At 44.9% G+C, this 70222-nt stretch overlaps 2 protein-coding genes, 2 long non-coding RNA genes, 17 other non-coding genes and 2 pseudogenes across 22 annotated transcripts in view; 1 reads left to right on the top strand and 22 right to left on the bottom strand.

Moving 5' to 3' along the window:
* The window catches only part of LOC125529845 (F-box protein At5g49610), a 2300-nt gene extending 1254 nt beyond the window's left edge, over positions 1–1046 (bottom strand). Inside the window, exons 1-2 of the mRNA XM_048694266.2 lie at positions 844–1046; positions 1–139 (exon numbers count right to left, since the gene is read on the bottom strand). The exon at positions 1–139 is cut by the window's left edge and continues 1254 nt beyond it. Coding sequence (XP_048550223.1) covers positions 1–107 — 107 coding nt within the window. The 5' untranslated portion in view covers positions 108–139; positions 844–1046. The remainder of the gene's footprint in view (positions 140–843) is intronic.
* Positions 1047–1426: 380 nt separating this feature from the next.
* LOC125529846 (uncharacterized) lies at positions 1427–5521 on the top strand. Of its 2 annotated transcripts, none has more exons than XR_007292747.2 (10): positions 1427–1901; positions 1994–2311; positions 2951–3148; positions 3267–3383; positions 3477–3581; positions 3672–3780; positions 3875–4134; positions 4240–4376; positions 4466–4738; positions 4845–5521. It is a non-coding gene; the product is annotated as an uncharacterized LOC125529846 (long non-coding RNA). The 2 variants fall into 2 exon arrangements; XR_007292748.2 differs by having other exon boundaries at positions 3852–4134.
* Positions 5522–6895: 1374 nt separating this feature from the next.
* Positions 6896–7926, bottom strand: LOC147960913 (putative F-box protein At1g71320; annotated as a pseudogene).
* A 26178-nt stretch (positions 7927–34104) lies between these two features.
* Positions 34105–39441, bottom strand: LOC125531744 (F-box protein At5g18160-like). Its single transcript, XM_048696028.2, has 2 exons — positions 39151–39441; positions 34105–36563 (listed from the first exon to the last, which is right to left on the bottom strand). The coding sequence occupies exon 2, from the start codon at positions 36277–36279 to the stop codon at positions 35350–35352; it is 930 nt and encodes a 309-aa protein (XP_048551985.1). The 5' UTR covers positions 36280–36563; positions 39151–39441; the 3' UTR covers positions 34105–35349.
* Positions 34579–34760, bottom strand: LOC125531745 (small nucleolar RNA Z112). Its single transcript, XR_007293490.1, has one exon. It is a non-coding gene; the product is annotated as a small nucleolar RNA Z112 (small nucleolar RNA).
* Positions 34811–34891, bottom strand: LOC125531746 (small nucleolar RNA snoR77Y). Its single transcript, XR_007293491.1, has one exon. It is a non-coding gene; the product is annotated as a small nucleolar RNA snoR77Y (small nucleolar RNA).
* A 10908-nt stretch (positions 39442–50349) lies between the features above and the next one.
* On the bottom strand, positions 50350–57638 carry LOC147960912 (uncharacterized). Its single transcript, XR_015609625.1, has 2 exons — positions 57276–57638; positions 50350–55743 (listed from the first exon to the last, which is right to left on the bottom strand). It is a non-coding gene; the product is annotated as an uncharacterized LOC147960912 (long non-coding RNA).
* Positions 51921–52066, bottom strand: LOC125531733 (small nucleolar RNA Z112; annotated as a pseudogene).
* Positions 52110–52190, bottom strand: LOC125531735 (small nucleolar RNA snoR77Y). Its single transcript, XR_007293481.1, has one exon. It is a non-coding gene; the product is annotated as a small nucleolar RNA snoR77Y (small nucleolar RNA).
* Positions 52257–52353, bottom strand: LOC125531734 (small nucleolar RNA snoR31/Z110/Z27). The gene has a single exon (XR_007293480.1). It is a non-coding gene; the product is annotated as a small nucleolar RNA snoR31/Z110/Z27 (small nucleolar RNA).
* On the bottom strand, positions 52539–52634 carry LOC125531728 (small nucleolar RNA R30/Z108). The gene has a single exon (XR_007293475.1). It is a non-coding gene; the product is annotated as a small nucleolar RNA R30/Z108 (small nucleolar RNA).
* Positions 52762–52846, bottom strand: LOC125531738 (small nucleolar RNA snoR8a). The gene has a single exon (XR_007293484.1). It is a non-coding gene; the product is annotated as a small nucleolar RNA snoR8a (small nucleolar RNA).
* On the bottom strand, positions 53077–53200 carry LOC125531737 (small nucleolar RNA snoR83). Its single transcript, XR_007293483.1, has one exon. It is a non-coding gene; the product is annotated as a small nucleolar RNA snoR83 (small nucleolar RNA).
* Positions 53998–54102, bottom strand: LOC125531736 (small nucleolar RNA snoR97). The gene has a single exon (XR_007293482.1). It is a non-coding gene; the product is annotated as a small nucleolar RNA snoR97 (small nucleolar RNA).
* LOC125531731 (small nucleolar RNA Z278) lies at positions 54218–54332 on the bottom strand. The gene has a single exon (XR_007293478.1). It is a non-coding gene; the product is annotated as a small nucleolar RNA Z278 (small nucleolar RNA).
* Positions 54471–54566, bottom strand: LOC125531739 (small nucleolar RNA Z223). The gene has a single exon (XR_007293485.1). It is a non-coding gene; the product is annotated as a small nucleolar RNA Z223 (small nucleolar RNA).
* Positions 54630–54725, bottom strand: LOC125531741 (small nucleolar RNA Z223). Its single transcript, XR_007293487.1, has one exon. It is a non-coding gene; the product is annotated as a small nucleolar RNA Z223 (small nucleolar RNA).
* On the bottom strand, positions 54766–54850 carry LOC125531740 (small nucleolar RNA U36a). Its single transcript, XR_007293486.1, has one exon. It is a non-coding gene; the product is annotated as a small nucleolar RNA U36a (small nucleolar RNA).
* Positions 54924–55007, bottom strand: LOC125531732 (small nucleolar RNA R16). The gene has a single exon (XR_007293479.1). It is a non-coding gene; the product is annotated as a small nucleolar RNA R16 (small nucleolar RNA).
* Positions 55641–55739, bottom strand: LOC125531729 (small nucleolar RNA Z103). The gene has a single exon (XR_007293476.1). It is a non-coding gene; the product is annotated as a small nucleolar RNA Z103 (small nucleolar RNA).
* On the bottom strand, positions 55947–56045 carry LOC125531730 (small nucleolar RNA Z103). Its single transcript, XR_007293477.1, has one exon. It is a non-coding gene; the product is annotated as a small nucleolar RNA Z103 (small nucleolar RNA).
* On the bottom strand, positions 56120–56218 carry LOC125531743 (small nucleolar RNA Z103). Its single transcript, XR_007293489.1, has one exon. It is a non-coding gene; the product is annotated as a small nucleolar RNA Z103 (small nucleolar RNA).
* On the bottom strand, positions 56296–56394 carry LOC125531742 (small nucleolar RNA Z103). The gene has a single exon (XR_007293488.1). It is a non-coding gene; the product is annotated as a small nucleolar RNA Z103 (small nucleolar RNA).
* Positions 57639–70222: the final 12584 nt, after the last annotated feature.

Raw genomic sequence — 70222 nt, 5'->3', positions numbered from 1 at the left:
GCACGACAGCGAAAGAGGTCCTTGGGGGGCAACCAGACGAGGATCTCTTCGATCACAATCCACTCGGGCAGGTCGTCGAGGACGGTCGTGTGGCTTCTTTTCATCATGGTGATTGACTGCCACCGGTGTTCCGTCAAATCTACGGTAAAAAAAAGATGGAGATGATTGAGCTTATCTGTACCCCTAAATTCAACTTGGCAAACACATAACAGTATTTGGCATAAGTCAAAGATATAATGTGACGCTTTATATTCAAATGCTCTATGGCAGAGCACTGCTATGAAGAATCTACCATATAAAAGAGGAGCCAAAATCCACTGGCACGAACCATAACTCAAAAGTGTGAATTGGCTAGAGTTTTACAATTGTCGTCCCGATCCTACATGATAAGCAGAAAATCATGCGGCGTACCATTTCAATGTAACAATATTTACTGCAAAAACATGTCAGTAGAGACTAATGAATAGAAGGTTAAACGAATGAACAAATGTTTCATGTGCTTGTTGTGATCACATCATAGTTCTGGTGACCTCAGTTGAGATGCCATCAAACATTGTGTACTTTGTAATCAAATAGTCGTGCATAATGCACGAATCAGCTAGCAGAAACTCTAATCCCTGTTGACTAATCTGCAATAATGTCTATATCCTGGCCATGTGTTGTGATTGCATCAGGTAATGGGAGAGGAGACAGGGGTTCCGAAACCAGAGGGTCTAGGGACTAATAGTGGCTTCTTTTCTACCAATTTCTGTGTTGCTCATAACTGAAATCTCATATACTAATTGGTAAACAAACAAAAAAAAAGGTGAATTTGTGGGGTGTTCCAAGTGCAGTTCGTCTTACCGATAGGAGAGCAGCGGGCGGCTCCTCCCGCTCAGCCGCTGCACGCGTTGCCGTCGAGGGGAAGGACGACGGCGATCCTCCCGAAGCGGAGCGGACGAGGGCTCGCTCGCCGCTGACAGATATTGGGAGGGGGCGAGGAGGATCTTCTGCGCCGCCGGGGAGAGGAGGCGACGAATGACCCGGCCAGAAATGATGTTATCGGCGACACGCTATAGGGCCGGAGTGCGCTGGGAAGGCCCGCGTGAGTGAGTGGGCTGGTTACTGTTACATTGGGAAGGGCCCGGCCATTCCAACAACTAATTCCTATTGGCAAAGCACATACCTCTCCCACGTCTTACAAAAGTATATCCACTAAAAGAGAATGACTAAAGACTACATTGTTTTCTTAGCAAAAATGGTAGATGGCCTGTCATTGTTGCACACTTGCACTAATTCTCTAGTAGCACAGATTCATCCCACACATTAAGAGCTTAGAAAGTAATTATAATTTCAAGCTGTTGTCAGTGCCATTCACACTGGTTAACAATACAAAGTGAAAGTGAACGGGGAATAAATAGCACATGTATAGCATAGATACTCGAACACATCACGATGACGCTCTAAAAACCTAGCCTCCACAACAACGCACGCACACGACCCTTCCTCCTCCTTTACCTCCCTCCCAGCCGCCGCCGCCTCTCCCCCTCTTCCTCATCGTTCTCCCCCGTGACGCCGCTGCCTCTCCTCCTCCTCCTCCACCTGCCATCCGCAGCTCGACAAGGGCGGTCGGGTCGTCGGGGTGAGCAGCGACAGCGACGGGCATCTGTGGTGTGGAGGAGCAGGAGTGGATGAGGATGACTGTTGTGGTGAGAAGAAGCAACGGTGGCAGCGCTCCCGTTGCGGTGGGGTGGGAAGAAGATGGATGAGGCCGGCAATAGGCGACGCCGTTCCTTCCAATATCGAGGATTTGGGGGTTGCGCAGGTTTGGAGCAGCCAACCATGGATTCGCTGTTTGAGTTGTCTCTGCAGCGCATCGGGGCTGGATATCCTCGGCACCAGCGCACCGCCAACATCCCTAGGTATGGCAGTCTTGAGCATCTCTTCATAGCCGAGCCCCTGATCTGCAACAGCCCCTGATTTGCCACATTTTTTTGTGCTGTAAATGTCCAAGGGGAAAGGCGCCAGGCCGCTATCACCAGTGAGGAGAGCTCGCGTTCCCCGTCGATCTCGCGCCTCTGCCGGCCGGAATACGTCCGTGGGGAGGAATGGTAGGGAGGAGCAGCGACGCAGGGTCTCATGGTAGGAAGAAGATGAGGGGAGGCGGCCGCCACCACCGCTCCTCCCCTTCGCGTTTCTCCTCCTCCCGCGTATGATCCATGGCTTCATGGCGGCGACTGGCTCGAGGTGGGGGAACGGTGGCTGGCTGAGGCGGGGGAGCGGCTGACGCAGCGTCGGCAGGGGATGTGTGCATCTTCTTTTGTTTGAAGAGGTGGGCTTTTATTATGGATCTTTACCACAGCATGGTACTTCAACTGCTTGTCATTTATCCTATTTGCCTGGAGAAATACATGCTGTGGTAAGCCGTTATTGTTAGGCTTGCTCATATGCATCCACAAAAGATGTCTGCTGTTTTTCTTGGTGTACTCTTGAACCAGAGTTATTTTTTATGCTACTCTTGTTCTCCATTCATATTGATTTACTTGCAAGTTGGAGGTTAAATTTTGACATCGGATACCATTCGTATTCCTTCTTAACGAGCCAGCCATTCTTCAGACTGAACTGCTTGACTTATGAAGTGTGCTTATCATATAAATTTTGAACAAAGGGATTATTAAAGTTAGGGCTTTGCTACTTTTTTTACAACACCAAACTCTTCGTAGTTATCATTTCCTGGAAGTATTATTGGGTTAGGACTAGGAACTGTACACCTACAAAGACATATTATCTATATACAGTTAATCTGCTGATAGTGTTAACATCTCTATTCTTTGTTTGAAGGTATTATTTGTTAAGCGAAACACAACGGCCAAAAAGTGTCATCTTATTTTAGATATTACCCTTGTATAATCTGCTTTAATTGTAGGTTCTTCTGCTTGGCTCATTTGCTATTTTTGTGCTTCAAATGCAGAGTGTTCCTGTTCAAGATGGACAAACACCTCCACTGGTGCAGTACTTTGGCACATTGCTTACTCAAGGGAAGCTCAATGCTTACGAATCCCTTGAGTTATCTTGACTTATTGTCAATCAGAACAAGAAGAACCTTTTGGAAAATTGGTTGGCGGAAGACAAGTTGGAGTGCAGTGAAGAGCTTGGAGATCTTGTAAAGGTAAAATTTCGTTCTGCCATGTTTCTTGATTGCATAGAGCCATAAGATATAGCCGTGTTTCTATTAATTTTGTTTACTATTGTGTCTGGAATGTTCTCTCAGTGGTATCTTATTGCAGATGGTAGACAATGATCTGGCGTTAAAAATATACATAAAGGCTATGGCAACCCCTAAAGTCGTCACCGCTTTCGCTGAGAGGAGGGACTTTGACAAGATCCTTATATACTCAAAGCAGGTATAGTGCTTTTGTACTGTTAAATGTTGTTTTTAGTTATCATTGGCTAGCAGTCTATTTTTTTTCTGATCCACTGACTACTTTCTTGCACAGGCACTCGTTGAGTTCTTTGGAACCCTTTCTAAAGAATGGGCATTAGAATGCATGAAGGACCTTCTACTGGTCAACCTGAGAGGAAATCTTCAAATTGTTGTGCAGGTAGCCTGCACAGTTACCTTCTCTTTCTCATTACTGCTCCCCCCACCCCCTCCCCCCTCTATTTGTTCTAATTATCAAATTCATCTGTAGGCCACCAAAGAATCTGTGAGCAGCTTGGAGTTGATGCTTGTATTACACTGTTCGAACAATTTAAATCATACGAGGGGCTCTACTTCTTAGGGTCCTATTTGAGCTGAAGGTACTTATGCCTGATGTAGATAACTTGATATGTTCTGTTTGCCCTTTACTTACTGCGTCACACTTTAATAGTTGACTTCATCACATGGAAACAGCGAGGATCCAGATATCCATTTCAATTATATAGAATCAGCTGCAAGGACTGGACAGATTAAAGAAGTTGAGCGAGTCACAAGAGAGTCTAACTTTTACGATGCTGAGAAGACAAAGAACTTTCTGACGGAAGCAAAACTACCTGATGCCCAACCACTCATAATTGTCTGCGATCGCTTTGGTTTTGTTCCAGATCTTACTCACTATCTGTACACAAACAATATGCTCCGGTATCTCTGTAACTCTCATAAATTTACAGAAGGTATGTAACTCTGTAACTCTCATAAATTTTAGTTTTATTTGAGTATCATTCTTCTAATATGTCGAGTATATGAATGTCTAATTTGCTTTTTTCTCTGTATTGTAGGTGAACCCTGGAAATGCTCCGTTGGTAGTGGGGCAGTTACTTGATGACGAGTGCACGGAAGATTTCATTAAGGGTTTGATTTTATCTGTTCGTTCTCTTCTTCCTGTCGAGCCACTGGTTGATGAATGCGAGAAGAGGTTTGATTGATTGATTCTGAGCCCTTGTCCTGTACACACATGCGCACATGCTTTTTCTTTTGGTCTTATTTGTTTAATATTTTGATCAGGAACCGTCTACGTTTACTTACACAATTTTTGGAGCACTTAGTGAGCGAGGGTAGCCAAGATGTGCATGTCCACAATGCTCTAATAATCATTGACAGCAACAGCAATCCTGAGCATTTCCTTACTACCAACCCGTTCTAGGACTCCCGTGTGGTGGGTAAATACTGTGAAAAGAGGGATCCTACTCTTGCTGTTGTTGCTTACAGACGTGGACAGTGCGATGAAGAACTTGTCAATGTTACCAACAAGAACTTGCTGTTCAAGCTCCAAGCTAGGTATGTAAAATTTCTTTTTCCCTTCTGATGCCTTGTCGATATTCCGAATCTTTATATCCATTGGGCGTCTGCTTACATGCTCAAATCGTGTGATTTTAATTTCCAGGTATGTGGTCGAAAGAATGGACGGCGATCTGTGGGATAAAGTTCTACAGCGTGATAACGAATATAGAAGGCAGTTCATTGACCAAGTGGTTTCTACTGCATTGCCTGAAAGCAAGAGTCCTGAGCAAGTTTCTGCTGCTGTTAAGGCTTTCATGACAGCTGACCTCCCTCATGAACTGATCGAACTTCTTGCCTTCAGAATTCCGCGTTCAGTGGAAACTTCAATCTTCAGAATCTGCTCATCTTGATAGCCATCAAGGCGGACTCATCTAGGGTCATGGAGTATGTTAACTGACTAGACAACTTTGATGGTCCTGCCATTGGAGAAGTAGCAGTTGAAGCACAACTATATGAGGAGGCTTTTGCCATATACAAGAAGTTCAACTTAAATGTGCAGGTTGTCGATGTTCTGTTGGATAACATCTGAAGCATAGAAAGGGATGAAGAGTTTGCATTCTGTGTCGAAGAAGATGCTGTCTGGAACCAGGTTGCAGATGCTGTCCGGAACCAGGTTGCCAAGGCCCAGTTGCATGATAAATAACCTTAAGGCCGCTTTCATAACTTTGTACGGATTGTAATGCAGTGCAATATGCATTGCTTTGTATGAAAATGCTAAGTATCAACCTCCGTTGTGTTCAAATTCTTTCGAAGATTTCATTATCAGTCTTTGGACCATTATTGCTTGCACATTTCATGCTTTGAATACGCTTTTTGCGCCAGGGGCGCAACGGGTCATCTATTTATATTTAAAGAAAAGAATGGTTGTACCTTATATTTAAAAAAGAGAATGATTGTACCCTATATTTGCTTCCCATAACCCGATCTCATAAATACTACAACATCAAGAGTGAGAAAATGAATACATGTTGATCCCCTGTTTTCATAACCTGATATTTACATTTAAAGAAACAAGTGATTGTACCTTATGTTTAAAGAAAAGAATGATTGTACCTTATATTTGCTTCAATAACCTGATCTCATAAACGCTGTAACATCAAGAATGAGAAAATGAAATTTGTTTTCTGCTAACAATGCACATACGCCACACCTATTAATCCCTTGTTTTCTTGTTGCCTGACAAATAGTAAAATATGTATACTCTACAGTTTAGGCAAGCTCAAAGCTCAGCCCCTGCTATTCTCAAAGAAATAGCTAAGCCAGCACATATCATTCAATTACTATGAACATTGTGTATCTCGCTCAAATGTATCTTCTTCACTATCATCAGTCAGCCGCAATGGAAAAAGTCAGGATCCCAATAAAAGACCTTCTGGATGCTATGATGCAATAGCTTGGCCTTCCAAACGCAGAGTAGTCAACATAGAAGGCAAGGACGGTTGGTCTTGACGCAACCATTAACTATCCATCAAAGCACCAACTGGATAACCGACTTTCAAGGAAATCAATATCCATCTACGTGTACGGTAAACTCAAAGAAGCTGAAGATCGACCGGCAACTGAAGCTCTCAAGTAGTCTAAATAAGTGAAGGAACTTTACCGCATAATAGATACAAACTGCACAGCAAGATCAACACCCAAAGCCAACAATCTGAAACATATTTTATCACAGATAAGATATGTTGTTGATCGTCTTAACGATATAAGGTTACAATTAGAAGCCGTTATATAGAAAACAAACAAGTATTATTGGAGCTTGAGCGATGATATTGAAGAAATTTCTGCTCTGAGCAATGCAGGCCATGAAGAACAACATCTATGAAGACTTGCCTCAAAGAAATCGTTCTAAACATCCAGCGATACATCCGTCTAACATAGCTCTGCCTATCTACATGCCTTGCTCATAATATTGTAAATGATCATTCGTAAGCTTCTTAGGAAACATGTATCATCAGCAACCATCTATCTATCATCAATTCGTACTTATTTCCATATATTTTCTTCTGTGTCTACATATTTTGATGCACACTCTTTCAATAGTTGGCTTGCTCTCGGTCTTTGCGCCATGGGCGCAACTGGTCATCTAGTGCTCATAAAGGATGGATAATCCAAAGGCATACATGACAAACTAGAAGTACAGACCACCTTATAGCACTATGAAGAATGGAGGCTCCTTATCCATACCATCTTCTTCTGCATCTCACTGAACGGAAGTGGACTCATGTTCTCTTGAATGTACTAATTAGTTAAGTATACTGGAAGCTCCCCCCCCCCCCATTTTCGACATATCCCAAAAACTTTCCATCGATGTTACAGTGCAATAGATAGTCAAGACCCCCCCCCCCCCAATGTAGTGCCACAGCATATCAACAGCTCACGCTGGTTAATCAGCGCCATCTTAGTAATAAAATCAAAGTGTGATGATGTTGTCATCGCTAACAAGTTAATCCGGTACTACAAGGCCCAGGTCTTAACCTCATAGTCTTGCATCACCCAAATCTCTATGCTGGCATCATTTCTGCTGCATGAAGCAAGCTTGTTGTCCATCTCCAACAACGACACACGACTGCCAAACTGTTCAGGATTGCGCATCCATCGGAATGTCTCAGTTACTGTGTCGAACACCGTAATGTCCACGGCAGTCTCCATCCAGCGTCTTGTTAACCAGTGCAGGCTGCCACGGTGGTTGACTTGTGAACTATAGCAGGAATCAAAAGCCCCTTGTCGCCTGCATTTTGGCAGGCACGATGACACTGATGGTCGTCTGATGATTCTCGGCTTGTTGGATCCTATATGGTGAGAACATAGTCACGATAGTGGTCATGATGGCAGGCACACGAGAACCAGAGCACATGACACCCCCCTGATGGATGGTGTCGGTAGAAGTCGGCTATGTAGATGCGGGAACCCCCTGGCGGTGATGATGGAACTCGAGGTTGTGGTAGCAAAGCACATTTGCGAGTGGTTGGGTTGTAGATCTAGAAATCAAATTCGCCGGATAAGATGAGAAGGCCATCACAGGCGCCCAGGAGTTTATTTGACTTAGCGTGCTGAATAATTGGCCAGAGCTTTTGATCGGAGGCCCCAGTACGGTTGTCACGGAAGATAAAGAAACAGACTCCTTCCTGCCCGAGAAACACGCTATCTAATGACAGGGAGAGAGGGTTGGTGGTATACCTGGCCATGGGCAGCCCGGCCTGGACGGCCCAACCCGACCCGGCCCAAAAATCATGGGCCGGGCTCGGGCCTAGAAATTGAGCCCGACGGGCAGATCGGGCCGGGCTGAGCCCGAGTGTGCCATCAAGCCGAGCTCGGGCCTAGAAATTGAGCCCGACGGGTAGATTGGGCCGGGCTCAGGCTTGCAGAAAACACGATTTTAGCCGTAGTCGGGATGGGCTGACCGTGTTGTGTCAGGCTTTCTTGGGCTAGGGCCGGGCTCGGCCGGATTTAGTAGGCCCGATGGTCGGGCTAGGCTCGGGCTGGGTTTTTAGCACCGGGCTTTTTTTGGCCTAGCCCGAAGCCCGGCCCGGCCCGAGATATGCCCGGGTATAGTTGGTGGTGGTAGTTGTCGAGCCTGAATTTGTCGGTGGAGGTGGCACTGCGCCACAACTTGCAGACAACACGGCAGCGAAGGACGTCTTTGGGGGGCAACCGAACACTCCAAACAACAACAGTGTAGTCCTCCATAAATCTACCGCAAACTGGCACCTAAAGACCCTGAAGACATGAAGATGAACCGACCCTGAAGACATGAAGATGAACCGGGAACCAGCATCTCTCCATTGTATGTGCAGCATGGGCACTTGAAGAATAGGTGCTCAAGTGTTTCTTCAGTCTGCATCTGCCAAATGGCACAGTTGACATTGTGGCCAATGTTGTAGTGGCGGCGTCCGATCATATTTCTTGTATACTCCATCCATTCCTAAATATACATAGCTCAGTATGTAGTCTATATTGAAATCTCTAAAAAAACTTATATTTAGGAATAGAGGGAGTAGTAGTTAGTCAAGATGAAAAGCCAGGTTTTGAACATATACTAGTTTGCTGGCACCATTGTTGGAAATATGAGCAAATTACTACGAGATTTAATCCAAATAAACAGAAGATAAATCATGACCACAGCAGTAGAGATTAAACTAATCATGCAAACTAGCATAGCAGATGAACATATCACATCTAGGGCACATACTAGAAGCATGAATTCTACCATGATCTCGAACAGGAAGGATAGAATCACATACGGTGCAGCGGGTGCAGCACCGCCGGCGTTGACATTGTCGCCCATGTCGTCGAGGACGAGATTGCCGAGGTCGGGGAAGAAGTCGTCGCTGCCAGCAGTCGCGCGAGTGCGCTCCCCAAAAACCTGATCGCCCCTCTCCCGTACAGGATCACGAGAGGCGGGGTTCCGGAGGCCTGCTGTCCCTTCTCGCGGTGCACGCCGGAAGGAGGGATGGAGAAGAATTGCTTGGCGGCGCAATGATCTGGAACGGTGGTGAGAAACCATACAAAGCGGCCGCGGCTAGGGTAGACGTCTGCCTGACTATATAGTGCGGGCCGGGTAGGTCGTGGGAGTAAACCCCACGTCCGAGTCGTCACGATCCAAAAAAATCGGAAACAGTTCAGTAATTAACGCGTCCGTTAATTATTAATTAATGACTCATTAATTTTCCCATGCAGCAAAAATATAGACAACGTGCATAGCTCTGTCCTCGGCTCGGCTCAATCCCGCAACCCGCGGCGCGTCGTGACGAGGCGTGGCGTGGCGAGGCGAGCGAGGAGGAGGAGCGCGCGTGTAGGTCTCCTCTTCTCATGCTCATACAAGTGGTAGAAGAGCTCACCTTATAAAGAGGTGGAACTCTCTCTCAACTTCTGGGGTGGGACTAAACTTTAGCCTCACTCACTCCACTCACATGTGTGCATGAATGAGCCAAGAGAATTTCAGAATTTTAGTTGGGCTTTCGGCCAAAGGCCTACTAGCAAAATTCCAACAATCCCCCACAAAGTCTCATTGGCACATCTCATCATTTAGTTCCAAAACATTGTTTTATATATCGGTGCTTAGTGGAGACTGTGAAGTTGAACTTCCACTTAGAAATTTATGCTACACTAGATCACAACTTGAATAGTGGACTATGCCTTGAACTACAAGTTTTCTGTGAAATTAGTTTCACACAAATTCTTGACCGATACTGGGCTGCCGCAAGGCTTCCCCGCGGGTGGAGCGTATACGCCATACTCCAGGGCTTTTCATGAATTTATCTAGAACACCCAATTCTCACAGACTGCGACGTTAACAGTCAAATTCATATAGGTGTGTTCCTCAGAAGATATTCTGCAGGACAACATCTCTGCTTACCCGAATAAGCCACTTGGAACACATTAAGATAAGTATCAACCTGCCATGCAGATCAGGAGAGTATTGCATCTTCATGGAGTGGGATAATTAATATAGGGATACTCTCCTCCCAGCTGACCAACAGCTTGTCTCCCACTTCTACTTCACGGGATCTCTGATCACATAGAGTGGTTTACCACTATGGACAACTCATGCGGTGGGTCTCAAACCCATCTCCATCGATGCATTATCTATCACATTACGTGATAGACCCTTTGTGAAGGGATCTGCCAGGTTTTTCGACGTTTGGATATAATCCAACATAATAACTCCGGAGTTCCTCAATTTTCTGACAGATTTTAGTCTCCTCTTCACATGCCTTGAGGACTTCATATTGTCCTTAGAACTGTTTATCTTGACGATCACAGTTTGATTATCACAGTTCATCAGGATAGGGGGTATCGGTTTTTCAACCATAGGTAAGTCCATCAAGAGTTCACGAAGCCACTCTGCTTCAACAGTGGCAGTGTCTAATGCTGTGAGTTCTGCTTCCATAGTTGACCTCGTTAAGATGGTCTGCTTGCAAGACTTCCAAGAAACAGCGCCACCACCAAGTGTAAAAACATAACCACTTGTGGCCTTAATCTCATCAGCATCAGATATCCAGTTTGAGTCACTATAACCCTCCAGTACCCTTGGATACCCGGTGTAGTGAATCCCATAGCTCGCGGTGCCTTTCAAATAACGCATAACTCTCTCAAGCGCATGCCAATGATCATCTCCCGGTTTTGACACAAACCGACTCAGCTTGCTCACAGCAAAAGAGATGTCAGGCCTCGTGGCACTCGCCAAATACATAAGCGAGCCAATAATCTGAGAATACCTCAGTTGATCTCTAGCAATCCGTCGATTCTTTCAAAGCAACACACTAGCATCATATGGAGTTGGAGAAGGCGTGCAGTCGCTATACCCAAAACGACTCAAGACCTTTTCCACATAATGAGACTGAAGCAGTGTGATCCCACCATTCTCATCTCTCAACAGCTTGATGTTTAAGATAACATCAGCTACTCCTAGATCCTTCATCTCAAAACAGCGAGATAAGAAATCCTTAACCTCCTTGATTAAATCAAGTTTGGTTCCAAAGATCAATATGTCGTCGACATACAGACAAAGAATAACTCCTTCGCCCCCACCATAGCGATAGTACACGCACTTGTCACCATCGTTTACTACAAAGCCGGCAGCAGTTAATGTTCTTTCGAACTTCTCATGCCATGTAACACCCCGGATGTAACTTTCCCAATTTGTACTCCAACTCTTGCCGTCTCCGGCGTTAAGTTATATTTATTTCCTCGGGTTCGGGTTTTGTCTCTGTGTGTTGTTGTCATTGTCATGCATCTCATATCATGTCATCATGTGCATTGCATTTGCATACGTGTTCGTCTCTTGCATTCGAGCATTTTCCCTGTTGTCCGTTTTGCATTCCGGCGCTTCGTTCTCCTCCGGTGGTCATTTCTAGCTTTCTTTCGTGTGTGGGGTTTAAACATTTCTGGATTGGACCGAGACTTGCCAAGTGGCCTTGGTTTACTACCGGTAGACCGCCTGTTGTTGGGGAACGTTGCAGAAAACAAAAATTTTCCTACTCGTTTCACCAAGATCATCTAGGAGTTCATCTAGCAACGAGTCATTGGATGCATCTACATACCTTTGTAGATGGCGCACGGAAGCGTTCGAAAGAACGGTGATGATGTAGTCGTACACGACGTGATCCAAATCACCGATGACCAAGGCCGAATGGACGGCACCTCCGCGTTCAACACACGTACGGGACGGGAGACGTCTCCTCCTTCTTGATCCAGCAAGGGGGAAGGAGAGGTTGATGAATATCCAGCAGCACGACGGCGTGGTGGTGGATGCAGGGCGTCACAGTAGCAGGGCTTCGCCTATACTGCGAGAGAGAGACGTAACGGGGAGAGAGGGAGGCGCCAGGGGCTGGTGTATGAAATCCCTCCTCTCCCCCACTATATATAGGAGGGCCAAGGGGGGGGGGGGTGCGCAGCCTAGGAGATCTGATCTCCTAGGTGCGGCGGCCAGGGGGAGGAATCCCTCCCCCCCCCCCAAGGCACCTAGAGGTGCCTTCCACCACTTGGACTCCTCCCCCATGGAAACCCTAGGCGCATGGGCCTAGTAGGGCTGGTTCCCTTGGCCCATGTAGGCCAAGGCGCACCCCCTACAGCCCATGTGGCCCCCGGGACAGGTGGCCCCACCCGGTGGGCCCCCGGGACCCCTCCGGTGGTCCCGGTACAATACCGATAACCCCGAAACTTGTCCCGATGGCCGAAACAGCACTTCCTATATATAATTCTTTACCTCCGGACCATTCCGGAACTCCTCGTGACGTCTGGGATCTTATCCAGGACTCCGAACAACATTCGGGTTTCTGCATATACATATCTTCACAACCCTAGCGTCACCGAACCTTAAGTGTGTAGACCCTACGGGTTCGGGAGACAAGCAGACATGACCGAGACGACTCTCCGGTCAATAACCAACAGCGGGATCTGGATACCCATGTTGGCTCCCACATGCTCCACGATGATCTCATCGGATGAACCACGATGTCGAGGATTCAATCAACCCCGTATGCAATTCCCTTTGTCAATCGATATGTTACTTGCCCGAGATTCGATCATCGGTATCCCAATACCTCGTTCAATCTCGTTACCGGCAAGTCACTTTACTCGTACTGTAATGCATGATCCCGTGACCAGACACTTGGTCACTTTGAGCTCATTATGATGATGCATTACCGAGTGGGCCCAGTGATACCTCTCCGTCATACGGAGTGACAAATCCCAGTCTTGATCCATGTCAACCCAACAGACACTTTCGGAGATACCCGTAGTAGACCTTTATAGTCACCCAGTTACGTTGTGACGTTTGGTATACCCAAAGCACTCCTACGGTATCCGGGAGTTACACGATCTCATGGTCTAAGGAAAAGATACTTGACATTGGAAAACTCTAGCAAACGAACTATACGATCTTGTGCTATGTTTAGGTTTGGGTCTTGTCCATCACATCATTCTCCTAATGATGTGATCTCGTTATCAATGACATCCAATGTCCATAGTCAGGAAACCATGACTATCTGTTGATCAACGAGCTAGTCAACTAGAGGCTTACTAGGGACATGTTGGTGTCTGTTATTCACACATGTATTATGATTTTCGGATAATACAATTATAGCATGAATAAAGACAATTATCATGAACAAGGAAATATAATAATAATGCTTTTATTATTTCCTCTAGGGCATATTTCCAATACCTGTCAAGTTTCGTATCATTTGGACTTCGTTTGATACTCCAACGGTTAACCGAGGGACCGAAAAGGCCTCGTGTGTGTTGCAGCCCAACACCCCTCCAATTTGGCCTAAAACCCACCAAACTCTGCTCCATCATCTAGAGCGTTCGATCATGATCGCGTGGCCGAAAACCGCACCTCATTTGGACTCTCCTAGCTCCCTCTATGTCTATTTAAACACCCCCCGATTTTCGGATCTCCTCCTACCTCCGAAACCCTAATTTTCCACCGCGCGCCGCCGGACATTGTCACTAAGGGAATTTTGTTAAACTCTTTGAGTAGCTCCATGCCATGCTTTACTTTGCCATGTTCAGGTCCTGTAGCATGTAGTTTTGTTGCTCCGAAGAGTGCTATCTGATCTGAAATTCCAGACAAGTGTTAATTTCACTAAGTCTGAGATCTGTTTACCATATGCATTTTTGCCATGCTTGTTTGAACCTGTTAATGGACGATTTGGCCGTAGCTCAGTGGTAGACTTTTGTTAAGCATCATGAATGCATCCCTGCCATGTATTTTGATGCCATGTTTGAATGCTGTAGCATGCTCATCTCATTGCATTTAGATGGCTACTTCCTGTAAATCGCAGAACGTGGTCATATTTGAATTGCTTGCCATTTCCAAACCGTAACTCTAATTCCGGCGTTCTTTATATCGTTTTAAAGCGATTTCATCTCATCTTTCCAGTGGCATACTTGGTTTTCCAAGTTGAGGCCAGGTTAATGCATTTCCTGTCATATCTTGCATTTTGCATCCCGCATCGCATCCCGCATAGCATATCATCATTGCATCATATTGCTTGGTCTTGCACGTGGTTGATTGTATCCTTGTTGCTTGTTTGTCTTGTTTGGGTAGATCCGGGAGACGAGTTCGCTAACGAGGATCCCGTTGAGTTTGCTTTTGAGGATCCAGTCAACTCTGACAACTGTGCAGGCAAGATGATCATACCCTCGAAATCACTACTATCTTTGCTATGCTAGTTTGCTTGCTCTTTTACTATGCCAATGCTACGATGCCTACCACTTGCTTTCAAGCCTCCCATATTGCCATGTCAAACCTCTAACCCACCATTGTCCTAGCAAACCGTTGATTGGCTATGTTACCGCTTTGCTCAGCCCCTCTTATAGCGTGACTAGTTGCAGGTGAAGATCAGAGGCCGTTCCTTATTGGAATATTTATTTTCTTGTTGGTATATCATCATATTATCTTGTTATCTTAATGCATCTATATACTTGGTAAAGGGTGGAAGGCTCGGCCTCTCGCCTAGTGTTTTGTTCCACTCTTGCCGCCCTAGTTTCCGTCATATCGGTGTTATGTTCCCGAATTTTGCGTTCCTTACGCGGTTGGGTTATAATGGGAACCCGTTGATAGTTCACCTTGATTAAAGCTTTTCCAGCAATGCCCAACCTTGGTATTACCATTTTTCACCTAGCCTCTTTTTCCCTCGGGTTTCCGGAGCCCGCGGGTCATCTTATTTTAAGCCCCCCCCCCCCCCCGGGCCAGTGCTCCTCTGAGTGTTGTTCCAAACTAGAGTCCTGTGCAGCGCCCCCTCGGGGAAACTCGAGGTTTGGTTTTAGTTGTATGGAGCGCTCATCTGAGTGTGCCCTGAGAAAGAGATATGTGCAGTTCCTATCGGGATTTGTCGGCACATTCGGGCGGTGTTGCTGGTCTTGTTTTAACCTGTCGAAGTGTCTTGAGTTACCGAGATACCGAGTCTGATTGGAACGTCTTGGGAGGAGGTCTATTCCTTCGTTGACCGTGAGAGCTTGTCATGGGCTAAGTTGGGACTTCCCTGAAGGGATTGAACTTTCGAAAGTCGTGCCCGCGGTTATGGGCAGATGGGAATTTGTTAATGTCCGGTTGTAGATAACTTGAACCTTAACTTAATTAAAATGAATCAACTGAGTGTGTTACCGTGATGGCCTCTTCTCGGCGGAGTCTGGGAAGTGGACACGGTGTTGGAGTAATGTTTGCGCAGGTTGCTCTCTAGTTTCTCACTCGTGCTTTGCCTTCTCTTCTCGCTCTCTTTTGCGAATAAGTTAGCCACCATATTTGCTAGTCGCTTGCTGCAGCTTCACATATTTACCTTGCCTTACCTATAAGCTTAAATAGTCTTGATCGCGAGGGTGCGAGATTGCTGAGTCCCTGTGGCTCACAGATTACTATTACACCAGATGCAGGGCCCGATGATTCCGCTCCAGGAGACGCATATGAGCTCAAGTGGGAGTTCGACGAAGACTCTCAACGATACTATGTTTCCTTTCCCGATGATCAATAGTGGTGCCCAGTTGGGGGTGATTGGGACCGTGTCGCATGTTGGGTTATCTTTTATTTTGGCGTCGTAGTCGGGCCATGAGTGTTTGGATGATGTAATGTTATTTATGTACTTGATTGACGTGGCGAGTGTAAGCCAACTATTGTTATCTCCCCTTTATTATTTATATTACGTGGGATGTTGTGAAGATTGCCTAACTTGCGACATATGCCTTCAATACGATTATGCCTCTAAGTCGTGCCTCGACACGTGGGAGATATAGTCGCATCGAGGGTGTTACAAGTTGGTAATCAGAGCCTTCCCCGACCTTAGGAGCCCCATTGCTTGATCGTTTTTAGTGGTCGAGTTGTGTCTAGAAAAATGTTTTGAGTCATTTAGGAATTATATATCGGAGAGATTAGGAATTCTTTTTACTTCCCAGTCTCCTCATCGCTCTGGTAAGGCATCCTGGCGTAGAGTTTTGACTCTTCTCTTCTCAAATTTCACTAAAAAAAAATTTAGGATCACACGGGTATCTTGGAATCGTTTCGATGGTTTTATGATGAGAACATTGTCTTGGTGCCTCCTGTCAGGGGTTTAGTGGAAGTGTCCCGGGGAGTTGAGCTCTGAGGTGTTGTCATCATAATTTTATCGTTGCAGTTCTGGAATACCTGAGTCTAGTACGCCGATATCGAAAATCTCTTTTATGCAGTTCGTTGGTGAGATAACCTCGACGCCACCCAGTACTGGGGCGGGAGTTCGGGAGTATCACCATAACTTGTATAACGGATGCTTTTCGAAGGTTGAGGTAGATGGTTTCCGAAGGTTTCTTGGTTATGTGTTGAAGAATGGATACAGCTGGATGTAGGATTTGCTAATTTGGGTGAGATATTATGCTTCCCCTGTATCCCCAACACCTGATTGCATAACCGGAAAGGTTCGGGAGTTTCATAGGTGGGAATTCTTGTAGCTCTAGTTCTTCTTCCACGGATATTGGTTTGATATTGGGATTTCTTACCGATTATTCGTTCTTGATCCGTACCTTGTTGATTTATTTCTCTACCTTAATTCTATGTGGCTTCTCAAATTATGGATATGTGACCATTTCAAGAGGAATGCATTCGTTCTTTTTGTTCGGATGTGAAGACTATATGTTGCAATTTTCATTCCGTTGGATTCAGCTTCAATATTTGTCTGTCAATGTGCTAATGGTGGTCAACCTCTTCAGGATGGCTCCTCCAACGCGCACGACTCTGAATCCTGATCCGCCACCACCTCCACCTCCTCCAGAGGCATGGCAAGCTGTGATGGCCGCAACCAATGCAAACACACAGTTAATCATGCAAATTCTTCAAGAGCGCAATCAAGGCAACCAAGGGAATCAAGGCAGCAATCAGAGTCACTTTTCTACACTCAACCAGTTCCTTACTAACGGGCCAAAGACTTTCAGCAATTGTGTTGAGGCAACCGATGCTGACGATTGGCTTGTGGATCTGTGCAAGCATTTCGAGTGCAGTAACGTCAGGCCTGAGGACTTTATTAAGTTCGCTTCCTTCCAACTCAAAGATCAAGTTGCAGAATGGTTCCAGCAGTACAAGGACTCCGGAGGTGGACGTGTTATCACTTGGGATGATTTCCGTCGAGATTTCCGAGCTCATCATATTCCCCAGAGTGTGGTTGAAAGCAAGCGTGAGGAATTCCGCAACCTGAAGCAAGGCTCTTTGTCTGTCTATGACTACAACAAGTTGTTTCAGAAGCTCGCCCGCTTTGCCAAGCAGGACGTCCCTGATGAGAAGAGCATGATATACCAGTTCAGGGGTGGTCTCAAAGAAGATATTCAGCTAGCTCTTGTTCTCTTTGAGCCCTTAAGGTACGATGAGTTCTACAACATGGCACTGAAGCAAGAGGCTGCTCAGTTGAGGTGTGATGCTTCCAAGAAGCGAGTCAGAGATGTTACTCCTTCTTCCTCTACTCAAGTGGCCAAGCAGCAGAAGTATTGGCTTCCTCCTCCTTCGTTCCGTCAGCCGTATCAGCAGAAGAGCAAAGGTGGCAGTGGTTCTTCCCACCCACCCAACCCTGGCTTTCAGAACAAGACTTCGTCTCAAGCTCCAAGATCGAGTGCTCCGTATCACCGTCCGCTTTCAGAGGTCACGTGCAACAAGTGCCAACAGAAGGGTCACTATGCCAACAAGTGTTTCAACCAGAGGCGTCTTCCTCCTCCTCCTCCTGTCAGATCGGCAAGTACAGCTGTGGTCAAGCATAACCCCAAGTTCGCCAAGGTCAATATGGTGAATGCAGCTCAGGCAGAGGACTCACCAGATGTCATCATGGGTAACCTTCCTGTTAATGATATTCCTGCAAAAGTTCTTTTTGACACGGGTGCATCGCATTGCTTCATTTCCAAACCTTTTGCATCAAAGTATGAGTGTGATTATCAGTATCTGCAAAGTTCCTTACAAATTGTGTCACCGGGCAAGCAGATGACAGCTAACACCTGCGTCCCGGAGGTTACTATCACATTGGGTGACTACAAGTTCCTTTCTTCCCCAATTGTTCTTGGTAACTTGGATATTGATCTTATTCTCGGAATGGATTGGCTTTCTAAGCACAAGGCACATCTTGATTGTGCTGCCAGGCAGATTCAATTAACTCATTCGTCTAAGGATGTTATTGTCTTTGCCGCTCGGGATAATACAATTCGTCTGTTTTCTCTCAATGAGAAGGGTGAATTGGATGCCATCTCTCAAATTCCGGTCGTTTGCGAATATCAAGACGTCTTCCCAGAAGAGCTTCCAGGAATGCCTCCGCACCGGCCAGTTGAATTCGTTATTGATCTTGAGCCTGGTACGGAACCTGTGTGCAAACGTCCTTACAAGCTCGGACCTGAAGAGTTGAAGGAGCTGAAGAAGCAACTCGATATTCAAGAGAAAATGGGTCTCATCCGGTCTAGTTCTTCTCCGTGGGGTCGTGGTGTTCTTTTTGTGAAGAAGAAGGATGGAACGGACCGACTTTGTGTTGATTACCGTCCAGTGAACAAGAAGACCATCAAGAACAAATACCCACTTCCCAACATCAATGAGTTGTTCGAATAACTCAAAGGTGCTCGAGTATTCTCTAAGCTTGATCTCCGTATGGGTTATCATCAGATTCGTATCCGTGAGCAAGATATTCCCAAGACGGCTTTCAGGACAAGCTTTGGTTCATATGAATACACTGTCATGTCTTTTGGCCTCGTCAACACTCCTCCGACGTTCTCTCGCATGATGAACTTCATCTTCAACGCCTACACCAATGACTTCGTTTTGGTCTATCTCGACGACATTCTGGTTTTCTCCAAGAACAAGGAAGATCATGCCAAGCACTTGCGTTTGGTTCTTGATAAGCTCAGAGAACATCAGTTCTACGCCAAGTTCTCCAAGTGTGAATTTTGGCTTGATGAGGTTCTTTATCTTGGTCATATCATCTCTGCCAAGGGCATTGCCGTGAATCCTGAGAAGGTGTCTGCAATTGTGAATTGGGAACCTCCTCAGAATGTGAAGCAACTCCGTAGCTTCCTCGGTCTCGCAAGCTATTGCCGAAGATTCGTTGAAAACTTTTCTAAGATCGCGAAGCCTCTCTCTAATCTTCTCCAGAAGCACGTCAAGTACGTTTGGTATCCGGAGTGTGACATTGCTTTCAACACTTTGAAAGAGAAATTGATCACTGCTCCAGTTCTCACTCCGCCTGATGAATCCAAGTCGTACGAGGTCTTTTGTGATGCCTCTCTCCAAGGTCTTGGCGCAGTTTTGATGCAAGAGAAGAAAGTTGTTGCTTATACATCTCGCCGGTTGAAGCCTAATGAGAAGAACTACCCCACTCATGATCTCGAGTTGGCGGCAGTTGTGCATGCTCTTTTGACTTGGAGACATCTTCTATTGGGAAGAAAAGTGGACATTTTCACTGATCACAAGAGTCTCAAGTACATCTACACTCAGCCTAATCTCAACCTCAGGCAAACTCGATGGGTCGAAATGATTCAAGAGTATAATCCGAGTATCGAGTATACTCCAGGCAAGGCCAATGTGATTGCCGACGCATTGAGCAGAAAAGTTTACTGCAACAGTCTGATTCTCAAGCCTTATCAACCCGAGCTTTGTGAAGCTTTCCGCAAACTTAACCTGCAAGTTGTTCCTCAAGGTTTCCTCGCCAACCTTCAAGTCTCTCCTACCTTAGAAGACCAGATTCGCCAAGCCCAGATTCTTGATGCTATGGTGAAAAAGGTGAAGATTGGGATTGCCAAGAGCCAGTACAAGTGCTACCGCCTTGATGACAAGGACACTCTCTTCTTCGAGGATCGTATTGTTGTACCCAAAGGTGACCTCCGTAAAGTGATCATGAACGAGGCTCACAATTCTCTCCTCTCCATCCACCCTGGGAGCACGAAGATGTATCAGGACCTCAAGCAAGCTTATTTGTGGACTCGAATGAAGCGTGAGATCGCTCAATTCGTGAATGAATGTGATGTCTGCAGAAGAGTGAAGGCAGAACACCAAAGGCCAGCTGGTCTCCTCCAACCTCTTGCCATTCCAGAATGGAAGTTTGACCACATTGAAATGGACTTCGTAACTGGGTTTCCAAAGTCCAAGCATGGCAATGATGCTATATTCGTTGTCATCGACAAACTCACCAAAGTGGCTCACTTTCTGCCTATTAAAGAGTCGATCACTGCAGCTCAATTGGCGGAACTCTATACCTCTCGTATTGTCTCTCTACACGGTATTCCACAAGTGATCTCTTCAGACCGTGGCAGCATCTTTACCTCGAAGTTTTGGGATTCTTTTCAGAAGGCCATGGGCACCAATATCCGCTTCAGCACAGCTTTCCATCCTCAAACAAGCGGTCAAGTCGAGCGTGTCAACCAGATTCTTGAAGATATGCTCAGGGCTTGTGTGATCTCCTTCGGCATGAAGTGGGAGGATTGTCTTCCTTATGCTGAATTCTCCTACAACAACAGTTTTCAAGCAAGTTCGGGCAAGGCCCCTTTTGAAATTCTGTATGGCAGGAAGTGCCGTACCCCTCTCAACTGGTCTGAAACCGGTGAACGTCAGCTTTTGGGTAATGACTTAATCACAGAGGCAGAAGAAATGTGCAAAGTCATTCGTGATAACCTCAAAGCAGCCCAATCCCGCCAGAAGAGCTACTATGATAGTAAGCACCGTGATTTGGCTTTCAAGATTGGAGATCATGTTTACCTCCGCGTCTCTCCTATGAAAGGTACTCGTCGCTTCGGTATCAAAGGGAAGCTTTCCCCTAGATATGTGGGACCTTTCAAGATTGTCAGCAAGAGAGGCAACCTCGCCTATCAACTCGAGCTTCCTTCAAACTTTGCAAATGTTCATGACGTGTTCCATGTCTCTCAGCTTCGAAAGTGCTTCAAGACTCCTGACCGCACCGTCAACTTCGAGGACATTGAGCTCCAAGAAGATCTCTCTTATCGTGAGCACCCAGTTGCTATTCTTGAAGAGACTGAACGCAAGACTCGCAACAAGTCAATCAAATTTCTCAAAGTCAAGTGGCCACACCATTCCGACCGTGAAGCTACCTGGGAACGCGAGGATCACCTCCGTTCTGAGTACCCGGCGTTCTTTCAGTCCTAGATCTCGGGGCGAGATCCTTTCGTAGTGGTGGAGTGTTGTAACACCCCGGATGTAACTTTCCCAATTTGTACTCCAACTCTTGCCGTCTCCGGCGTTAAGTTATATTTATTTCCTCGGGTTCGGGTTTTGTCTCCGTGTGTTGTTGTCGTTGTCATGCATCTCATATCATGTCATCATGTGCATTGCATTTGCATACGTGTTCGTCTCTTGCATTCGAGCATTTTTCCCGTTGTCCGTTTTGCATTCCGGCGCTTCGTTCTCCTCCGGTGGTCATTTCTAGCTTTCTTTCGTGTGTGGGGTTTAAACATTTCCGGATTGGACCGAGACTTGCCAAGTGGCCTTGGTTTACTACCGGTAGACCGCCTGTCAAGTTTCGTATCATTTGGACTTCGTTTGATACTCCAACGGTTAACCGAGGGACCGAAAAGGCCTCGTGTGTGTTGCAGCCCAAAACCCCTTCAATTTGGCCCAAAACCCACCAAACTCTGCTCCATCATCTAGAGCGTTCGATCATGATCGCGTGGCCGAAAACCGGACCTTATTTGGACTCTCCTAGCTCCCTCTATGCCTATTTAAACACCCCCCCGATTTTCGGATCTCCTCCTACCTCCGAAACCCTAATTTTCCACCGCGCGCCGCCGGACATTGTCCGCCCGGGGCGGACACACCGCCGCCAGCCAACCGCCTCCTGCCACGTGGCACCCGCCACCTCGCCGCCGCCGCGGCCCGGGGAGCCCGGAGCCGGCCCCCGCGGCCCGAGCCGCCGCGCCGCCACCTCCCTCTCCTCCGAGCCGCCGGCGCGCGCCGCCGCCGCCGCCTCCGCGCGCCGCCGCGCTCCGTCCGCCGCCCCGTCCATCTCCAACTCCGGCCACCTCGACCTCTCCGGCGGCCCGAGCACTGTTCCGGCGAAGATCCGGCCGTCCTCGTAATCCGTGCAAACCCTAGATTTCGGAGGCGTTTTTTTCTCCAAGTCCCAGAAATTATGATCCAAGTGCTCATGTTCGTAGCTCCGTAACTTCGCATTCGTAGCTCCTATTCATGCATATAGCATATCAAAATGTTCAACTCTGAGGGTACATCATTTCATTCCATTGCATCATTTTCATTTGAGTTCATCTTGATGCCCGAAATGCTGTTAGAAGAGGGCTACTTGAGATAATTGCCAGATCTGCTACTCCATTTAGGATTTTGTCATTTTTGCCATGATTAATGTGTGCATGATATGCCCTGATGCTCTACATGTGTTTTGTTAAGGGTTTTGTCATCTTTCCAGAGGTGCAACCCATGTATTTTTTTGATGTGTGTGGTGACTAGTGCAAGCTTGCAAAGTGGTGCACTTGCTAATTCTGTTTTCAGGGACTTAGTAATTTCACTAAGTCCTGGACCTGTTTATCTCATGATGCCATATGTTCATGTTGTTTCCTAGTGATCCGTGCCTCGTTTGAGGATGATCAGTGAGGATGTTTTGTTAACCTTATAGTGCTCTATCCATCCATGTCTTTGTTTGCAATTATGGAGCACCCTAGCTTGAGTCAATCGAGCTCTACTTTTGCTACTTTGTGAATCTGGTCAGATTGTCAACTTGTTTGCAATTTTGCCGATGATGTTGTAGTTGATCCGTGCATGCTATGTTATTGTTCTTGCCATGTCTAGATTGCATTTTGTGCCTTCTTGATGGGTGTGTGCTTGTCTTGCCATGACTTGCACCGTAGTGAGTGCATCAAGCTCGTAAACATGCCTACTTGAGTTATATTTCAGCATGTGCCAGTTTTCACTAAGTCTGAAAACTGATTATGTTTTTGCTATGTTCACATGCTTGCAATGGTATTTTCTGATCCCTTTTAGCTCAAGGTCACTAAGGGACTTTTGTTAAGCTCTTTGAGTAGCTCCATTCCATGCTTTACTTTGCCATGTTCAGGTCCTGTAGCATGTAGTTTTGTTGCTCCGAAGAGTGCAACCTGATCTGAAATTCCAGACAAGTGTTAATTTCACTAAGTCTGAGATCTGTTTGTCATATGCATTTTTGCCATGCTTGTTTGAACCTGTTAATGGATGAATTGGCCGTAGCTCAGTGCTAGACTTTTGTTAAGCATCTTGTGTGCATCCCTACCATGTATTTTGTTGTCATGTTTGGGTGCTGTAGCATGTTCATTTCATTGCATTTAGATGCCTACTTGCTGTAAATCGCAGACCGGTGCCATATTTGAATCGCTTGCCACTTCCAAACCGTAACTCCGATTCCGGCGTTCTTTATATCATTTTCAAGAGATTTCATCTCATCTTTCCAGTGGCACACTTGGTTTTCCAAGTTGAGGCCAGGTTCATGCATTTCCTGTCATATCTTGCATTTTGCATCCCGCATCGCATCCCGCATAGCATATCATCATTGCATCATATTGCTTGGTATTGCACGTGGTTGATTGTATCCTTGTTGCTTGTTTGTCTTGTTTGGATAGAGCCGGGAGACGAGTTCGCTAACGAGGATCCCGTTGAGTTTGCTTTTGAGGATCCAGTCAACTCTGACAACTGTGCAGGCAAGATGATCATACCCTCGAAATCACTACTATCTTTGCTATGCTAGTTTGCTCGCTCTTTTACTATGCCAAGGCTACGATGCCTACCACTTGCTTTCAAGCGTCCCATATTGCCATGTCAAACCTATAACCCACCATTGTCCTAGCAAACCGTTGATTGGCTATGTTACCGCTTTGCTCAGCCCCTCTTATAGCGTGACTAGTTGCAGGTGAAGATCGGAGGCCGTTCCTTATTGGAATATTTATTTTCTTGTTGGGATATCATCATATTATCTTGTTATCTTAATGCATCTATATACTTGGTAAAGGGTGTAAGGCTCGGCCTCTCGCCTAGTGTTTTGTTCCACTCTTGCCGCCCTAGCTTCCGTCATATCGGTGTTATGTTCCCGGATTTTGCGTTCCTTACACGGTTGGGTTATAATGGGAACCCCTTGATAGTTCACCTTGATTAAAGCTTTTCCAGCAATGCCCAACCTTGGTCTTACCATTTTCCACCTAGCCTCTTTTTCCCTCGGGTTTCCGGAGCCCGCGGGTCATCTTATTTTAAACCCCCCCTCCGGGCCAGTGCTCCTCTGAGTGTTGGTCCAAACTAGAGTCCTGTGCAGCGCCCCCTCGGGGAAACTCGAGGTTTGGTTTTAGTTGTATGGAGCGCTCATCTGAGTGTGCCCTGAGAAAGAGATATGTGCAGCTCCTATCGGGATTTGTCGGCACATTCGGGCGGTGTTGCTGGTCTTGTTTTAACCTGTCGAAGTGTCTTGAGTTACCGAGATACCGAGTCTGATCGGAACGTCTTGGGGGGAGGTCTATTCCTTCGTTGACCGTGAGAGCTTGTCATGGGCTAAGTTGGGACTCCCCTGCAGGGATTGAACTTTCGAAAGCCGTGCCCGCGGTTATGGGCAGATGGGAATTTGTTAATGTCCGGTTGTAGATAACTTGAACCTTAACTTAATTAAAATGAATCAACTGAGTGTGTTACCGTGATGGCCTCTTCTCGGCGGAGTCCGGGAAGTGGACACGGTGTTGGAGTAATGTTTGCGCAGGTTGCTCTCTAGTTTCTCGCTCGTGCTTTGCCTTCTCTTCTCGCTCTCTTTTGCGAATAAGTTAGCCACCATATTTGCTAGTCGCTTGCTGCAGCTCCACATATTTACCTTGCCTTATCTATAAGCTTAAATAGTCTTGATCGCGAGGGTGCGAGATTGCTGAGTCCCTGTGGCTCACAGATTACTATTACACCAGATGCAGGGCCCGATGATTCCGCTCCAGGAGACGCATATGAGCTCAAGTGGGAGTTCGACGAAGAGTCTTAACGATACTATGTTTCCTTTCCCGATGATCAGTAGTGGTGCCCAGTTGGGGGTGATTGGGACCGTGTCGCATGTTGGGTTATCTTTTATTTTGGCGCCGTAGTCGGGCCATGAGTGTTTGGATGATGTAATGTTATTTATGTACTTGATTGACGTGGCGAGTGTAAGCCAACTATTGTTATCTCCCCTTTATTATTTATATTACATGGGATGTTGTGAAGATTTCCTAACTTGTGACATATGCCTTCAATGCGATTATGCCTCTAAGTCGTGCCTCGACACGTGGGAGATATAGTCGCATCGAGGGTGTTACATGCCACTCCTTAGGAGCTTGTTTAAGGCCATATAAAGACTTTAATAACTTGCACACCTTTCCTTCTTGACCAGGTACTACAAAACCATCTGGCTGATCCATGTAAATTTCCTCCTTCAACTCTCTATTGAGGAAAACCGTCTTAACGTCCATTTGATGAACGAGAAGACCATGTGAGGCAGCCAGTGATAGTAGCACCCGAATTGTGGTCAGTCTAGCCACGGGTGAGTAAGTATCAAAGAAGTCTTCGCCTTCTTTCTGGGTATAACCCTTGGCCACAAGCCGTGCCTTGTACTTTTCAATCGTACCATCAGGTCTAAGCTTCTTCTTGAACACCCATTTACATCCTACAGGTTTGCACCCATAAGGACGGTCAGTGATCTCCCAGGTACCGTTAGCTAAGATGGAATCCATCTCACTACGTAGATCTTCCTTCCAGTAGTCAGCATCAGGAGATGCATAGGCTTCTGAAATAGTCTTGGGTGTGTCATCCACGAGGTACACAATGAAATCATCACCAAAAGACTTTGCAGTCCTCTGTCTCTTACTCCTCATAGGAGTTCCATTGTTACCCTCAACAGGATTCTCAACGTGTTCCATCGCAATGGTGGGTTCAGGAATTATAGTGAATTCCTCACTAGATGGAGTAGGTATCTCCTGATTTGATGAACTCGACATATCCTTCATAGGAAATATGTCCTCAAAGAAAGTTGCATCATTTGATTCCATAATCGTACCAACATGCATGTCGGATACCTCAGATTTTATTATCAAAAATCTATAGCCGATGCTATGAAAAGCATAGCCCAGAAGAACACAATCCACGGTTTTTGGTCCAAGCTTGCGCTTCTTGGGAATTGGTATATTGACTTTCGCCAAACAACCCCAAGTACGTAGGTAAGAGAGTTTCAACCTTTTCCTTTCCCATTTCTGAAATGGAGTCATGGTCTTATGCTTTGTGGGAACTCGGTTTAGGACATGACACGCAGTCATTAGCGCCTCCCCCCATCATTCCTTGGATAGACCCGAAGTGTCTAACATGGTGTTAACCATATCAGTTAGAGTTCGGTTCTTTTTTTCGGCTACCCCATTTGACTGGGGTGAGTAGGGAGGCGTCCTCTCATGGATTATACCATGTTCCGCACAAAATAGATCAAATTCATTGGAAAAATACTCTCCACCACGATCGGACCTAAGCCGTTTAATTTTTTGATCAAGTTGGTTCTCTGCCTCAGCTTTATAGTTTTTAAAGAAAGTCAAAGCCTCATCTTTTGATTTCAGAAGATACACATAACAATATCTAGTGGAGTCATCAATCAACGTCATGAAGTATCTCCTTCCACCTTTTGTCAACACACCATTCATCTCACAAAGATCAGAATGTATAAGCTCAAGTGGCGCCAAGTCTCTTGCCTCTGCAGTCTTATGGGACTTGCGAGGTTGCTTAGCTTGCACACATACTTGGCACTTGGAGCCTTTGACAGTAGAGATTTTCGGAATTAAATTCATATTGGCTAACCGCGTCATGCAACCAAAGTTAATATGACAGAGTCGTGAATGCCAAATATCAGACTCATTATTGTGGCAAACATTATTAATAACTTTAGTGTAAATATCTGACAAAGATAGGCGGAACAAGCCTCCGCACTCATAGCCTTTTCCAACAAATTGTCCACACTTAGAAATTACAACTTTATTGGATTCGAAAACCAACTTAAAACCATCTCGACATAAACGGGAACCGCTAACGAGATTTTTATTGATGGACGGCACATGATGAACGTTCTTCAAACGCACAGTCTTCCTCGAAGTAAACTTCAGATCGACCGTACCAACACCTCGAACGATGGCATGTGACCCGTTCCCCATCAGCACGGGTGAAGTCCCTGTTGCCTGGTAAGAAGAAAACATGGAGGCGTCAGCACAAACATGTACATTGGCACCGGTGTCAATTAACCAATTAGGAGATTGAAATACTGAAAGGATGGTAGGAAAAATACCGTACCCTGATTCCTTCATATCAGTATCACCGATGACAACATTAGCGGACTTGCCGCTCTTCTCATGTTCGTGCACCTCAAAGCGGTTAGGACACTTCGGAGCCCAGTGATTAGGATCACCGCAGACATGGCAAAGTCCCTTCCCCTTCTTATGAGAATTCTTCTTGAAGCTGGTAGAATGTGATGGCTTGTTCTTTGTATCAAACTTGCCTTTGCCCTGAGTTTTGTTCTTATTGTTTTTGAACTTGTTGGGCTGGGAGTTCTTCTTCTGTACCATGTGGGCACTAGAACCTCCCTCAGCAACTCGAGCACGTGTGTCCTTTGCTCTCGCCTTCTCTTCAACATCAAGAGTACCAATGAGATCCGCAACGGAAAACTCCTGTCTCTTGTGTTTCAGGGAAGTAGCAAAATTGTTCCACGAAGGTGGAAGCTTGGCAACGATGCCTCCGGCAACACACACTTGAAGTACTCAAGTTCTTTTGCGAGCGACTGTATCTCATGAGCCTGCTGTACAACAGGGCGCTCATCAGTCACCTTGTAGTCATAGAATTGCTCCATGACGTACAACTCGCTACCGGCGTCCGAGGCACCAAACTTGGCCTCGAGCACAGCCCACATGTCCTTGCCGTTGTCAAACGACATATACGAATCCACAATGGAGTTATCAAGAACACTCAGAAGAGCGCCTTTAAAGAGGGTATCGATCTTCTCAAAAGCTTCCAGCTGTGCTGGATTAAGATCGCCCTCAGGCTTGCCCTTGGTGGCATCATAGCAGCCCATGGTCTGAAACCAGTAGACTGCTCTCGTGCGCCACCTCTTATATTGCGCCCCCTTAAAGGCAGACGGCTTCAGATGCACAGCAAAACCACTCGGAGTAAATTGCCTATAATCAGGTTTTTGGATTGTTGGAAATATGAGCAAATTACTATGAGATTTAATCTGAATAAACAGAAGATAAATCATGACCACAGCAGTAGAGATTAAACTAATCATGCGAACTAGCATAGCAGATGAACATATCACATCTAGGGCACATACTAGAAGCATGAATTCTACCACGATCTCGAACAGGAAGGATAGAATCACATACGGTGCAGCGGGTGCAGCACCGCCGGCGTTGACGTTGTCGCCCATGTCGTCGAGGACGAGGTTGCCGAGGTCGGAGAAGAAGTCGTCGTTCGCGAAGTCGTCGCTGCCAGCAGTCGCGCGAGTGCGCTCCCCAAAAACCTGATCGCCCCTCTCCCGTACAGGATCACGAGAGGCGGGGTTCCGGATGCCTGCTGTCCCTTCTCGCGATGCACGCCGGAAGGAGGGATGGAGAAGACTTGCTTGGCGGCGCAATAATCTGGAACGGTGGTGAGAAACCATACGAAGCGGCCGCGGCTAGGGTAGACGTCTGCCTGACTATATAGCGCGGGCCGGGTAGGTCGTGGGAGTAAGCCCCACGTCCGAGTCATCACGATCCAAAAGAATCGGAAACGGTTCAGTAATTAACGCTTCCGTTAATTATTAATTAATGACTCATTAATTTTCCCATGCAGCAAAAATATAGACAACGTGCATAGCTCTGTCCTCGGCTCGGCTCAATCCCGCAACCCGCGGCGCGTCGTGATGAGGCGTGGCGAGGCGAGCGAGGAGGAGGAGCGCGCGTGTAGGTCTCCTCTTCTCATGCTCATACAAGTGGTAGAAGAGCTCACCTTATAAAGAGGTGGAACTCTCTCTCAACTTTCGGGATGGGACTAAACTTTAGCCTCACTCACTCCACTCACATGTGTGCATGAATGGGCCAAGAGAATTTCAAAATTTTAGTTGGGCTTTCGGCCAAAGGCCTGCTAGCAAAATTCCAACAACCATGTCATCAACTTGTACAAATGTCACAACAGATCTCACAGTTGCTCATACATAACATAAGGTAAAGGATGCCCAGAAAGAGCACACTAATAACTTCCTCCTCCAGAACACTGCTACTTATATACTTCTCTGCCACCTTGTCCCAATGAATGAAGCAATTCACTCATTGCTGGTTAGCTGCCAGAGCCATGCCCTCCTCCCCTCTTGGGTCCGCATCCTTGCCCGAGCTGAGCCACTTATCCGTAAGCAAGTAGCCTGACACGATGGCCCCGGTAAAGCCCACGAAATCGTTGAGTCGCTTGGTAAACCGCTTCGAGCGCCTGCGTTGTTCAAATGAAACAAAATCTGTCAACGAGTTACTGTGAGAAGGAAGGATCAGGGGAGAAGGGCAGCACGTGTTCAGAGTTTATACCACAAGGGGTCGGCAGGCCTAGGATCGATCTGCACGGCTAGCTGCTGGAGCATACGTATGTTCTGAAAACCTTCCTTGGTGAGGCGAGTGTTGTATCGCCGTTCCGTGTCGGCAATCAGACTGAACAGCTCTTCCTTCTTCTGTTTGATTTCCTTGAGCGCGTGATACCTCCCAATCTGGCCATGATGAACAAGATTAGTTCATTTAACTAAACACTAAGAAATTTACAACACATTGCGATTTCTTTCCTTTACAGATAGATACATCAACTGAGAGCATGGCTACAATGGATCTAGAATGTTATTGCAAGCATGCCTAACAAACAAAGAGTATCACCATGTGCTAATATTTGCAAAAGATGTGTCATCCTCAAATCATGCTTGCTTATGGCCAACATTGGGATTTCCAAAACAATTTGGTGTTTGCCAAACCTGAGGAGAAAGGTGTGGCAGCTCCCGGGTGTAGGTGCACCCGCATGAACAGTACACTTGAAAAAACGATGAAACGAAGTCGAAAAAATCCGAATTTTTTTGACATCAAACTAAATCAAAAGTTTTAGCTTTCTGCGAAATTCCGTGACCAAATAACATTTGAGGAGCCATCAGCAAAGAAAACAAAATCACTCCTGAAAAGTGAACACAACTTTGAACACAGATTTTGTTACTTTTGCTGAGGACTCCTCAAATGTTATTTGGTCACGAAATTTTGCAAGAAGCGAAAACTTTTGATCTAGTTTGATGTCCCAAAATTTTAGATTTTTTCAATTTTGTTTTGTATTTTTTTCAAGTGTACTGTTCATGCGGGTGTAGGTGCACCCGGGAGTAGAAAATCCAGTCTCAAACCTGAGGGGTATGTAACCCGCGTCTTCAGTGTAGCTTGGAAAAGGTTTCAATTACGAGAAATCGAGGGGAGCAATCGATGGATGAAGAGGGTACCTCAGCAGCGGTGGGAGGAGGCCGGAGGGAATAGGCTGGCAACCCCGCCCGCGTCCGCCGGAGCGCGACGCCGCCCAGCCACCTCGCCGCGTGCCAAATCGCCGATGCCATCGCCGCCGATGTCGCTCTCCTCGGATCCGCGCCTGTGCTTGAGTGTGCTATTCGATCAGTGGATTGGGAGGAAAGGATTCTACTCATACCTACCAATATTATATAGGCGGCGACCCTGGTCCGAGTCGGCCGCGACCAGGAAACCCTAGCCGCGTCGCCGGCCTCCGACTTGGACACCGATTCTGTTAGCCAAGTGAAGATTTGGATGGGATTCCGTGGGGGGCGAACACGTAGCTTCTTCTTCTTCTTCCAGAGTGCTCGGTTAGGGTTAGGGTTCCTCGCTCGCCTTCCGCCGCCGCCTCCGACTCCAACCGTCGCCTTTTTCTCTTCTCGTAACCGAGCAAGCGCAGTTGCGTTGCATTGCCGCCGGCTTCGGCCCAAGTTTCTCGTGCAAAAGCCCACATTATGCCCATTTCTTCATCCTTCCCTTGTTCTCCTATGGCATCTCCAACCGCGACCTGCAATTTCCTCCCGTATCCGTCTATGAACAGGTGCATCAGTCCGCGGACACGAATACGAGAGGCAGCCATCCAACCGTAAACACATATATTTTGACAACAATTCGAACTATCAGACAAAATTCATTTAAACAAGTCCGCGTTTCATATAAACACAACCGGATGTCATATAAACATGTTGGATTTCATCTAAACATAACAAATTTCATATAAACATGCATTATATTTACATCAAAGCGGTGCTAGTCGGACTCAGGAAGTATAACTAATACATAATCTAAAAGATCACGGGCGCTCGGCTTCGTGTCCGGCCATCAGCCTCGAGAGCTGAAGCTTCATCGTCTCCAATTCCGCCTCGCGCTTTCCAGCTCCGCCTCCGGAGCCCCGGAACTGAAGTTGTCCGCCTCCACGTCACCGCCAAGCGGCTAATCCACCACTGATGTTGAGCCCACCAAGCTTGGCGTCAACGGGAGGGGAGGAGCGGTGGCCTTTCTGGGACCAGAACGATGGCGACCTACCATGCACTACTCTTCCTCACTGCCGGCGACGCCCGCGGACATGTCGGCTTCATGGTCGTCGCGATGGGGCGTGGACTAGGCGATGTCCTCCTCCTCGTTGATCTCGCTGAACACTGCCTTGCCCGCATAACCGCTCTCCTTATATGCAGCAGCTACCTCCGCCACCCGCTGGTGGTAGCGCTAGCAGATGAAGCAGATCTCGCGGGTGGACCGATAGGACTCGAGCAGTGCCTCCTGCTCCACCAGGTCCGTGTCCGGCGCGACCGTCCTGCCGGCAGCTAGCTGCTCCTCCACCTGCACGTGCTCTTGGAGAAGGTGGTTGTTGTAGGCAGCGTCGGCTTGCGCCTCCCGGAGATGCTCCTCCCACACCATGTCCATGTAATGGGCACTGGCCTCACCGATGGTGATGGTGCAATGCACTAGCGAGGGTGGCGTCGATTCATCATCGGCAACGTCATCCATTGGGACGTCGTCCTCCTCCGGCTACCTGTCGGCTAGCCAGACGTCAGCAATGGCGGCCATCTCCTTCTTCTAGTCCGATGTCAGCCCGTCCCTGAAAGCTTTAGGCCCATTTCTTCGTCCTTCCTTGTTCTCTTAACCAGAATATCCTATTTGATGCATATTGCGTCAAACTGTCAATCTCTTGCACAAACTGGCTATCGAAGCGCTAAGTTGGGCCGGCCCGTTAACGTGTTGCATTGATTCCGGTTTTAGGAACCTTCGAGAGATTCTCAGGCTGTTTTTATTGGTTTTGGGAGCTTTCTAGAAGGTTCTTGAACAAGGTTTTCATTTTTTTTCTTTTTTGTTACTTTTTTGTTTTTGTTTTTCCTTTTCTCATTATGCATCTTTTTCGTTTCACTTTTTTATTTTTATTTTTTCTTTTGTTCGGAAATTTCAAATATTGTTTGAACTTAAATTTTTGTTCACATTTCCAAAAAATGTTCATGTTTCAAAAAATCTTTAGAAATTTCAAAAACAATTATCGTTTTCAAAATATATTCATAATTTCAAAAGAATCTCATTTATAAAATTTGTTGACAATTTCAAAAAAATGTCTGTGTTCCAAAAAATGTTCTCGTTTTCAAATTTGTTCATAGTTTCAAAATTTTGTCCGTGTTTCAAAAAATGTTCCTGAATTTCAAAAAAAAATCTCACTTTCAAAATTTGTTCATCATTTCATAAAAATGTTCATGTTTCAAAAAATGTTTGCAATTTCAACATTTTATTCGCAATTTGAACAAATATTCACATGTTTCAAAAATATTTCGCATTTCTAGAAAAGCATACAATACAAATTTTGTTCGCATATTAGAAAAAGTTCGTTTTTAACTTTATTGGTGCTGAATTTAAAAAATGTACCTGTTTTCCATTTTTGTTAAAAAACTAAAAACTGTTCGTGATCTTAGAAAATATTCGAAAATTTCAAATAATGTTCGTGTTTTTCATAATTTTTTCGTTTTTCAGAAAATGTTAATTTCTGAAAATTTGTTCCTGTTTTGGAAACTGTTTGGGATTTGCAAATTTTGTTCGTGTTTCATTTTAAAATTAGAATTACAAAACATTTCCACTTTTCCAAAAAAGTTGGAATACAAAAAAATGCAGCATTTCAAAACTGCTCGCAATTTTCAAGAAATGTTTTCCAAATCTCAACGCTGCTATGGCGGGGATGACGAAGCCATGATATGATTATTTCCGAAGTGAAAGTTGAGCTGATCTTAGGGTTTTGCCATGTGTAGTTAGTTGGTACATAGCTAGAAAATACAATATAAATGTCTATTAAAAAATATTTAAAAAATACGATCCTAGCATCGCATACACCCACATGAACAGTGAAAACAAATAAAACGTTCATGATGAGCAAGAAATTCAACATTTTGGGACATGGAATCTCGCTCACATACACCTACATGAATAGTGAAATCCAAAAGAAATGTAAACACTTTTAAAAAATCTAACTTTTCTTAATAAACATTTTTTTGTGATGGAATGGCATTCATCAATGTCTAAAAAATAAATTCAACATTTTGGGACATGGAGTTTCTAAGCTCACATGCACCCAGATGAACAATGAAATCCTAAAGAACTAAAAAAACTGATTTTGTTTGATATATAATTTTCTGCTATGGAATGACATTCGTGGATGTCGGAAAAAGAAACAAAATTAATGCTCTGAAGACTATTTTTAAAGCTTTTTGGAGCAGTGATTATATCTTTTTTGCCCACACATCCACGAATGTTACTGTTCATACCATGTGCATACGAGCTCAGACAAGAAACACACTTTCGAACATTTTGGTCCAATATAGGCAAAAAAAATACAAACAACAGTTTGCAGGGGTCGCAGTGTTTACAATATATTCATGGTAAAAATCAGGTAGATGGATGCTAACCGCAACAGGTAATACAGGAAATGAGGTGATGAGTGGCCTTCTGCAATGTGGCAAAAGGAGTAGTGTCAACAAAGTTTGAAAAATATATAGCTGACAAATTTCAAAAGAACAGAAGACGGTAAGCTCTGCTACTAAGAAAGAAGCCATGCTAGCTTGGAACCTTAAACTCATCACAGGCCTGTATCTCAGAACCTCTTGGACAGGTTAGTCGAAAACCTAGATCGACGGAAATTCGGAGTCAATTCAATTGCTGGACAAGAAAGGCTTGTCTCCGACGGTTGGTCGCGTCCCTCTCATGAGAACCGGCTCTGTAAACCGACTGAAACGTGGTCTCAGGTACCTATCAACATGCAGAATGTTCCCAGGCAGATTTACATTTACAGACAAGAATATTAGAATAAGATACTATGCAAAAAACAGAGCAAGCAAGATTAAAGAGAAATCACACAAACAGCTGAACCAAACCAGGTACAACTGGAGACTCCAGCACAGACCAAACCACAAAGGTTATGGCCCAAGGAGGACGCTTGCAGTGGAGAAAAGCAGCTGTTGTTTACAGTGTCATGCGACACTTCATATGGTTGGAGATTCTTCACCGGGATGATATAATATGAACCAAGTTAACAATATAAAAAGTAGAAGACTTAAGCGGTTTAAGCCTCAGAAAGCCACAAAAATATCATCATTTGGAATCTGACGGTAATTCCAACATAAAGCAAATCATCATAGGCTTAAATTGCATTCTAGATCTAATTTAGAAGATAAGACTGCCCAACAATCGTTGGGCGAAAAAACCCGAAGAAAATGACAGAGACTGCATCTCCCATATTTTCTTGATGGAACTGATTTCTTAGCAAATATGGTAGACACTGCTGCACTGATTCTCTACTAGCACAAATTCATCCCACACATTAACAACTTAGGAAGTAATTAGCACTTCAAAGTACAGCCAGCACCATTCACATTACTTAACAACGCGTAGTGAAAGTAAACAGGAAAGAAATAGCACAGATGTATAGCATATATACTCCCACACATCACGATGACGCTCAAGGCAGCACAAAAGGCACCAAGTGATAGCAAAGCCATATAAATTGTTCAGTTCTACTAGTACTATGAAGTAAGGACTAGGGTCATGCTCATAAAGGATGGACACTCCGAAGGTATACATGGTAAACTAGAAGTACCACCTTATAGCCCTACGAACAATGGAGGCTCCGTATACACAAATCTTTCTTCTTGCATCTCACTGAACGGAAGTGGAATCAGGCTCTCCTGGATGTACTGATTAGTGAAGTATACTGGATGCTTGGCCTCTTTGATTTCGACATAACCCAAAAACATTCCATCAATGTCACAATGCAACAGAAAGTCAGGACCCTGTGGGCCAGTACACGAACAGGTCAGCAGCTCACGCTGGTTAAGCAGCGCCATCTTAGAAATAAATCTCACACTTAAACCAAACTGTGGTGACGTCTTCATCGCTAACAAGTTAATCCGGTACTTCAAGGCCCAGTCCTCAGCATCATAGTCTTGCATAACCCAAATCTCTATGGTAGCATTACTGCTGCTGCATGAAGCAAGCTTGTCGTCCATCTCCAACAACGACAAACGACAGCCCAGCTGGTCAGGACTGCGCATCCACCGGAACGTCTCAGTTACTGTGTCGAACACCATAATGTCCACAGGAGTCTCCATGTAGATTCCTGTTAACCAGTGCAGGTTGCCGCGGTGATTGAGTTGTGAACTATAGCAGGAATCAAAAGCATCTTGACAACTATATCTTGGCAAACGCGATGACACTGACGGCCGACTGATGCTTCTCGGCTTGTCAGATCCTACCGTGAGAACGTAGCCACGATGGCAGACATATGAGAACCAGAGCACCCGGTATTCCCCAGATGGTTGGTGCCGGTAGAATCCGGCTATGTAGAAGTCGGAACCCCATGGCGATGAAGATTGAACTCGGGGTTGTGGTAGTGGAGCACATTTGCCAGTGGTTGGGTTGCAGATCCAGAAATAAGATCCGCTGGACAAGATAAGAAGGCCATCACAGGCACCCACGAGTTTAATTAACTTAGAGTGTCGAATGATTGGTGAGAGCTTTTGATTGGAGGCCATGGCACCATTGTCACGGAAGACAACGAACCCGACTCCTTCCCGCCCAGGGATACACTGTCTGATGACAGGGAGCGAGGGCTGGCGGCAATGATTGTCGAGCACGAACTTGTTGGTGGAGGTGGCACTGTGCCACAGCTTGTGGACAGCGCGGCAGCGAAGGACGTCCTTTGGGGGCAACCGGACTAGGATCTCTTCAATGACAATCTACTCGGGCAGGTCGTCAAGGACGGTCGTGTGGCTTCTTTTCGTCATGGTGGTTGACCGCCACTGGTGTTCTGTCAAATCTACAGAAAAGAAGAAAAAAAGATGGACATGATTGAGTTTACCTGTACCCCTAAATTCAACTTGCCAAATGCATAACAGTATTTGGCATAGGTCAATAGAAATGTGATACTTTATATTCAAATGTTCTATGGCAGAGTACTGCTATGAAGAATCAAGCATATAAAAGAGCATCCTAAATCCACAACGGAAATACTAACGCTTACACGTGTGGACGTTTTATCTCGCCCACACACGTGGATCCATGTCCGTTTATGGTTGCACGAATCTTGGCATGTTTATGGTGCCACGTGGGACTGGGCTGGTGTATGGGCATTCATTCGGTCACCCACACGTCCGTTTTCACCACACGGAGGGACCGGTGTGTGGGCATTTAGCAGTTCGCCCACACAGAGGCTGGTGAGTGGGCATTTATCAGTTCGCCCACACGCCCGTCTCCTCTCCCACACCCAAAACTGCCATTTGCCATGTGTTTTGCAGGGTACATGGCAACTATCCAAGTGTGCTTGTAAGCAGATGGCAACTCTCTTTTTACCCGAACATGCCAGTTGACATGTGTTTTGCAAGGTATATGGCATCTACCCTAGTGTGCTTGTAAGCAGATGGCAACTCTCTTTTTATCCGAACATGTTATTTTGTCATGTCTCTTTGTAGCGCTACACGGCAACTACCTAGTGTTAGTAGGTGGCAACTTCTAAAATTTTCAAATCATGACAACTGTAGTAAATCAGACCATACATGGCAACTGACTAGTGTTAGTAGGTGGTAACCCCTAAACTTTTCAAATCATGGCAACTATAGTAAACCAGACCATACATGACAACATCTGCAGTTGTCCAAAAATGGCATATGGCACTTGACCTGAGATGCAACTGCAATTGAGCAACCATGGCAACTGTAGTTGTCCGACATGTCAACTGCATTTAAACGAACATGGAAGAGGGTCCGGACCATGGCAACTGCGGGGCGCGTGGTGACTGTCACGCGTGGCGTGCGGACCATGAGGTAGGAGGCCTGACGTACGGGCATGTGGGCATTTCTATTTTACCTACACGTAGACGTGTGAGAGGGACCGCGAGAAAAAAAAAAGACATGTGAGCATTACTTGTTTTGCCCACACGTAGGCGTGTGGGCTGATCCCCTTAGACACCACACAAAACGTGTGGGCAGACCCCTTAACGCCCACATGTGTGGGCATTATCGACGTCTATCCACAAAAGTGTGAATTTGTTAGTTTTGCAATTGTTGTCCACTTGTCCCAATCCAATGTAATAAGGGCGACGCTACACGTTCACCGGTGGAAATTCAAAAAGGATCCGCCACCTTTCTGACCATTGGATTGATACATTAATTACCGTCCGATCTACCAATGTAACGTAAGCAGCCACCCTTTGCAACAAGAGTGGTGTTTCTGCAACAGTCTGCTTGTTGCAATTACTCGAGCCTGCACTTTTTATTTTTTGCAACAGATATTTTTTTAGAAGATCCACCGCCTCATGAGCCGTTCGATTGCGTGATACGAGTCGTTCAATTATCTTGTCTAATTTCCCGCAACGATGCTCTTGTTGCAAGATCTGCTCTATTCTGATTTCCTGCAATAAGACCTTTGTTGCGAAACCTCATCTTCTATAATTTCCTGCAACAAAACCCATATTGCAAAACCTCTTCTTCTCTAATTTTCTGCAACAAGGTCTTTGCAAAAAATGCAATAACGTCTTTCGCCGCATCTAATTTTCTGCAACATCTTCCGCCGGGTCTAATTTTCTGCAACAAGATCTTGTTGCAAAATTTGCAACAACAACTTCTATCGCGTCTAATTTTCTGCAACAAGACCCTTGTTGCAGAAATTGCAACAAGACCTCCTCCGCATCTAATTTTCTACAGCAAAACCTTTGTTGCAAAAATTGCAACAAATTTGTTGTTGCATATGAGCTCGAGGAGGCGAGAGCCATGGACGCCGGCACTCCTCCAGGACGGCGGCGACATCGAACGGCGAGCGACGGCAGATGCAGCTCCAGAGGCGGGTGGTCTGGTCCGGCGGCTTCTAGCGCAGGCGTAGCCGGCTGGCAGCACCATGGTGGCCGGCTTCCAGCATCTACGGACCAGCCATGGGTTGCTGCACCAGTCACCGGCCATGGAGCGCTTCTCGTCATGGACGAGATCAATACTTCACTGAAAAGACGCATGGTGTGGAGGCATGCTGTGACTACAGAGGTAGATGTAGAGGATGAATGAGGGGAAAAAAGGAAACGAGTGGCTCACAGTGAAGATAAGAAGGGAAAAAGATGCACGGTGATGGCCACATGGGACGCGTGGCGTGCGTATGAGGCGGCGGATGGAGCGGTAGAATCCGCCGGGTGATAGTTAGCGTTTCCCTAGTATAAATTGGCAAATCATAACTACTGAGATGGACATTCATTCAGCGTACTATTTCAATGTAACAATAATTACTGCAGGAACATGTCAGTAGTGACTAATGAATAGAAGGTTCTAGTGACCGCGGTTGAGATGCCATCGAACATAGTCATGCATAATTCGTCAAAAAAACAAGGTGAGTTAGTGGGGGTTCCAAGTGCAGTTTCGTCTTACCAGTACCAGAGCAGCGGGTGCCTCCTCCCGCTCCGCCGCTGCGCGAGTCACCGTCCCCGGGAAGGACGGCGGCGACGCTCCCGGGAGCGGATGATGCGAGGGCTCGCTCGTCACTGGGAAGCAGCCGCCACCCGCGGCGACGGGGAGGAGGGTGCGGCGAGCCGACGAGGCCGTCGGAGGATCTTCTCGCTGCTGCGGCGGCGCCGGTCGGGTCTGGACTTTTTTTTGTCGGTCGGGTCTGGACTATGTACTGTACGGGACGAACTCTCGACTCGCGAGCCGCCTGTACGAGGCGGCTGCTCGTTTGCTGGTCACGGGGCCCAAGTGTGGGAGGTGATATGTATCGCGCGCGCGATACGCAGCGATGTCGTCGCCCGCAACGCGCGTCCTGCTGACACAGCCTCCCGCAAATAGGCCAGCCCAGGAGCGCTGTTATTTTTTCACCTGGTTTTTTTTCCTATGTGTTTCTTTCATTAGCTCGTTCTTTTTTTAACTCGGTCGGTTTTTAATTCAAAAAAATGTTTGCGAATTCAAAGAAAGTTACTGAATTCCAAAAGTATACACGAATTTAAAAAAACTGTTCTTCAATTCAAAAATTGTTCGCGATATCAGGGAATGTTCACAGATTTAAAAAGTTTTAGAGTTTTAAAATTCGTGAATTCAAAAAAATATACTGAAAATACTCGTGATATCAAAAATGTTCACAGATTTAAAAATATGTTTGTGAATTCAAAAAATCACGAACTCAAGAAAAAACATAAAGTTGAATTTTTTTGGTGAATTCAAAAACTAATCATGGATTTGAAAAAAAATTGTAAATTCAAAAAATATTTAAGGATTCGGAAAAATAATGTTTGAGAGCAAATTTGTAACTTGTGAACAATTCAAAAATTGTTTGTGGATTTGAAAATATGTTCGAGAGCATTTTTTGAATAGATGTGCTTCTTGTTGAAGCAAGGGTCGTGACTTTTCCTTTTGGGGAAGCATGATTGTGCTTCTCGTAAAAGCACATCTTGTGTTTTTCCCTTTTTTTATCTGGGAAGCACAATGCTTCTCGCACTTCTAAAAAAATCATCCAAATCCTAGGAAAAAACAGGCAAAAACCAAAAAAAATGCCATTGAAACCCAAAAATGCATATAGAAAATAAAAATATGAAAGTTGAGGGAGTGCCAGCACGCGATACGTGGCAGCGGCTGGGCGCCCCACTTGGCACGCTCCCATGCCAAAGAAAATGACCCTTATGGAAACCAACCCCCTCTCCCCCCCCCCCCCCCCCCCCCCCCCCCCCCCGCGGTAACCGTTAGGTAGTTGCTCCCGCGACATGTAGCATTAGTGCCCCTTCAGCGGCTTAAGCGGTACTTGGTGACCTCCTGTGCACGCCTGAAGGACGTAGCCCATTACAGTTTGTCGCTCACTAGCTCAGTTCCTGTCCCATTCGCTCATTTTCATAAAATATCATGCTCCAGTTGACCATTGACTAGATGCATCGATCTTTGACCTGGCCCATTTACTTGATGTTAACTGTTCACTTCTCCAAAAAAATCTAGGTGTTCAAAAAAGTTAATATATTTAAAAAAATGTACATTTCAAAAAAGTTTATGAATTTCAAAAATCATGGGTTCCGCGGATATATAAAAAGTTCAGGAATTTGTGGGAAATGGTACATAAATTTGAAAAAAGATCATGAATTTGAGGGAAAAGTTCACAAATTTGGAAAAAAATCCTGAATTTGAGAAAAAGAAGTTCACAAAAAGGTCTACAAATTTGAAAAAAAAATGTGAATTTGAAGAAAGTTTGTGCATTGAAACAAAAACATGAATTTGAAAAAGATCCTGAATTTGGGAAGAGTTCATATATTTGAAAAAACTCATGAATTTAAATAAATTTGTGAATTTTAAGGAAGTTCACAAATTTGGAAAAAGTTTGCGATATAAGAAAATAAACAAAAAGGGGGAAAGGAAAAGGAAAAGGAAAAATAAATCAATGAAAAACCAGCCGAGCAAAACTAAAAAAATAGACGGGGAAGCATCTAGAAGCTTCCCAAAATCAAAATGCAACCGCCCTCATGAAAACTTGGGGTCCGCTACGTTTTTAGTGATACACTCTAGGTACATCTGACACGATGTGCGATGAGAAGGAAAAAAAACGTAAAAGGAGCAAGCCCAGGACGAAGGGGTGTGCGCGAGTTGTAGAAACGATAGGAATTGAAGCTTAGGGATTAGCCAAGGTCAATGACAGTGCACTATACATTGAGCTACATCTCTTCTTTTCGCAACAAGGCCTAAGGCCATATATTAAGAATTAGAGAACCTTACAAACACACCCATACTGAAAAGGTAAAATTACAATCAAAGTCTTAGGGGTGCCAAGTTCTTCTTACTCATGGCGGCACACCATGAGCGAAGCTCGGTGCCGCCTCTGGGCCTCTGCCTTGTAGAAGTAGCGGCAGAAAAGTCATCAATGCAAACAGGAGACTCTAGTAGCCACGATTTGGAAAGAAAATCACCTCCTCGGAAAAGAGAACGTCAATAAGGGCATGTAGAAACTCCAAAGTCCATAAAATCGGGCTGAATTGAGACAAATCCACTAGAAACCTAAACCCACTGGATCCTAGAAGACCCGCATGAGACATAAAACCACCCTATGCACACATTGAGATGTGGTTTAGAGGGAAATTTAAAGTGGCAGATGTACGAAGGTTGTTCTATATGTTTGAAATGTTCCCAAACCGTCATTCGAGTACCTCGATTCCTCATGACAGTGTGGTTGTCCTACAACTCAAATAAAGTGAAGCTCAAAGCTTCGAGTCACCGGAAAACCACGTCTTTAACCTTTTTGAAGTAGGGGGGGGGGGGTCAACCATCTCCTCAATGAATCTCCGAGGAATCAATGGCCTGAGATAGACCATAAAAATCGTCATTAGGTCCACTAATCACATTGTCATCACACCAAAAATATTGTTTAAAGATAAATACACTTTCACTTGCGTGATCTCCTTTCACTTCTATATTGTTATTATTTCAAAAAAAACTACCCAACTTTATTAAATTGAAATAACATTTATAAACAATGGGATAATATCTCCGGCTATCCAACCCAACTCTACCACTAATGAATCTAGCTAACCTAGCTAGCTCATGAGCCACCTTATTTGCCTCCCTATTACAATGCTCACAATTGTACGAGAGAAATCGCAGGCAATATGATAACAATCGTCGAAAATTGAAGCGCTTCCTCCCGAGGACCGGCTGACAATGTTCATGGTATTAGTGATCTCCAAATTGTCACAGTTGATAAGAAGGCAATTGTAGCCTAATGTTGTCACTTGGTGGTCTTGATATGATAGTGCCTCATCCTATAGGACATGCTTAGACCACGTGAATCTTTTTTTTTGCAGACAACACACATGCTTAGATCATATGATTTATAGGATTTTCTTTATCTCACATGTTGGCCTAAGGGGTTCACTATCTTCAATGAGGTCAATCATTTTGTTTAAATGGTGGTGGTAGATCAAAATTTACGTTGATTGCATCACATCGTGATGTATTTTGGTTAGGCCAGCCTCTAGTACAAATTGTATGCTGGCCATCAGCATGTTTTAGCCTCTTTTTTTTAATTTTCATTGGGGGGGGGGGGGGGGTTCCCTACCTGAATTGTATTCATTTTCCCTATAAGGCTTTGCAACCTTTTTTGCAAGATAGGTTCAAGTGAACCAGAGGTACAGAGGGCACGGGGGGAAGAGATAAAGAAAAAGACACACACTAACAACACACTTAGCAGGTGAGAACAAAGAGGGTCAACAAAACACAACAAAGAGCACCACCGGCATAATCGAACGGCATCGGCCAGCCAAGACCAACCCATGGCACTGCACGGTCGACGCAATCGAAAGGCTCCACGTAACCGAGACTGCACAATGCCACGACACCACCTATGTCATGGGACACATTCGAAGGGTCACGCGAGGCCGAGATGATGCCATGGCACCTGTGTGCCACCGGTATAGTCGAGGGGCGTCGCCTAGCAGACCAAACCACGACACTGCATCGTCAACGCAATCGAAAGGCACCATGCATCCGAGACTACAAAACGCCGCGACACCACCTGTGTCGGGGGTACATTCGAAAGGGCACGCGGGGCCGAGACAACGCGCACAACACATGTGTGCCACCAGCGTAGCCGCAGGTCACCGCCTAGCAGAGACACACCAAGAAGCACTCGAGTACGAACACCGTCAAAGAAAAGCACAAAACCACCATCGATCCCGAGCCGGCCGCACCACCACCAACACAGCCACACTCCACCGCCGCCCACGCGAGTCATCGGTTACCACGTCATGGTCTCCAAGACGACGCCTCCAAAGAGGTAGCGACGCCCCTGACGCCGTCGTCGCCCGATCTAGCAAAACTAGATCTTGGGCTTACGCCCGGAGAAACCGGACTCGAGGGATTTTGAGTGAACTGAACTCCTCAGCAACGCCCCAAGGAGGAGAACGACGCCAAAGTGGCGCCGCCGTTACTGGCATCAACAGAAGTTTTTGCAAGGTTTTCACCCGAGCCAGACACTTGGCCATCACCTCAAAATCCAAGACCTGGCACACCTCCGACAGCAGCAGCCGGCCCCGGGAGGGGAGAGGAGCACCCCCACTGCACCATGAGAAGATGACGCAAAGCACCGTCGTCATGGATCCTGGGGCTCCCTCCACCTCCTCCTCCCCCGCACAAGTTGGACCGGCCCGAAAGCCGGCAGCTAGTGCCACCAGCGCACAAGCACGGAGAGGCGGGAGAGGGTGCAGGAGAAGACGTCGCTGCCCGCGCAGATCTGGGGCGACAAGGCACCAGGAGCTGCATCGGCCGCGTACTGCGCGCCAACCCAGCCAAACGGCCGCACCCAAGCCCCCACACCAGCGGCACCCGCCACGGGACGCCGCTGCCGAGTCAGCGAGCAGTCCGCACTCTCGTGCCCGAGGCACCGCGCCCCCAAGCCTCCGCCCAGCGCCACCCACTCACAGCTCCGCGCCTGCACGCGTAGCTCCACGCCGCCGCCGAGGAAGCTCGAAGCTGCCGGATCCAGGCACCAGCCCTTAGATCGGCGCGCCGGCCAACAAGAGAGACCCCCGTCGCTGTCGCCAGTCGTGCGGCTTTGCCTCACGACGTCCTTCGGCAACGGTGGAGGGGAGGGGTGGATGGCGGCCGCCGACGGCGGCTAGGGTTGGGGTGGCCGCCCGAGTCGCCCGCGCGAGGGGGCGAAGCGGGGGGGGCAGTCGTGTCCTATGTGAAGCATAGCCACCGTTTTAGCCTTTTAGATATATTAGATAAGTTGTTAGGGTGTGTTTGGTTTCAGTCATCAACTGGAATGACATGGGTCGGACTCGTTCCAAGGACTAGTTCATGTGTTTGGTACGTAACTGGAACAGGAACCAACTCGTTCCCACCGAGGGAATATTCGGCCCATATCCAAAATGCGCCGATACCTCCAAATCGAAGGAATCACGAGAACCGGTCTAGGTCTCGATCTAACCCCTTACTTCCGAGAAATCCTATCGCCTCTCCTTGCGCCGCCTCTCTCTCGATATGAAGAGGAGCTGGTGCGGCGGCCGGATGACTGGAGGGCGATGGCCTGACCTGCGGGGGCGTTCCTAGGACCCGTTCTTGCGACGGCCGCGGCCTAATCTGCTTGTGCGCGGCGGCTTGATCTTCGGGAGGGCACTGCAGGAGGGCAGCGCCGGCGGCCTAATCTATTGGTACGCTGCTGCCTGGTCTGCTAGGGGGCTACGGCGACCAGACCAGCTGCGGTTGCATCTTCCATGTGAATTGCTTCTTCTTAGTTAGCGAGATCGTAGCTTTCATGTATTCTTGGTTCTTCTGTGTATATTGCTTCTTTTTCTTTGTAGCTGTAAGATATGTTTGATATCGTGTATCTCCCATGCTTGTGTGTGCATATTATCAAAATGAACTAAATTCGTTTTATTCTGTCTCGCCAACCAAATGCTCAAACGTAACCATTCCATTCCGTCTATTGTCTCAACTGTTAAAAAATAATTCTGTAATTAGGGGAAAATCTCCCCCTAATGCTAGAAAATGTTCCTCATTAAATATGCAATCAATTTCCGGGCATTCTTTCTGGTACTTGAAATCTCCTCCTAATGCCGGAAAATGTTCCTCCTGGACCGAGCAACACCGTGATTCCTTATCTGTCTGAGGCTACTGCTGAAATGGAGAACACGTTGATTAAGTACACCGCAAACAACGTGTTTGGCGACTTCGACTAGTCCCTCAATCTCCTAGTGATCTACTTAATTATGTCCATTTGTGATGATTGTAATAAGAACATAAGTTTGTTGTTGTCTTTATATTGTATTGTATCAGCACATTTGATATAATAAAGATTGTATTCTATACATTACTATGAGGTTTTCTTATTGAAAATTCTTTGCTTTATATAGTTTTCTACGGGGACAATCCGATGGAAGAGGAATTATGCCTTGTGGACAGTGGTGCCACAAACTCTATACTGAGGGAGATGAAATATTTCCAAACTCCGAAAAAGACGAATGAAGATATTCTAACTATCGCTGGACGCGATACTGTGATTGTTGGTACTGGACGTGCCATATTCACCCTCCCAAGTGGTACATATGTGACAATTGAGGATGCTTTACTGTATCCCTTCTGCACGTACCCTGATTAGTTATCGAGATATCCGTAAAAATGGTTTTCATATTAAAACCCATGAAGACAACAAAGAGGAGTATCTACTCTTTACTAAACATGATGGATATAGCAAAAAGGTACATGAGAAAACTCCTTCTCTGTCGTCTGGTTTGTACTATACGTACATCAAACCCATGGAACATGTTGCATACAAAGTAATTTTTCAGAATGTTAACGCATTCCAAACCTGGCATGATCGCCTAGGCCATCCTGGAATAGGGATGATGAGAAAAATTACTAGCAATTTCATTGGTCATAATTTGCTTGAGTCAAAATTTCCTCAATCTTCTGATTTTGTGTGCACATCTTGTGCCACGGGAAAGCTAATTTTGAGGCCCTCACACCTCAAAATACAAGCTGAACCACTTCAGTTCCTTGAACGTATTCAAGGAGACATTTGTGGTCCCATTCAACCATTATCTGGACCTTTTCGGTATTTCATGGTTCTGATTGACGCATCTACACGATGGTCACATGTGTGTCTTCTATTCACACGAAACCATGCATTTGCCAAGATAATGAGGCAAGTCATTAAGTTGCAAGCCCATTATCCTGAAAGTCGAATTAAGTCAATTCGAATGGACAATGCTGCAGAATTCTACTCACGTGCTTTCAATGATTATTGCATGGCTTTGGGGATTGAAGTTCAGCACTCTGTTCCATATGTCCATACACAAAATGGTTTGGCTGAAGCATTGATTAAGAGGATCAAACTCATTGCAAGACCTTTGTTGACGAATTGCAACTTGCCAACCTCTTGTTGGGGTCACGCTGTTTTACACGCTGCTGACTTGATACAATTGAGGCCAACTGCATATCACAATTCTTCCCCTCTGGAATTGGTACGTGGAAATCCTCCAAGCATTTCCCATCTGCGTAAGTTCGGATGTGCTGCATACATCCTAATCTCACCACCACAGCGGACATCTATGGGCCCACACAGGAAGTTGGGGATCTATGTGGGGTACAAATCGTTGTCGATTATTAAGTACCTGGAACCCCTAACTGGGGATCTGTTCACAGCCCATCACGCTGATTGCATATTTAATGAGGAACATTTTCCAGCATTAGGGAAGATTTCAAGTACCAGAAAGAATGCCCGGAAATTTATTGGAATGCTCATTCCATTCCATCCTCTGATCCACGTACCCATGAGACCGAACTTCAAGTTCGAAAGATCATTAATTTGCAACATCTTGCAAATAATCTGCCAGATTCATTTACTGATTTGAAAGGTGTTACAAAATCCTTAAACCCGGCCAGAAACGCGCCAGAAAGAGTGGAGGTACCAATAAAAACCACTCAACTCCCTATTCCTAAAAAGAGGGGGAGTAGTACGACCTCTAACCCGGAGCATGCTTCTAGCAAGCAGCAAAGGAAATCGAGGAGAAAAACCTCGGAGTCAGTAAATGCAGGTCAACTCAACGTTGACAAACACCTGATGGGTAGTATACACCCAGTGAAAGGGCAACCTCCACAACTCAGTTCCAGTGTGCACAAACTGACTGGGACATCGGAAAACCCAGACTCAATCATATTGGGAAATCACGAAGAGTCACTAGGGGTGCAGGAAATTTCCATCAACTATGTTGATTCTGGAGAATCATTTGACTGTAAGACTACGATTGTCGACATATATTTTGCTGAAAAGATTGTCGATACCCTTCTCACTGATCATGATCCAAGGTCTATCGTTGAGTGCCAAAAGTGCTCTGACTGACCTAAATGGAAGGATGCAATCCAAGCAGAAATTGCCTCGCTTAACAAAAGAAAGATATTCACTGAAGCAATACCTACACCTCCCAGTGTTTTCCCTGTGGGATTCAAATGGGTTTTTTCTCCGGAAACGAAATGAGAACAATGAGGTGGTGAGATATAAAGCAAGACTCGTAGCACAAGGTTCACGCAGAAACCCGGCATTGATTTCACTCAAACATATTCTCCAGTAATGAGTGCAACCACTTTCCGATATCTTATATCTTTGGCAGTGCAAAATCGTCTATCTATGCAGTTGATGGACGTCGTGACCGCATATCTTTACGGGTCACTAGATTCGAACATATATATGAAGGTTCCTGATGCAATCTCTGTCCCAAATAAAAATGCAAAACGCAACATGTATTGTGTAAAGCTGAATAAGTCACTATATGGCTTAAGGCAGTCGGGACGGATGTGGTACAACCGACTCAGTGAGTTCCTTCTTCGGAAAGGTTACTCCAATAGTGATGATTGCCCATGTGTTTTCACCAAGAAGTCCTCTACAGGATTTTGCATCATTTTTCTGTATGTTGATGATCTCAACATCATCAGCAGCACACCAGACATTGATGAAGCACGCAATCATCTAAAGATGGAATTTGAGATGAAGGATTTGGGTAAAACCAAATTTTGCTTAGGTATTCAACTTAAGCATCTTCCCTCATGAATCATGATACACCAATCTGCCTATATCCAGAAAATATTGGAGAAATTCAATATGGACAAATCCTATCCATCTAAAACTCCCATGGTGGTTCGATCTCTAGACGTAGAGAAAGATTCGTTCAGACCAAAGGATGATGGAGAAGAGGTGTTGGGACCTGAAGTTCCATACCTTAGTGCTATTGGAGCGCTTATGTATCTTGCAAATTGCACAAGATCTGATATTGCATTTGCACAGCTCCCACCAAACGTCATTGGTCTGGAGTGAAGAATATATTTCTATATCTCCAAGGCACAAAGGATCTTGGCCTATTTTTCCAGTTCCTGAAAAATCAGGACTCTGATGTGAAGATGTCGGCTATTTGTCTGATCCCCATAATGCCAGATCTCAGACCGGCTTCGTGTTCCTACATGGTGGCACTGCTATATCATGGAAGTTTTCGAAACAGACTCTGGTGGCAACATCTACCAATCATTCTAAAATAATTTCATTATTTGAAGCAACATACAAATGTGTATGGCTTCGCAGAATGATAAACCACATAGAACAGTCATGTGGAATGGGTTCAATAAAATCACCTACCATTATCTATGAAGATAATGCAGCCTGTGTTGCGCAGATGCAAACATGATACATCAAGAGTAATATCACCAAGCATACTCCTAAATGGTTTTTCCCTCATAATCTTCAGAAAAGCGGGGAAATAAGCATTCTGCAAGTCAAATCATGCGACAACCTTGCTGATTTATTTACCAAGTCTCTGCCAAATTCTACATTCCAGAAATTGGTATGCGAAGACTTAGGGACTTGCAGGTGTCAGGGGAGTCTCTTCTTGAGATATCCTCGTTTTAATGACATCACATTATGCTATCTTTCTTTGTGAGTATATATTTCAGGATCTTATCAAAGATTCTATAAAGAACTTTTGAAGGAGAAATGATCTACATGATCAAGCGTAGATTAGGAGGAGTGTTAAAAAATAATTCTATAATTAGGGGAAAATCTCCCCTTGCCCAAACTATCGTTGCGGTTTGTCCCGCAACCGACGCCTCCCTTCGATCTCCTGGAACTGACGCCTCCTCGAGAGACCGTCGTGTCTCTCCGGGTCGTATAAAAGGGGGCCTGTAACTATCGATCAAGGATTCGATCATTTTGATTCAAAACATCAACCAAACATAAGAACGAAACCGACCCATTCTAGTGAAATGGAATGTCATGGAACTATTACATTCCATTCCACTTCATTCTGCAACCAAACACATCATTAGAGATCTGGCAAAAATTTCAAAATCTGTCCTTTTTCCTACCGCCAAAGGGCATGGAGTGTGTGACCGCCGGGCACCTTGGCAGTAGGGTTATACATGCTACCGCCATCCCCTGTGACTAAACCCGGGCAAATGTTGGCCCAGGCCGGGTTTCAAGACGGGCTTGTAAAAGCCCAACCTTCATTTCTCAAGCCCGAGCCCGGCTCAAAGCCCAAAATACTCCATGTTTTCAAGACTGAGCTCGGCCCAAAATCAAGGCTGAAGCCCAAAAGCAAACCCGGCCGAAGCCCAAAGGCCAGGCCCAAATACAGAAAAATTGAAGCCCTTTCAAGCTGCACCCAACCCAGCCCAGGTTTTCCGGGCCGGGCTGCCCATGCCCGGGTTTACCTGTGACGGTAGAAAGGTGTTGCGCCGAAGTGGTCAAATTCCTTACCGCCAAAAGGGTCAAATCCCAAAAATTTTGCAAACTAGGGTTAGATCTCGAACAAGTAAATCAAAAGGGTCAGAACATGAAATTTAGACCAACAGACTCCAGCACAGTCAGGATCCTATACAAAGCCCCATAGGCCTATCCGACGAAAACAAAACCCATAGGCCTTGCTTGGTTCCAGGGGAACTAATTCCCTACTGAAACCAATCAACTGGTGATTGTGTCCCTCCACTTGTCACCCAATCGGTAGGGGATGAATCCCTTCATTCCACTTGCAATAAGTTAATTTGGAATGAAAAAACACACATATAGTAATTGTTCTTCACACAACAGCAACAATTCTCAATTTTGTGCAGAGGGGAACATACATAACAAATTGGTATGGTATATTCATATAAGATATTGGATTCTTACCAATACTGGAACTAAGAGCATAGGATGGAAAGCCAATTTATGTACAGCCATGCTTACAAATGTCAAAATAAGATGATTACAATAAATGAACCAAGAGCTTCTATTAAGGCGACTGCTAGGCGCCCGTGCGCCGGCTGAAAATTCGGCCGGTCACCCTGCAGCCGTGCAATTGGAGCGCTCTGCACTGCTGGATGTGTCCCTGCTCCCTTCGTTCTCCTCTCGCACAGCCTCCTTCGCGCGTCCGTGCGTGCTCAAGCAGCACCCCCACCCTCGCCCCCCGCCCCCATCTCACCCCACGACGCCGTCCAACACCCCCGTAGTTGTAACATCGCCACCGTCGCCGTGGCCATGGGGTCGTCCAGCTCCTCCGCAAGGGGTGCCGCCATGCCTGCGAGGGCACCACCATGGCCTTATTCATCGAACTCCGTCACAAGAGCACTGCCATGCAGGTTGTAGCTCCCGCCGGACGTAGCACCTCGCCATGGGCGCGCGACCTGGAAACACCGTCGGCTTGCCGCTGCTCGCCGGTTGCGACACCGGCGCCCAGGTCCACCCCTCCTATGCAGCAAAATCGACTTCCGGACGCAGCAAAAAAGAGCACCGGTTCCAGCATCCGTCGCAGCTCCATTGATGCACAGAAAGAATGCAGTGTGCATCAACGGCTCGTCGCTATAGCTCTTTCTCGCTGGTCTCTGGTTGGATCTTCTCAAGTATATGGTTGAAGCTTATGTGTCAACGATTCCAGCTTTTCTCATTCCACACTCGCCGGTTGAAGCTTTTTGAATCACCGGCTGAAACTTTTTACTAACAGTGGCCGGCGATCTAGTCCCGTCGTCTCCGATTGAAGCTTTCGGCAACACCGGATGTAGCTTTTGACGTCGATGGTTGTAGCTTTTTGTGTAGCCGGTTGCAACATCGTAGGTTGTGTTCGCTTTTGCGTCGTAGATTGCAAGCATCTGGCCATAGCAGCACGGCTGCAACGGAGCAGGGAGAAGAGGTGGGCAATGGCTCTGCTACCAGGATAGGGAGGAGCTTGGACAGGAGCCGCAGTAGTGGAGAAGCTCTCTCCGTGTAAACTGTAAAGATGGGGGAAGGGAAAGCAACGAAGACGGAGGTGGAAGACGAAGGGTGGACGATGGGAGGAGAAAAGGGAACAGACAAGGGTGTCCCCGCGGAACACGTGTCGCATGCGGTTTGGTTGTTTCCCAACACATGACCAGACCTCCGGCCCAAACTCGGCCGGCTGGCCGGCTGGAAGCGTTTTCCTTCTATTAATGTGGTGCTATCTTGTAGCCTCTTGGTACAGTTGTCGCCGACTTGTATCTGGTAATTGGAACCTCCAACATGTTAGTCAAACCTAGATCAATGGAAATACATAAAGCAGAGCTTATATCCTAGTACCATAATTGCAGAGTCTCTTATCAAGATGAGCATATTTGGTTAATGTTGAAAGCCAAGAGAGATGCGGCAAATGGCACATCCAGATACTATATGCAAAAAAAACCGTGCAACCAAGAGGAGAATCCCTCAGGAACCTGTTTAAAATCACACACACAGCTGAAAAAACTAAGTGCGGCTGGGGATTCCAGCCCAGACCAAACTACAAAGGTTCTGGGCAAAGGAGGACACTTGCAGAACATCCTATGGTCTAAGAATCTTAACCCGGCTGAAGAAAGTTCATAACAATAAAAAAGTAGAAGAGCTAAGCTGTCTTAAGCCTCAGAAAGCCGCAAAAATATCATCATTTCGAATCTGACGGTAATTCCAACGTAAAGCTAATCATCATAGGCTCCATTTGCGTTCTAGATAGAAAACAGGGCCCTAAACATCCTTGGGCCAAAAACTCAAAGAAACAGGGTGTATCATCAGAATAAAATGCCTTCTCATTCACAGGAAAATAAGCACTGTGTCAGAAGGTGTCCTAAGATTGTTTGAAGGTTTCATCCTCTGATACAGACCAGATCAATAAAAACTAGACCAAATGAAAAAAAAATGTGGTGGATTCAGATGCAAGAATGACATCACATGGGCGGCTGTGTTGGATTATGCATCAATACCTCATGATCCAAACAGATTTTGCAGACTGGAAGGTAAGAACAAGCAAATGGTCAATAACTGACAAGAGTAGAAACACCCAGAGTTGCTCAGTGGTGGCAATATTTAATTGGTTCGATTCTGCCGGTGATGTCGTCAATGCTTTCAGAAGAGGGAGCTTGTTATCCTCATCGCAACTACGTGCTCCAGAACAAACAAACAAAAACAAAAAACAGAAATGAATGAGACGGATTAGGTGAAAATAACAATGAACGGCATATTAAAAATAAGAACAAATTAAGAATCCAAAGAAACAAGTATGGTTTGTTAGTGCTCAGATTCTATGGGTGTATAGGAGTCATTCACAGGGATCTCCCATCAGTACGAGGAATGTTTTATAATCACTGCACCATGAAAGGTTTAAAATGCTTGAAAAAAGACTAAACTGGAATTTGGGGGCGAGCGTAACCCAAGATCCATCAGACGGATATGTGCTCTAAGCGCCACCTGAATACCTCTCGGGAGCTTTGTAAAGTCGGATCCACCAAGAGAACGGCAGTCAGGCAATGGGACAAAGCTCCCCGAATCAAATAAACAGAACATGAACACATGAACAAACAGAAGTACAGAAAATTGATCAACTTGTCTGTGTGGCAAGTTACTAATGAAGCACCTCCAGTAGTAACGAGGCGCTATCAGCGAAACTCCCAGACATCAGTTTTGGCCTCCCATGAATCAGAAGAACAGCTAAGCAAGTTAATCCGGGATTATGAAGGCCACGGACAAAAATGAAAAACAGAAGCCATACAATCATAGAAAAACAAAGATAATATTCAAAATGTTCAAGAACCAATCCAACACCCAGCAAAAGATGTGGAGGGTGAGACACGGTGGAGGCTCTAGATCAGTGTACGCCCGCAACGGAACCACCATGAAACACAAAATCCACCAGGTTCTCTCAAAGGCGACCATCTGTTGACAAGTCTTATGAAACAAAACGAAGAGGAAAATACAAACGCAAACTAATGTAGAAAAGAAGAATGAATTGCCACAACAGTGCACTAGTGAAAGAAAGAGGCGACATAAATTATCTACGCCAAATATTCTAATCATCTGTAGAAAGCTATTTCATGGAGAAGAAAACCTCCCTAGATAACAAAAGGAAAACATAACAGAAGAGCCAAATCAACTCCTAGGGAAAAAACAAGTCTCAAATAGACGAATCCCTCAGATCTCATAGCTATTGGCCATCACAGATGACACAATCAATAACTAGTTTTAACCACAAACTACAAATCAGTAGAAATAAAGACTACAATGGATTGGAGCAAAAACTAATTCAAGCCATAATCTTTGGTACTAAATGTTGTTCTTCATCTGGACAATGCTGCTCAAGCTAGATACCACAAACAAAGCTACTCAAACAGGTCAATAGTAAACCCCGCTTTTTTATATTTCTTAGAGCAGTTTCTATTTATGTTTTCAGATTTTTATTCCATCAGTTTTTTTGAAGGCAAAAAGGACTGCAACTCTGAACTGACTATCATCACACATTGAACATGAGTGAATCTGGTGTCGTTATTTAACTCCCATCTCATAGGACCAAGAGACAAAGCTGATGACAACACACAATCTGCGAGTTTTTCAGCCTCTTCCGCAAATCAGAGGTACTTGTGAGAGGATAGTTAAACTCGGCAAAAATAAATACACAAACATTTCATTTACCAATTAAAAAAAGCAGAAAACAACATGAAAACAGGAAGAAAAGTTTCATGATCATCAAAAACCTCAGACTTACCCATGAATGTCATATGGATACAGCGCCTCCAGGTAGGTTCATCCTGTAAACAGGATCCTGGAGCCATCTGCACCTCCAAATGTTGGGTGTGGCATCATTGGCAATTCAGATGGTGTTTCAGAAGAATTTACATGCTGAGAAGAATTTACATGCTGACAGAGAATTTGTGGAAGAGACCAAGGTAATCAATCATAAATCTTCAGATATCTACCATTGGAGAACACAGCTTTTCTAAGTGCAAAATGGCTCAGATCTTATATAACAAAATTTTCAGTCATGAATTCTCAGAAGCAGAACTGGCATGTTTGCTGAAAGTGTTAATCATCACGGCCATGGCAGAACCAGAACACATAAATCTTCAGATATCTACCATTGGAGAACACAGCTTTCCTAAGTGCAAAATGGCTCAGATCTTATATAACAAAATTTTCAGTCATGAATTCTCAGCAGCAGAACTGGCATGTTTGCTGAAAGTGTTAATCATCACGGCCATGGCAGAACCAGAACACACAAATCTAAGAGAAGAAGATTTGATTGGCTCATATTAAGAAATTCAACCATGTTTTCCCTTGCACTTCATGGATTAATCAGAAGCGCGGGTAAGATTCAAATCACTGCCATCAATCAAATTTAATACACAAGTAATGAAGAAATTGTGCAGAAAATAGACTAGAAAAAGTGGTTCCAAGCAGGTGTGGCATCAGATAATAAGAGGAGTTTTGTAAACATATCAAAGATTCAGTGTTTAGCATACAATATTTCACCTCATTTGTCACCCTAAGCCACAAGAAGATTGATAAAATTTGAAATAGCAGAGACAAATAGAGAGATAAAATGAATGGCAACAGATAACAAGTGGAGATACATTAAACCACATGGAATTTTCCATTGACTGTAGGATATGCAAGCAGGAAGAATCAAAAGAATTCAAAGCTTAGTTGAAACGGAGAATCTCGGTTAGACCATTTGAATCAGAGCAATGGCATATGCTGCAAAACGATTGGTAAGTAAACCATCCCACTATCCTCACCCGATCTGTCCCAAAGACTGGAGTCAAGTAATAAACTGAACCCCATCTGTCTATGAGGAAGAATTCGAGCTAAGGCACAAATTTAAGAATGATCTTTGTTTTCTCTCTGATGCTATCCACAAGGGTAAGCACAGATGATGCAGACATATCAACATGGCATCGGTTCAGACCGCCCGTCTGCTTGTACTCTCTTCATCGATAAAGGTTTCAGGCCAGGTCACTAGAAAACAATAACACAATATGAAATGACAGTAAACACAAGATAATTTTTAAACAAAGCACAATCAAAAGAGATAAAAATCCTCTCTTCCATTCCATTTACAAATCAGGACAAAAAAACAATACAAACAGAGCAACAGGGGTTGAGATTGTTGAGCAAGATGGATCAGATTTCTGGCTTGGAATCCTCTGATAAAGGATTACAGTTGCGCACAGTATAATCAATGTCGATCATTTGGGGAAAGGATCCTCACTTCCATTCAACTTCAAAAAAAATGAAACAAAGCCCAATCAGAAAGTTAAAATAGAACAAAACAAAAGAAGGTGCATCAGATCTCTGGTTTGGAATCCTGTTATAACGGATTACATTTGTGCACAGTATAGTTAGAAAGGACGCTAAAGTCCATTCAGTTTTCTTAGTAAAATAAAAACAAAATTGAAAAAACATGGTGGCAGAGATAACAAAGATGGATCAGATTTCTGGCTTGGAATCCTCTGGTAAAGGATTACAGTTGCGCACAGTATAATCATAGTCGATCATTTGGGGAAAGGATCCTCACTTCCATTCAATTTACCAATCAAATGAGAAAAATAAAGGTCAAGTATAAGAGAGAAAAGGGAGATAGAACTGTCATGCCAGATGGATCAGATTTCTGGCTTGGAATCCTCTGATAAAGGATTGCAGTTGCGCACAGTATAATCATAGTCGATCATTTGGGGAAAGGATCCTCACTTCCATTCAATTTACAAATCAAATAAGAAACACAAAGGTCAAGTATAAGAGAGAAAAAAAGTGGATAGAAGCTGTCGGGCGTGATGGATCAGATTTCTGGCTTGGAATCCTCTGATAAAGGATTACATTTGCGCACAGTATAATCATAGTCGATCAGCTGGGGAAAGGATCCTCACTTCCATCTAAATCAAGAACCCAGTCTCAAAAACCAAGAGAGAAAGTAAGGACCATGTAATCATATTGATGATGTCCATCAGATCTCCTAGCTAATATGGCCCTAAAACAATTTTAAAAAAATTCTTGGCTAACAGGTCCAATTGATTATGTCCATCAGATCTCCTAGCTAATATGGCCCTAGGACTATTTTGAAAAATCTTTGGCTGACGAGAAGACAGTACAGTGCAACCTCTGCTAACAGAAACAAAACTTAGAGCAGTCAAACTGGAACAAATCAAACTCATCAGACACATAATTTATACTATAAATAGCGGAACAAATGAGGTTGAGCAAAGATGAAATGGGCTACGAGGCTCTAATGGTCGGCATCCCTCGGATCTCATAGCTATGGCCATCACGGATGAACTTTAAAGTAAACTAGTTTTAGCCACAAGCCACATGTACAAAGAAATATACTAAAATGGCTTGAAGCTAAAACTAACCAACCATTCATCTTCGGTACTGAAATATTTTCTTCATTGGGACACTGACTGCTACTTGAGCTAGATACAACATATAAAGGTACTCGGCAGGACAAACCAAAGGAGAAGAAAGTATTATGTACTCATATTGACGGTGTCCCTCAGATCTCATAGCTAATATGGCCATCATCGACGACCCTAAACAGGTTTTAGCCCCAAGCCATAAGCTCACCAAAAACGGCGAGACATGATGGCTTGAGGCTAAAACCAGTCATCAGTCGTCTTTGGACCTGAATTTCATCTTCACAGGGATGTCAATCGACCACAACAACACTGCATAAACTGAGGGATTCGATGCTAAGTCGAACGCGAGTACGCACAGGAAAAACAACAGCCGAAAACATGCGTTCAAGGTAAAGATCTACCGGGGTTGAGCCGAATGAGATCGATACAGATCGGTGGGAGCTCGGCTCCCGTTTCACCGATCTTACTTGAACGAAGAAAGTTGCACCGCTGCGGCAGCCGCTGCAGGTCAGGCGGCCGCTGCCAGGCTACCCCGACCCAGGTCCGGGTATCCGGTGGACGACGGCGGCGGAGACGTGGCCGCAGCTCGTCCCTGGTAACCAGAGCACGAGCGAAACTGGGCGAGAGGAGGCGGCGGCGTGGCGAGGCGAGGCGGGCGAAGGTGCGTGGCGGCGGCAGTCGGGGGGCGCAAGGAGCAGGTGGGAGGTGAGGCCGGCCTGATTAGGGTTCCGCTCCCTTCCTTTTGTAGCCGGCTCGACGTGAACCCTGGGCATAAGGCCTGCACGGTAATGTTGTGAGGCCCGGCCCGTTAAAAGCGGCACGTTATTTGCGTGGCATCCACGGCCCACGGGAGCCCTGTAGTATATGTCGTGGGGCATACGGCCTCCCCCTAAAAAAATCACACGGTGTCTCTCTCGTAGCGAGCAAAGCTCACGCTCGCTAGGCCCACAAATACAATAAACGGAAAAGCTATTTTTCTGCCGATTGGCAGTTAGCGATAGGCACGTACGATCCCGTTTCCCGCGATCCCTTTTTTCCCGTTCGCTGATCCCTTTTTTTCCCGCGAGATTCAGTGTTGCGTGGAAAAAAAATGCTGCAGCAGCGTTTCGAACTCTGGTCTTCTACTATCTACTACTAACTCAAACAGGTCAACCAACTGGGCTAGCATTAATTCTAGTGCACTTCGACGCAACTGAACATTTTCATCCTTCTTTCTTACGCATTGGGAAAAAGCATTATATCTTCTGATTTTTCATTTTTCACTGGTGTGTCATGTACTGACTATAGTGGGAGAGGCATACATGTTTACATCAATTTTAAATACATTTAAAAAAGTGTTTCACGAGCGGATTAAACTAATGATTTAAGGACCGCCAATCTGATCAATTACGTATAAACATTGTGGTAGTTCTGACCGGGGAAAAAGTTGTTGACAACACACCCTGGATTTATTATTTTGTAAATAACATGATAATTTACGAAAGGTGGACCAGATAACTTACGCACGCACCCAGGGCCTGGTAACTTTTGATTGATGTATTCTTTTTGTCAAAACATACCCCGTTAACTTCTATGTAAATAGCATGGTAATTCACACACCACCGACTTGGTAACTTGCACAAAAATACCGTGATAACTCCTGTCTGAAAAAAAATTATAAACATACTCCCAATAAATTTTTGTGTAAATGTCATAGCATGCCACGCCGCCCCGCAAGTCGCGAAACTGTTAAGTACCATACATTATGTTTTCCGACAGTCCCTATCGACTCGACATGTGTCGGGTGAGATGCTCACGGTTGCGATGGAGCTCCCAATTGCTCGTCCCCCCCCCCCCCCGGGGGGGGAGACTTGCTATTCAACTATGCATGCATCACCATCACCGCTCGTGCACCCCGACAACTTCTGTGATAAGTAGTATGACAACAGACACGTCACATATTCGATAACTTAGATATAAACACCACGCAACTTTAACCAAAGGAAAAGGTTGTTATAACCAAAGTAACTTTAACACACGGGAGGTTAAATAGTTCCCCGAGTAACTCTATAAACTCTATATGTAAATAGCATGATAATTTACGCACCGTAAACATGATAACTAACATACAAATATCGTGATAACTTTGACCCCGAGAAAGAAGTTGTCGAAAACACCCCCCCCCCCCCCCCGTTTAATTTTTTATGTTAATTGCATGATAATTTAGTCACCACAGTTCCGGTAACTTGCGTTCAAACACAATGATAACTTTGAACAGGAAAAAAAGTATTGAAAAGGTACCCTGTAATTTCTGTGTAAATAGCATGTTAATTTACACACTGCAGACATGATAATTTATATACAACAGTGTGGTAAGTTTGACCTGGAGGAAAGTTGTTGGAAACATACCTAATAAATTTTGTGTAAATAGCATGATACTTTACTCAAAATGAATTTCATAGCTTACGTACGAACATCATGATAACTTTGACCCAGGGGGAAACTGTTGTTGAAAACAAGGGGGAGTGGGTTGTTGTTGAAAACACACCTCTGATAACTTCTATGTAAATAACATGATAATATATTGCTATCCGAGTTGATAACTCACGTACAAACATCAGGCTAACTTTTGACTAGGTGTCCCGATAACTTCTGTGCAAATAACATGATAATACATGGACGCTGATAACTCAGGTACAAATACCGTTGTAACTTTTGGCCCCGAAATAAAATTTGTTGAAAAAAGATACCCCCGATAATTTCTGTGTAAATAATATGGTAATATACGCATATCAGAGCTGATAACTCACGTACGAAGACCACGGTAACTTTCACTCGTTTTTTCTTTCAAGAAGACATAACCTTGATACCTTTTTGTGTAAATAATATCGTAATAGTCGACCACAGACCGCGGTAACTTTGATCCGGGGAGAATAAATTGAAAAACATACCCTCAATAACCTCAGCGTAAATGCCATGGTATTCTACGCATCATAGACCTAAGCACTGCACGGTCTGGCACCTACCTAAACCAGTCTAGCCAGGCACAATGCGCATTTTTTTGTCTTATGTGGGGTCATGCCATGTTGGCATGTGGGCCTCACCTCATGGCCCAAGGACGACATCGATCGTAGACGGTGGGTATTGGATAATTTACTTATAATACCATGGTAAATTTTGACTCATGCAAAAAAAGTAGTTGAAACATACCCTTGATAACATCAGTGTAACATCATGATAAATTACACACTATGAGCATGATAACTTTTGGCCTGAAAAAAAGTCGTCGAAACATACCAACATGGGATCTTGTTTCGATGCTCTCGTCGTGGCAAATTTTTACATGAAAACGGATTTTAAATCAAAGCGACGATTTGAGCTACAAAACATTTTAAAGTTTCAAAATAGGGAGAATCTTTTGCTGACATGCATACATGAAATCATTAATCAAGACATGTGTTTTCTCTGCCACCACCCATAGAATTAGCTAGTAAAGTTACATGCATGCATGTTTAGGTAGGAAGAAGTAGGCGTATGGATCTGTTGCTTATCTTCCGGTCAGTCGGAAGTTAGCACAGTCCTACAATAAAATTTTGCAAATTTGAAAACATTTCACGACTTTGAAAATTGTTTTTAAAAAATCAAGAAATAAAAATGTTGTTGGCTAAAAAATGTTCTGGACTTTAAAAATGTTCACTGGCTAAAGTTTTTTTTGCCTACTTAAAAGATGTTCCTGGATTAACAGGAAGACGATTAAAAAAAGGAAATGAAAAGGGGAATGTAAGAAAGAAAACCAGAAAACCCCGTTGAAACAAGCAAGAAAAAAAATTGTAGAGTCATCCCAAAACTGGAAGGAAGGTTTCAGAAGTTTCCTAAATCGCTTGAAGAAAACCGTATGTAGATATATATTCGTTATACTAGAGAAATTTGTTTGCGGCTACAGCTACATTAGCACTAAACGGGTCAACCCAATTGGCTTCTCCGGGTAGCAAACGCTATGGTATCGCTTGCAGTGAACAATACTTAGCATTTGTGGTATCGCACTGCTGGGGCTGGCTACACGTATTGTATTGCAATATTGGCGCCCAAGAAGCAAGAGTGGAAGTGCTACACAATTGTGTATCTCTTTTCAAGGCGTCAATGGATGATGATTTGGAGGACGGCATGTTATTCATTTTCCTTGTGGGGGCCAGAAGGAGGCTATTTCCGTACCCCTAAGAAATTAGACATAATTTTTCTATAAGGTTGTGTTTGTAAAGACTTGTGATATTTTTTTCAAGAAAAGCCATCATGGCGAAATTAATTTATTTGATATAATGGTTACTTAGAAAAAACTAAAAAAGTAGAAATGGAAGCTTTCGTAGCAAGCTCATGAACCACTATATTGACCTCTCTATTACAATGATCAACAAGCACATTATCAAATCCATAAATAAGGATTTGCAATCAGCATACGTTGATGCTGCTGAAGTAACCGAGAAACCTTCATCCTTCATAGTTTGAACCACATGAAGACAATCACTATGAATAGTGAAAGAATTAGTACCCATGTGTTGTCCTAGAAGGAGACCTTCTCTTAGCGCAAAGGCTTCCGCCACTGCAGCATCAACAACACGAGGAAGACAAAGTTGGAAACATGCAATGCAAGCTCCAAGATGATCCCTAATAATGACTCCAGCTTCTCCATCTCATGTGTCATTTGTAAAAGAAGCATTAACATTAATCAAGATCTTCCCTTCCAAAGGCTTCTTCCAACGTTCCCTGTTCTTAACTTATTTTCTAGCATTTGCATTTTATAGTCTGTAGCCATCGGGACTAGCACGTTTGGCTACTAATTACAAAAAGTCCAAAATTTCTAAAAGAAATGGAAGTAACTTTTTGTACTCGTATAAAAAGTGTTGTCAAGGAATAACTTTCATGGTACAATTCACACTTTTTGTCCTTGATTTTTTTGCCTCAAATTCGACATGAGTATTGTACGCGTATAAAATGTCAATTTTATTCAAACAAAGTTTTACAATTTTTTGACTTTCTTTGTAATTACTATTTTTTCATATCAGGTGTATACACAATCAAGAAGCAAAGCATAATTTCCATAGCCAGCGTCACAATGGTGATCGTTGAGCGTGCAAAATATATGACTTTAGGCCTTTCCACACACAAAAGGATGTGTGCAGATAGATAAACATTTTTTTTTGTAAATAGGCATAAGGCCATATATTAAGCATCATAAATCCTTACAAAAATACTCTTGTAAGAAAAATACATTCAAAATCTTAGAGGTGTCGAAGTCTTCTTCCTCCTGCATCCATCGGCAGCGCACCATGAGCATAGCTCGATGCCGTCTTTTGGCCTCCACCGAGATTCACTCATCTTGATACATCTGCTCGTGTTGTTTGCACTCCGCCGATGCTTACTTTTTCATTTGCTGACTGTTCTCTTTTCTACTATTAGCACTGGGCACTAGAAAGTCATTTGCTTACCGCGCCAGGCCTAATGAGTAATGAACATCGACAAATAGAGGATGGCATTATCTTCTTGGAAAAGCAATGGATTCTGGTATCCTCTTGTTAAAAATGCTCCTGTGCAATAAAAATATCTACTTTGAACGTTTTTACTTCACAAACAAACTTTAGACAAAATCTATGGACCTTATTTTCAGAGACGAAGAAAAAACTGAAAAGAGAAATGGGCCAGCCTATATATATACTAGAAGAACGCCCGTGCGTTGCAACGGGGCCACATTAATTTTAAGAGTTCAATATCAATTATGTTAATATTACATTCAATATTCTCATACATATTAAGTGACATTGACGGCCTTTTTTACTATCAAATTCTCACACACACACACCCTACTAGTGCAGAACCGGGCAATAGCACCGGTTCGTAAGGCCCTTTAGTGCCGGTTTGGTAACCGGTGCTAAAGTGTAGGCACTAAAGCCCCCTCCCTTTAGTACCGGTTCAACACGAACCGGTGCTAAAGGGCAACCACGTGGCACGAGCCAGCTTCGGGGGCAGGGAGCCCTTTAGTACCGGTTGGTGTCACCAACCGGTATTAAAAGGTTGGGGGTGGGTTTATGATTTCTTTTTCATTTAATTTTGTATTTGGAGAAATTGTGTGTATATATATACACACAATTTCTCCAAATTGGTGCCTTCGGAGCCAGTGGCATTAGCCTAGCTAATTGGTGCCTTCGGAGCACGATAACAATTGGAAGTGGTTCATGTGGGCGGTAGCGAGTAATAGTATTCTCCTTTGGGATCTATGACCTGGTCGAGCAAAAATCCCGCTATTTCCTCTTGAATTGCTTCTATGCGGTCCTGTGCTAGGAGCTTGTCCCGCACCTCTTTGAACTGTTAAGAAGGAGATCAATATGCATGTGTATTAGTTGTGTGACTAGATATCGATAATGGTGTAAAAATTGTGAATGGTGTTCTGACAATCGATATCGTACCCACTCCTGTCTTTGAGGTTTGCTCCTTTCGGACGCCATCATGCGAATGTTCTCGCAAACGTAGTATGCACATAGATCATTCCCCGGCGCCTGCTTCAGGGCCTTTACGAGAATGGAATTTGATCATATAATAATTAATCAAGAATGATAATTAAAGAGATGGCAGCTAGCTAGTACTACTTAATTACTTACCTTGGGTTGATACCATTTCAGATTTTGTTTCCATGAGCCTGGAGTGGCCCTGATGAACTTTGCCCAAGCCCTGCCCGCCGACAAAGAAAATGAATAAATGGGTTATTAAATAGTTATTATCAGGAAATGACGAACTAATTAAATAGGCCGAGATATAGTTAATAATGATTGAAATTACCTGTTGACTATCCCCTTCACGATGGTGTAGTTACTTGCTTTCTTAAGTAGTGAGTCTAGTACTTCAACTGTTCCTTCATCAACTTTAATGATTAACAAGATCCAGTGAATTCTGCATGCACACACGTTTGCATGTCTTAATTAAGCGGGCATATGTAAGCAAAAATATGTAGCTACCTAGTAGGGAAAAACAGAATTTATAGTACAAGACAGTGTGACTCACTGGAAGTTGTAAGAAAGTAGTATATCTTCATTGTATTTGAGTTCCTTGAAGAACTATAACATGCTTTCCTCTATACTTTTTTCATGATATGGATCTATTTTCCATGTGTATTCATTAATGGTATTTGGGTCAACGAACCCAATGCCATAGCGTTCACCTTTTTTCATTTCATAAATCTTTATCCTGTATAATACCACAGAAAAGAATATAGTGAGGATAATTATAGGTAATGATTGATCAAAATGATCACTACAGCTAGCTTGAGACTTAAATTACAGAAAGAAATCACTTACAGACAATAGCAACTGACGATAGATTTCTTGAGTGCGTCTTGATTTGTATAGCTGAAATAGTTCTGAATACTCAACGGCCACAGCTTTCTCATGGTAGTAATGATCCTTGTTGACATTCACCATGAGGGACTCTCGATTGGAAATCTTGGTAATGTCCATGTACCATTGATGCAATTCATACATTCTCGTTGGTAGCTTATGGACCTCCTCTGGCTCGACCAAAGGTTGGCCCCGGGCATATTTCCGTTTTATTTCCTTCTCTCTAGTCGGAGACATGGGCTCGATATCGAGGAGTTGTCCAACAGTGATTCCGATCGATTCAGCCTGCGCAATATGCTCCTCGGTTATTACCACATCGCCCACCCCGGAAACGTTAACGGTTTGCCCACAATAATATTGGACGCGCCTACTCTCATGTGTTGTTGGCACAACAAGTGGGGGATTGATTGCACCGCCTGTTCTCCCAGCTGGGGAACGGTTTTACCGCTCCTTTTGCCAGCTGATTTGCTTGAGCTCGAGCTCGCTTCTTTCTGTAGACGTGCTCGATTTAACTTCTTGATGTGGCGCTCATAGTCTGTGTCAACAGGCTTGGGAGCTAGTGCTCTAGCCATACGAGTGAAGTGGTCAATCTTTTCCACAGGCACTTTCTCCCTTGGTGGCGGTGGCGGTTTCGGTGCAAAATGGGCTTCCACCTCGGCCTTCAATATGGCTACGTTTTCCTCCTCAGACTTGTTGTAAGGCCTCTGCGGAAGAGGCGCGAGGCTTGGACCATATTGAAATCGCTTGCCTCCGCCTGTACCTCCAGTACTACCTCGACTTGTACCGCTACGCACCATAGCTAAGGCGGCTCTCTTCCGTGATTGCTAAGGCGGCGAAGACGGCTGACGTGGCTGAGTTGGAGGAGGAGAAGTGGCCTGAAGCTGTGCCGGACTTGGCGGAGGAGTGGCCTGAAGCTGTGCGGGACTTGGAGGAGGAGTGGCCTGACGCTTTGCCAGACTTGGAGGAGGAGGAGTGGCCTGAAGCTGTGCCGGACTTGGAGGAGGAGTGGCCTGACACGTTGGTGGACTTGGAGGAGCGGGAGTCTGCTCACTCGGTGGCGGACTGCGATGAGGAGTCGGATGACGCGGTGTCGGTGGCCTTCGAAAGATGATGCAATCCTTTCTCCATAGGATGATACGATGGTTGGCCTCTCCTAGTGTGTGCTCATCGTCACCTCCAGGAATGTCAAGCTCTAGCCCCGAATATTGGTCCACCACCTCATCAACCAAGACACGAGCATAGCCCGCTGGAATCGGGTTGCAATGGAAGGTTGCCTCGGGGGGATTTGTAAAAGCAAGGGCGTCCGCCACCTTCATGGATATGTTCTTCATTTTGAAGTGTAGCTCGCAGTTAGTGTTCTCCATGATGTCATCCACCGGGTAGCTATCCAGCAATGCGTCGCCCGGGGCGGAACCCACGCTGCTTCTCGGCATGGATGGGACGGTGCTATCCAATGGTGGATCATCCGCTAGCTGCTGAGACCCCCTTTGCTGGCTAAGTGAGTCGATCTGCTCCTGCTGCCGCTGGAATTTGACTGCCAAGTCCGCGTGCGCTGATTCTAGGCCTTGAAGGCGTTCATAGTCTAGCTTCCTCTGCTCCTCCTCCATCTTCCTCTTCTTGTCCTCCGCAATCTTCTTTCTCGCACGGGTTCTGTAGTCGGTGTTCCAGTCCGAAAACCCCTCATACCACGGAATAGCGCCCATGCCTCGTGTTCTTCCCGGGTGCTCAGGATTTCCCAGGGCACGCGTAAGCTCGTCGTTCTCTCTGTTGGGCTCGAACAACCCCGATCGAGCCTCTTCTATTGCAACAAGTAGCTTATCTTCGGCTCCGTCCAGACATGCCTTCTTCGAAAATTTGCTTGTCTTCGGGTCCAACTCCCCCCCATGCGCATAGAACCAAGTCCTGCACCTTGGGGGGCAGCTCAATGTTTCTGGAGTGACACCTGTGTTGGGGAACGTAGTAATTTCAAAAAAATTCCTACGCACACGCAAGATCATGGTGATGCATAGCAACGAGAGGGGAGAGTGTTGTCTACGTACCCGCGTAGACCGGCAACGGAAGTGTTGACACAACGTAGAGGAAGTAGTCGTACGTCTTCCCGATCCGACCGATCCAAGTACCGAACGTACGGCACCTCCGAGTTCTGCACACGTTCAACTCGGTGACATCCCTCGAGTTCCGATCCAGCAAAACGTTGAGGGAGAGTTTCGTCAGCACGACGGCATGTGATACGTCTCCAACGTATCTATAATTTTTTATTACTCCATGCTACTTTATCTACTGTTTTGGACTATATTGGGCTTTATTTCCACTTTTATATTATTTTTGGGACTAACCTATTAACCGGAGGCCCAGCCCAGAATTGCTGTTTTTTGCCTATTTCAGTATTTCGAGGAAACAGAATATCAAACGGAGTCCAAACGGAATGAAACCTTCGGGAACGTGATCTTCTCACCGAACGTGATCTAGGAGACTTGGACCCTACTCCAAGAAGTTTCCGGGGAGGTCACGAGGGTGGAGGGCGCCCCCCCTGGGCGCGCCCCCCTGCCTCGTGGGCCCCTCGGAGCTCCACCGACGTGCTCCTTCCTCCTATATATACCTACGTACCCCCATTAGACCAAAGAGGGAGCCAAAAATCTAATTCCACCGCCGCAACTTCCTGTATCCACGAGATCCCATCTTGGGGCCTGTTCCGGAGCTCCGCCGGAGAAGGCATCCATCACGGAGGGAGCCAAAAATTGCCATGATCTAAAATAATGAATTTTCCATGTTACCTACACTTAAATTACCATAGTCTAATTAATAAAATTTCCATAGAGTAAGTGAAAAAATTATCATGGTCTAAACTAATGAAATTGCCATGCAGTCTAAAATAAAATCAACATGATCTGATTTATAAATTTACATGGTCTAACCAAAAAAATTGCCATGCTATCTACAAAAACCACCATGGTCTAAGTAATTAAATTTTCACGCTACCCACAATAGAACTATCATGGTCTAAATAATTAAAATTGGCATGGACACATGGCAAATTTGGAAAATGATGCATACAATTAAAATTATCGTGTAGTTTGGTGTTTAAAACCTTGCAAGATAAATCAAAACAAATTGTAGTGATGACCATCTGTGCCTAGCGCGAAATTTTTGCCATGTGCACTTTTTCTTTGCCATGTACCCTTTTTTTGCATTTTTTTGACACCTGGCAAAAAGAGAAGCGAAAACAAAAGACTGTTATTCAAACAGAGGTCTCTCAGGTGGAGTCGTGAGGTGCTACTAGATCATGATAGGCGCGCGTTGCGGCGCCCGTTCATTTTTTTGATAGAATGACTGGGAATTCGATACATATATGATGGAATGAAACACACACAACCAACTCCCAAAAAATTTAAGGACAAACTCTGAACTGCATATAATCAAATAAGATAGAAGACATAACAATAATTTCTAAGTCATTCGGCAGCCAGGTTACCACCTAGTATTCACTAAAATGAAACAAGTTTAATAATCCTAACAAAGGAATGTGAAACCTCTTTTACAGGTAACGATTCCCATAGGCCGGAGATGGAAACATGCAACAATGGGTTTCTGTCTCATCAGCACATATTGAATAGTACACCTATAAACTGGTCATTTTTTGTGAGAATACATGTAATCCCCTTCGTCAAATAGAAGGCATTTAAAAAGCTGCCCAACAATAGTGTGAGAATACTATAACTAATCTTCCAACCAGCTCGAGCCGGTCATGATGCATGCCTGTTTTTGTCGCTATGATGTAAAGATCGGCAAAAATAAAGAAAACTGGGAATATTTGGGTGCCTGCCATTCTTAGCAGCAAGACTATATATAGTTCCCGAACCATATAGTTGAAGTTGGAACTGTTTTACCTAAATTAAATAACCTCCAACCAATTCAAGCCGTATCAACTGAAAGCACACAAAATACATTTTCGAATGAAATATTTTGCCTGATCCATGAATAGGTTAAATAACTTCTCAATTAGGCCCAGGTGACCAGACAGTATGCTTGAGTACGTGCACCTGCATTAGTCAAACAAACACACGAATTTAGATTCACAAGACCAATTTGCTCAACAAACAAAACAATGTCTAAATACTCTTAACTTGGTAGCCATGGATAAACACGTGAAAATAGGCCAGACCAGACCGATGAAGGGATGGCCCATAGAAAGAAAGCACAAATCTCCAAATTTCTGCCGACTCAATTTATTAAATAACTGATGCAGCTAGACAGACATACCTCTCAACGCTCCTACCATAGCCTCTATAAGCTGGAATTATAGGAGTGTTGGTTAATTTCACATGTCGCACACTGTTATTCCTAGCTGTTATATTTCCTCAATGCTGCAACAACACCACACCATGCAGATATAATTTCATTATTCCTTGCAGGAAGAGATAATATTTGACTGTTCAGACATCACATAAAATAAACATATGTAAAGGTAAAAGACTGCATATGTACTGGAAATGTGCCGCTTGAACTATATTGAATCAATCATCGCTTCAGGTCATCAAGCTCAGAGAAACGCCTCTGCACCATAACACATAAGTAACTAATAAAATGTCTGGCTTGATCAGAGGAAGGATGGCCTAAATAGCTCACAAAATAAACGATAGAGCTTGATGGAAATAATATTTCATTTAATTTGAAAAGAAGTTAAAATCGGGAAGCAGCTTCGGTCATAGTAATAGTTTAAGCTGTATATTCAATCATCCATAATGACAGAATGGACGGAATGGGGATTTTAGTTATGAACACAATATATATACATACATGAGAAAAATCATATAACCGGTGATAACTTAGTGAGGAGCCAATCATGAAACCAGTGAATTAGTATGAAAATATTGAATTTGCAACAATTTAGAAAGAGGTACACCAGCCAAGGAAAAACATCCTAAAAGCGAAAGCTGACCTTACATTGGAGATACATTTTGCATAGCAAAGAAAAATAGATCTACTGATCTCCACTTCAGTTCTTTTTTTCTTATAAACGTGTCCATTGACACATTTTTCTTTTAATGCATGAAAGAAGCAGAGCGATATATAACATATATCGAAGATCAAAATGCTGGAGAGAGAGAAAGAAAAACAAATACTTCGATGCATCCCCAGTATACTTTTCAATCAAAACAAGCAGCTCTTACATAAAAAATGATTCTATTGACCAATCTGCAACTATGTAGTGAGTTGGTAATAAATTATTTGGAGTACAGAAACAGTCATACTTTTTGCTACAGATGTATCAGAAATATATGTCCTCACAAACGTCCTGAAATCTGATTGACATTGACCAAATCGAAAAGATAGATCAGAAAGCCATGTCTGATTTGTGAGCGGTGAGGATTGCAGGGTTAGAATATCTAAATATTTAGGAGGGAAGATAAGTACCTGACGATAATGGTGAACACTGACATCATATTTTTCACAGCATATCGGCAATTCATCGAACAATTCAAGTGCAAAGGTTAGAGCGCCATCTCAACAGAAAGAAATTGGAGGAATATATGGTACTTGTAGATTGCCCCGGCAGGTTAGCATGGTCTATACCTTAAATCGCAGCGACTGTACATGTATATCGGAGGGGTCGGGTGTATACATCCACCTGCTGCTATTGTAGACACGGTGACCCGCCGTGACTCCATCAGCTAGCGATCGATGTTGCCTGCATTTCGATCGCGCCCAGAGATCATATGACGCGCGATCGTATCTTGCTGATCGGGTACTCGGTCGACATAGGATCCAGCAATGGGGCTGCTGAGAAGTTCAAATATGGCGTAGAAAGAAGCTGGACCAGGCCTGCGGCGGCGACTCGCCCACCATCGCCTTCTTCTTCTTGCAGTCTGCCGAATCCTCGTGCGTGTCCGATGTGTACCTCCCGCCGGGGGTGTCTTCGTAGCCCGGGCGATACAGGGATGTCGTGGATGTGTGTACCTGCCGCCTGGGGTGTCTTCGTTGCTCTG

Source organism: Triticum urartu, chromosome 7A, assembly GCF_056163025.1.
Source record: "Triticum urartu cultivar PI428250 chromosome 7A, HENAU_Tu73, whole genome shotgun sequence".
Classification (NCBI taxonomy): domain Eukaryota; kingdom Viridiplantae; phylum Streptophyta; class Magnoliopsida; order Poales; family Poaceae; genus Triticum; species Triticum urartu.
This window is presented reverse-complemented; position numbering and strand designations above follow the sequence as displayed.

Coding starts and splice junctions, on each gene's coding strand:
- LOC125531744 (XM_048696028.2), bottom strand. CDS start 36,279: ATGGCCTCCAATCAAAAGCTCTCACCAATCATTCGACACTCTAAGTTA.